The sequence below is a fragment of the Lepidochelys kempii genome, chromosome 28 (genome assembly GCF_965140285.1).
Source record: "Lepidochelys kempii isolate rLepKem1 chromosome 28, rLepKem1.hap1, whole genome shotgun sequence".
In the NCBI taxonomy this organism is placed as follows: Eukaryota; Metazoa; Chordata; order Testudines; family Cheloniidae; genus Lepidochelys; species Lepidochelys kempii.
This window is the reverse complement of record NC_136407.1, coordinates 1192920-1261681: the sequence shown is the minus strand read 5'-3', so window position 1 is coordinate 1261681 and position 68762 is coordinate 1192920. Positions and strand designations below refer to the sequence as shown.

Below are 68762 nucleotides of genomic sequence, written 5' to 3'. Positions count from 1 at the left end.
GACCCAGGCCCCCGCCACGGCACGCACACTCCGCCCCCACCCTGGGACCGCCCCACTTCCCCCATCCCCGGCACACAGCGCCCGGCCCGCCTGGACCCCCCCCGCCTCACTGCCCAGGCCCCCCACTTGCCTCTGCCCCATGGGGCTCAGATCACACAGCCCCCCACTACCCCATGGCACTCAGACCCCCAGGGAGCACAGGACCCCTTCCCCCCTCCCCACGGCGCTCAGACCCCCAGGGAGCACAGGACCCCTTCCCCCCGCCCCACGGCGCTCAGACCCCCAGGGAGCACAGGACCCCTTCCCCCCGCCCCACGGCGCTCAGACCCCCAGGGAGCACAGGAACCCCCCCCTCACCCTTGTCCAGCTTGCTGTAGACGTGTTTGGGCAGCTCGGGGCTGGACTCCACGTTGGGAGGGTAGACGTAGAGGGCCTGGCTGTGGGGCCCGCCGGCCTCCCGCGTCTCCACGGCCTCGCGGCACACGGCCAGGATGGAGCGGCGGAAATCCTGCACCTCGGGGTCCTTCACCAGCTCGAACTCACAGATGGGCATCCCGATGGCGAAGCCTGGGTGTGGGGGGGCGGGCAGGACGAGGGGGCTGAGACCAGACAGAGCCCCCTCACCCACCACCACCTCCCCCTGTGCCGAATCTAGGCCTGGCCCCGCTCACCGATCTCCCGGTTGAGGATTTTCTCCTCCCGGTTGCCGACTGGCTCGATGACCTTGAGGATGGGCTGGAAGAGCCGCAGGTCACACAGCCGCCGGGACTCGTCGAAGAACTCCTCCCGCTCGGCCTCCTGGGTCACCCCCACGAAGATGTAGGAGGTTTCGTCCTGGGGAGGGGAGGGCACAGATGCTGCAATCCGAACCCCCACACACCAGCCCCCCGCCCCTCCCAGAGCCAGGGAGAGAACCCAGGAGTCCTGGCTCCCAGCCCCCCCGCTCTGACCCACCAGACCCCACACCCCTCCCAGAGCCAGGGAGAGAACCCAGGAGTCCGGGCTCCCAGCCCCCGCCGCTCTAACCCCCCAGCCCGGGATGGGACCCAGGCGTCCGGCTCACCTGCAGCAGGTGGAAGAGGGGGTATTTCCGGGCCTCTCGGAAGAGCTCGTGTTTGATGCCCAGCAGCGCGGCCTCACGCAGGCACTCCAGGGTGACCAGCATGCCGTTGGGGAGGCAGCAATCCACCATGATCCGGGGGGGCATGAGGTGCAGCCCCCACAGCTCCCCGGACGACGGCCGCGGCGGCATGGCTGCACCAGCGGGGGAGGACGCCTGGCCCTGCTAGAGACGCGGCCCGGGAGTAAGGCATCGGGCCCACCTGCGGAGAGAGCAGACATGCCCCTCACTCCCGGCCTGCAGCCCCCCCAGCTCCGCCGGTGCCCCTCACTCGCGACCCACCGCCCCCACGCCTGTGTTCCCCCTGCCAGCTCTCCTGATTCCCCTCAATCCTGACATGGCGAGAGACAGGCCCTGCCCCAAAAGGTTTTGTTGCCTGCTTGCAGAGAACTGGGGGCTGGGGTCAACTTGTCCCTCCCCACCGCTTTCAGGCTAGCTCACCTTCACCGGGACCCTGGCACACAGGAGCAGAGAAGCCAAAACATCCCAGCAAGCGGGGAGATCCCTCCAAGAGGAGACAGAAATTCACCAGACCTCCACTTTTGTTATTTAAACACCCCTTCTGGTTAACCCCTCACATCCCCTGCGCCTACCAACCCTTCCAGCTGGAATAACGCCCAGGAACTGCGGCGGGATCATTCGTGCCGACTCCTACCTCAGTTCCCCCGGCAGTAAAATGGGCGCAATCACACTTCTCTCTGGGTGGACTGGGCAGGGTCTCTCTCTTGGTGTCTCTGCAATCTGGGGCACAATGCGAGGCCCCTAATCTAGGTTGCGGGGGGGATCTTTGCAGCACCCGACACAAGGGTGGGGTCCCCACTCTGGCCCCGGGCCTGTCGGCAGTGCTGAGAGGTGTCTCTTTCCCCCTCGTCTATGAATTCCTCTGCCCTTGTCAGACACCCAAAAGTTGGACAGAAGCAGGAAGTGCAAATGACTGGAGAGAGACAGAAGATGAAATCTGCTGCTTTAGACACCCCCCCTCCCTGCCCCATTCCCGACCAAGATCAGGGTCCCCCATTGTGTCAGGCCGCTGCAGACCCTCTCCACCCCCGACCGAGATCAGGGGCCCCGGTGTCCCCACCCCTATGAGCTTACAATCTAAACAGACCTAGTTCAGGAAAAGGGAAACAGCAGCACAAAGAGGGTAGGGGGTGTCACGGCCCTGGCGATGCTCTGGACCTGCTCCCTACGAAGTCAGGCAAGACTCTGGGGAAGTCTCCTCTCTCAGAGCAGCCTGTCTCCAGGGCAAGAAGCTCACCCGGCTTCCCCCTTCCTGGGTCTGACCTCGGAGCATTCAGCCTCCTCTGCCCCTCCATGCGCTTCCCACAGCGAGTCCGCCCAGGCGGGCTCCTGCGGCAGCCAGAGGGTCCTGCCCCCCAGCTCCGCAGTCAGACGGGACTCTCAGCCAGCCAGTAACACAGAAGGTTTATTAGACGACAGGGACATGGTCTAACACAGAGCTTGTAGGTACAGAGAACAGGACCCCTCAGCCGGGTCCATTTTGGGGCCAGGGAGGTCAGAGCCCAGGCCTGGGCCTCCCTCCATTTCCCCAGCCAGACCCAAACTGAAACTCTCCCGCCCCCGCCTCTGGCCTTTGTCTCTTTCCCAGGACAGGAGGCCACCGGATCTCTTTGTTCGCCAACCCCTTCAGCTGGCACCTAGCAGGGGAGGGGCCCAGGCCATCAGTAGCCAGGGTGTCGGCCGTTCTCTGTGCAGACACCATCGCACTGGCCCTCTAGGGCTCTGCCCCAATCCCACCCCCTTATCCCACCACCTGGATACTGAAGAACTGCCTAGGGGAAACAGAGGCACCCACACAGTATTCAGAGACAACATTAAGAACATTCCCACTTTCGTCACAGGAGGCAAAGAGACATGCCCAAGGTCACCCCGGCAGCTCAGTGGTGGAGAAGGAGGCTGGGGGGGCGGAGGGGGAAGACCGATACTTTTTGAATCCCAGTGAGCCAGGTGATATGCTAGGGCCCTTCCTATCTGGAAGCAGCTCCCAGGTGACAGCCTCCCAGCCTCCCCTCATCCCCTGCCCCGCTAGAAACCAACTCCCAGCACCAGAAGGGGGCGGAGGGGGAACCCCCATGCCAGCCCAGAAATCCCCCCTTTTCTTCCCCTGCTGACCTGCGTTTTGTTTTCTTAGCTCAGGGAGCACAGGAACACCCCCCCCTAAAAAGTAAGGGGGTGGGGGGAGCTTGTCTTTCTGATCTCCCTAGATGTTACTGAGGGCTCAATAATGTTTTCTCCCCCCCTCAACCCCACCCCAGAGAGGGGGAACCTGGCTACTTACATGCTGGCTGGATCTGTGCCTTTAGTCGATTTCCTCTTGCGAAACTGACCAACTCCCACAGCCAGAAGGGGAAGGTGGGGGGGACAAAAAAAAAAACAAACAGGATTTTTAGTCCCTGAACTGAGCAACTCAAGCCCCCAATGCCAAACCATCCGCACCCCCCCAGCAGCTAGGAGAGAGGACGGAGAGACATGTCTGCAGCTGTGCAAAATCCGTCTGGCTTCCCCCGCTGCATATTTCCTCCCCTGCTTCTCTCTCTGCTCAGAGTGGGAAAAGCTTTTGCAGGCAGTATCCGGGCATGGGAAGGCAGGGATTTCCGCTAGATTCACACTCACACAGCTGGGGAGGGTTCATTGGAAAATGGCACCATCAAATCAGATTCACTCTGCAGCCAGAAAGAGAGAGGCAGGCCCAGGACTTGGGGACTAGGGCCGGGGTGAGATGATTCTTGCAAGCCAGACAAATCTGCTCCTGGAAAAGGAAGGGATTTGGGCTTTTTATAAAACTTCATCGCTCTAGCCAGGGTGGCAAATCTGTCTGAGGATCAGGAGGGGGACAGAGGAGAGAGATGTCTGCAACTAGCTATACAAGGGGTACAGGGAAAGATGGAGGAAAGGTAAGTCTGGAGATAAAGCTAGATAATTTGAGTGATTGGTTAGATACAGAGGAGTGTCTGGGGAAAGACGCTGATTAGCTAGAGGAACATATAAGGGGATAGATATGTGTATAGGGTCAGGTATGGATCAAGAGAGTGCTTAATAAAACAATTTTTATTCCAGGCATTCTAGGTGGCAAACTTAATTAAGGTGGAGAAAGATTTAGTTATTGAAGTGGGACCATCCTGAGAACAGTGCGGAGTAGGTAGCTGGACACACAAGTGATGTTGTACATGGGGATGGATGAATCAAAACAGGAGCGTATCTAGGGCTAGATGGCTAAATAGACCGGCGTGAAGGTGGGGTGGATGGATGGATGGATGCTGATAGAGGGCGATTCATTTGAAGAAGAAAAAAAACAACGAAGGAAATTCCCCGACTAAAATCTTCGTTACACGGGGGTTAAGATTTCGACCAATGAAAAAGAGAACAATATCGTTTAGATAGATGAGAATCAAGTACTTACATTTTTTTTTCTGAAAGAGAGGAAGTTCTCAGGCCAAAAACAAAACAAAAAAAGCATTGAACTGGAGAGCGAGAGACAGATACAGATGTGTGTGGGCAGGGATGGATGGAGAAAGGGGTGTACTGGGGGATGGAAGTAGAGGTGTCTGTGGGGGATAGATTGAGGGAAGGAGAGGAATGGATATGGGGGTGGATGGCTGGAAAGATGAGCAGATACGGGAATGGATGGTTGGATGGATGGAAAGGTGAGGCTGGAGATGGATGGAGGGGTGAGGATGGATTAAATGAATAGGCAGCAGGATTTAAACAAAAGGAAGTATTTTTTCACCCAATGCACAGTCAACCTGTGGAACTCCTCACTAGAGGATGTTGTGAAGGCCAAGACTATAGCGGGGGTTCAAAAAAGAACTAGATATAAGTTCCTGGAGGATTGGTCCATCAATGGCTATTAGCCAGGATGGTGTCCCTAGCCTCTGTTTGCCAGAAGCTGGGAATGGTCAACGGAGGATGGATCACTTGATGATTCCCTGTTCTGTTCCTTCCCTCTGGGGCCCCTGGCATTGGCCACTGTCAGAATCATAGAATCATAGAATATCAGGGTTGGAAGGGACCCCAGAAGGTCATCTAGTCCAACCCCCTGCTCAAAGCAGGACCAATTCCCAGTTAAATCATCCCAGCCAGGGCTTTGTCAAGCCTGACCTTAAAAACCTCTAAGGAAGGAGATTCTACCACCTCCCTAGGTAACTCATTCCAGTGTTTCACCACCCTCTTAGTGAAAAAGTTTTTCCTAATATCCAATCTAAACCTCCCCCACTGCAACTTGAGACCATTACTCCTCGTTCTATCATCTGCTACCATTGAGAACAGTCTAGAACCATCCTCTTTGGAACCCCCTTTCAGGTAGTTGAAAGCAGCTATCAAATCCCCCCTCATTCTTCTCTTCTGCAGGCTAAACAATCCCAGCTCCCTCAGCCTCTCCTCATAAGTCATGTGTTCCAGTCCCCTAATCATTTTTGTTGCCCTTCGCTGGACTCTCTCCAATTTATCCACATCCTTCTTGAAGTGTGGGGCCCAAAACTGGACACAGTACTCCAGATGAGGCCTCACCAATGTCGAATAGAGTGGGACGATCACATCCCTCGATCTGCTCGCTATGCCCCTACTTATACATCCCAAAATGCCATTGGCCTTCTTGGCAACAAGGGCACACTGCTGACTCATATCCAGCTTCTCGTCCACTGTCACCCCTAGGTCCTTTTCCGCAGAACTGCTGCCTAGCCATTCGGTCCCTAGTCTGTAGCTGTGCATTGGGTTCTTCCGTCCTAAGTGCAGGACCCTGCACTTATCCTTATTGAACCTCATCAGATTCCTTTTGGCCCAATCTTCCAATTGGTCTAGGTCCTTCTGTATCCTATCCCTCCCCTCCAGCGTATCTACCACTCCTCCCAGTTTAGTATCATCCGCAAATTTGCTGAGAGTGCAATCCACACCATCCTCCAGATCATTAATGAAGATATTGAATAAAACCGGCCCCAGGACCGACCCTTGGGGCACTCCACTTGATACCGGCTGCCAACTAGACATGGAGCCATTGATCAGAAGACAGGACACTGGGCCAGATGGACCTTTCATCTGACCCAGTAGGGCCGTTCTCATGTTCTATGGATGCAGGGATGGGTGGATGGATGAAGGGTGGGTGTGTTTGGGGATGGATGGATAGAAGGGTGGGTGTGTTTGGGGATGGATGGATAGAAGGGTGGGTGTGTTTGGGGATGGATGGATGGATGGATGGATGGATAGAAGGGTGGGTGTGTTTGGGGATGGATGGATGGATGGATGGATAGAAGGGTGGGTGTGTTTGGGGATGGATGGATGGATGGATAGAAGGGTGGGTGTGTTTGGGGATGGATGGATGGATGGATAGAAGGGTGGGTGTGTTTGGGGATGGATGGATGGATGGATAGAAGGGTGGGTGTGTTTGGGGATGGATGGATGGATGGATAGAAGGGTGGGTGTGTTTGGGGATGGATGGATGGATGGATAGAAGGGTGGGTGTGTTTGGGGATGGATGGATGGATGGAAGGGTGGGTGTGTTTGGGGATGGATGGATGGATGGATGGATGGATAGAAGGGTGGGTGTGTTTGGGGATGGATGGATGGATGGATGGGTGTGTTTGGGGATGGATGGATGGATGGATGGATAGAAGGGTGGGTGTGTTTGGGGATGGATGGATGGATGGATAGAAGGGTGGGTGTGTTTGGGGATGGATGGATGGATGGATGGATAGAAGGGTGGGTGTGTTTGGGGATGGATGGATAGAAGGGTGGGTGTGTTTGGGGATGGATGGATGGATAGAAGGGTGTGTGTGTTTGGGGATGGATGGATGGATGGATGGATAGAAGGGTGGGTGTGTTTGGGGATGGATGGATGGATGGATGGATAGAAGGGTGGGTGTGTTTGGGGATGGATGGATGGATGGATAGAAGGGTGGGTGTGTTTGGGGATGGATGGATGGATAGAAGGGTGGGTGTGTTTGGGGATGGATGGAGGGATAGAAGGGTGGGTGTGTTTGGGGATGGATGGATAGAAGGGTGGGTGTGTTTGGGGATGGATGGATGGATAGAAGGGTGTGTGTGTTTGGGGATGGATGGATGGATGGATGGATAGAAGGGTGGGTGTGTTTGGGGATGGATGGATGGATGGATAGAAGGGTGGGTGTGTTTGGGGATGGATGGAGGGATAGAAGGGTGGGTGTGTTTGGGGATGGATGGATGGATAGAAGGGTGGGTGTGTTTGGGGATGGATGGATGGATGGAAGGGTGGGTGTGTTTGGGGATGGATGGATGGATGGATGGATGGATAGAAGGGTGGGTGTGTTTGGGGATGGATGGATGGATGGATGGATGGGTGTGTTTGGGGATGGATGGATGGATGGATGGATAGAAGGGTGGGTGTGTTTGGGGATGGATGGATGGATGGATAGAAGGGTGGGTGTGTTTGGGGATGGATGGATGGATGGATGGATAGAAGGGTGGGTGTGTTTGGGGATGGATGGATAGAAGGGTGGGTGTGTTTGGGGATGGATGGATGGATAGAAGGGTGTGTGTGTTTGGGGATGGATGGATGGATGGATGGATAGAAGGGTGGGTGTGTTTGGGGATGGATGGATGGATGGATGGATAGAAGGGTGGGTGTGTTTCGGGATGGATGGATGGATGGATAGAAGGGTGGGTGTGTTTGGGGATGGATGGATGGATAGAAGGGTGGGTGTGTTTGGGGATGGATGGAGGGATAGAAGGGTGGGTGTGTTTGGGGATGGATGGATAGAAGGGTGGGTGTGTTTGGGGATGGATGGATGGATAGAAGGGTGTGTGTGTTTGGGGATGGATGGATGGATGGATGGATAGAAGGGTGGGTGTGTTTGGGGATGGATGGATGGATGGATAGAAGGGTGGGTGTGTTTGGGGATGGATGGAGGGATAGAAGGGTGGGTGTGTTTGGGGATGGATGGATGGATAGAAGGGTGGGTGTGTTTGGGGATGGATGGAGGGGTGTGTGGGGGGATTGTAGCGAAGCGAAGACTCACTGGTGCGGCGCCTCCTGCTGGTCATCTTGGCAAATAGCTCTTGTCCAGCCCGGAGCGCCCTCTGCTGGCTGGTGTCTTGCCTGCTGCTAGCCCCATGTCCCTCCTGGACTCCGGTGCCCTTTACCTCCGGGTTCTGCCCTGCAGCACCCCCACACTCTGGGTCTCCCCTCCCAGGGGAACCCCCAACCCTCTAAACCCACCTTGCCTCAGTGGCTACTGCCAGTCGTCATCTAGCCCCCATTCTCTGGGGCAGACGCAGTCTGTGATGGCCACTCATCACTGGCAAGGGGGTTGGACCTGCTGCCTCTGCCTATCCCTGGGCCGCCCCTCTGAAGCCTCAGTACCTCTGCAGGCCTTCAACAAGGGCTCAGCCTGGGGAGCTGCCAGGCTGGAGCGTCCCAGTTCCTCTTGCCTTTCCCCAGCCCTGCTCTGCTCTGCTCTGCTCTGCACTCCCCGGCAGCTAGGCCCTTCCCACTCCAGGGCTGGAGTGAGACTCCTTCAGCTCCTGGCCCCCAGCCCTCTTATTAGGGCCAGTTGGGCCCTAATTGAGCTGGCCACACCTCTGGCTGCTTCCCCAATCAGCCTAGCTTGGCTGCTTTTAACCCCTGTTCTCCAGGGGTGGGGCAGCCGCCCCACTACAAGGATGGATGGGTTGATAGAGGCAGTGTGTGGGGATGGATAGACGGAGGGGATGTGGGGATGAACAGATAGACAAAGAAGTGTAGGTAAGAGGATGGATAGCTGTGTATGGAGGATGGATGAATGGAGAATGGTGGACATGGAAGATGGATGGACTGCTAGAAAGGAGCGTATGGGGGGTAGACAGGTAGATGACACACCCTCTATAAATGTGTTGCTCCTGCCATGACGACATTGACTGTCCCACAACACAGACGCCACAACAACAGTAGACAGCCGTACAAACCCCTTGATCACAGCTATCCATCTATCACTGGCCCGCATTTAACCCGGAGACACAGTCCACTGCAGTCCAGGGGCCCCAGAGGCCGCCTTGGGGCCAGAGACTCAGATGAAGACCTGGAACCTTGTTCTTTAAGGTCTAGGGCCCCAACGCGGGCGAGACAGGCTCATGTGTTTGAGCATTTCCCCTTGATCAGACAACTCACGTGCAGAAAGTTAGACAGGTATGGAAGCTTTTGCGGGAACAGAGGCTCAGCTGGCCATCAGGACGGTGTACAACAGATCTCTCTCTTTCTCAGGGATTTCGAACCCAGACCAATCTAGCGATTTTGGACAGGAGGTTGGGTTTAGAGCTCAGCGACACTGGTTGAGTTGACCCAACTGATTCAACTGGACTCCCCCTGTTCATCTGGTGGCAGGACTTGGCTCCATGGGACTAGATTCATGAATTTTCCGGGCAAGAACAAACGGCTGGTAACCGACACACAGTATTCTTCACAGGAAGTATGATTTGGGGGTTTGACAACGACATGCCCTAACGTCAGGGAGAGCATAATAAATTGCATTTTCTTTGCATAGTCTTCAGTTGGAAGGCTTTCCTTTAACAAAGGTTTTTGCCTAGGAATTTCCTTATTTTTAAAAAAAATGAGATCAGATCCAAAGTCTACAACGGGTTTTTTTCCTCTCTCATCCAGACGATAGCCCCTTTGCATGACACCATGGCCTGTCTCGATGCCAGTAGTGCCTATCTCGCCACATTCTGCAGTGCAGCGGAGTTAGGAAGCAAATAAACAAGCTGCTATTGTGAGATTGGAAATTTACCAGGCTCTGGTATCAACCCGATTTTGTTTCCCCTTTGGGAAACATCTGATTTGGGAAATTGCTCTACATTTGTTCATTAACAAGGCCTCTTTCAAAATCCTCTGTGAGATAAAAAGAACAGGAGGCCTTGTGGCACCTTAGAGACTAACCCATTTATTTGAGCATGAGCTTTCGTGAGCTACAGCTCACTTCATCGGATGCATACCGTGGAAACTGCAGAAGACATTATATACACAGAGACCATGAAACAATTCCTCCTCCCACCCCTCTGTCCTGCTGGTAATAGCGCATCCAAAGTGATCACTCTCCTTACAATGTGTATGATAATCAAGGTGGGCCATTTCCAGCACAAATCCAGGTTTTCTCACCCCCCCCCTTTTTTTTTCCAAAAACCACACACACAAACTCACTCTCCTGCTGGTAATAGTTCATCCAAAGTGACCACTCTCCTTACAATGTGCATGATAATCAAGGTGGGCCATTTCCAGCACAAATCCAGGTTTTCTCACCCCCCCCCCAACACACACAAACTCACTCTCCTGCTGGTGATAGCTCATCCAAACTGACCACTCTCCTTACAATGTGTATGATAATCAAGGTGGGTCATTTCCAGCATAAATCCAAGTTTAACCAGAATGTCAGGGGAGGGGGGGAGTAGGAAAAAACAAGGGGAAATAGGCTACCTTGCATAATGACTTAGCCACTCCCAGTCTCTATTTAAGCCTAAATTAATAGTATCCAATTTGCAAATGAATTCCAATTCAGCAGTTTCTCGCTGGAGTCTGGATTTGAAGTTTTTTTGTCAGCAGGAGAGTGGGTGGGAGGAGGTATTGTTTCATGGTGTCTGTGTATATAACGTCTTCTGCAGTTTCCACAGTATGCATCCGATGAAGTGAGCTGTAGCTCACGAAAGCTCATGCTCAAATAAATTGGTTAGTCTCTAAGGTGCCACAAGTCCTCCTTTTCTTTTTGCGAATCCAGACTAACACGGCTGCTACTCTGAAACCTGTCATTATGCAAGGCACTGCATTTAGCCGTATGGAGTGGAAATCTATCAACTGCATGAAAAAACTTGTACAGATACAGACAGACATCATCTTCCTTTCCAAATGCAAACAGATGGACATCGTACCAAAAGGACTGAAGGTAAAAAATCCATTACAATCGACATACCACACAGACTATGCTGACAGCTTGTGCCACACGCTCTCAAAGAAACTGCGGAACCACCTGATCAACATCCTCTACAGCAAACAGGGAAAGATTAAGAATGAGCTCTCAGAACTGGATACTCTCATAAAAAACCAACCTTCCACACAAACTTCCTCGTGGCTGGACTTTACTAAAACTAGACAAGCCATTTACAACGCACACTTTGCTTCTCTACAAAAGAAAAAGGACACTAAACTTTCTAAACTACTACATGCCACAAGGGGCCACAGCAATGGTTCCCTCAACCCACCCAGCAATATTGTTAACCTATCCAACTACACTCTCAGCCCAGCAGAAGCAGCTGTTCTATCTCGGGGACTCTCCTTCTGCCCCTCCACCCCCACGAACATGATACAGTTCTGTGGTGACCTAGAATCCTATTTTCGATGTCTCCGACTCAAGGAATATTTCCAAAATACCTCTGAACAACATACTAATCCACAGAGGTCTCCCTACCAACACTACAGAAAGAGGGATTCTAGGTGGACTCCTCCTGAAGGTCGAAACAGCAGACTGGACTTCTACAGAGAGTGCTTCCGCCGACGTGGATGGGCTGAAATCGTGGAAAAGCAGCATCATTTGCCCCATAACCTCAACCGTGCAGAGCACAATGCCATCCACAGCCTCAGAAACAACTCTGACATCATAATCAAAAAGGCTGACAAAGGAGGTGCTGTTGTCATCATGAATAGGTCGGAATATGAACAAGAGGCTCCTCGGCAGCTCTCCAACACCACTTTCTACAAGCCATTACCCTATGATCCCACGGAGAGTTACCAAAAGCAACTACAGCATTTGCTCAAGAAACTTCCTGAAAAAGCACAAGATCAAATCCGCACAGACACACCCCTGGAACCCCGACCTGGGATATTCTATCTGCTACCCAAGATCCATAAACCTGGAAATCCTGGGCGCCCCATCATCTCAGGCATTGGCACCCTGACAGCAGGATTGTCTGGCTATGTAGACTTCCTCCTCAGGCCCTACGCTACCAGCACTCCCAGCTACCTTCGAGACACCACTGACTTCCTGAGGAAACTACAATCCATCGGTGATCTTCCTGATAACACCATCCTGGCCACTATGGATGTAGAAGCCCTCTACACCAACATTCCACACAAAGATGGACTACAAGCCGTCAAGAACACTATCCCCGATAATGTCACGGCTAACCTGGTGGCTGAACTTTGTGACTTTGTCCTTACCCATAACCATTTTACATTTGGGGACAATGTATACCTTCAAATCAGCAGCACTGTTATGGGTACCCGCATGGCCCCGCAGTATGCCAACATTTTTATGGCTGATTTAGAACAACGCTTCCTCAGCTCTCATCCCCTAACGCCCCTACTCTACTTGCGCTATATTGATGACATCTTCATCATCTGGACCCATGGAAAAGAAGCCCTTGAGGAATTCCACCATGATTTCAACAATTTCCATCCCACCATCAACCTCAGCCTGGTCCAGTCCACGCAAGAGATCCACTTCCTGGACACTACAGTGCCAATAAACGATGGTCACATAAACACCACCCTATACCGGAAACCTACTGACCGTTATTCCTACCTACATGCCTCCAGCTTTCACCCTGACCACACCACGCGATCCATTGTCTACAGCCAAGCTCTGCGATACAACCGCATTGGCTCCAACCCCTCAGACAGAGACAAACACCTACAAGATCTCTATCAAGCATTCTTACAACTACAATACCCACCTGCGGAAGTGAAGAAACAGATTGATAGAGCCAGAAGAGTTCCCAGAAGTCACCTACTACAGGATAGGCCTAACAAAAAATATAACAGAATGCCACTAGCCGTCACCTTCAGCCCCCAACTGAAACCCCTCCAACGCATTATTAAGGATCTACAACCTATCCTGAAGGACGACCCATCACTCTCACAAATCTTGGGAGACAGGCCAGTCCTTGCCTACAGACAGCCCCCCAACCTGAAGCAAATACTCACCAACAACCACATACCACACAACAGAACCACTAACCCAGGAACCTATCCTTGCAACAAAGCCCGTTGCCAACTGTGCCCACATATCTATTCAGGGGACACCATCACAGGGCCTAATAACATCAGCCACACTATCAGAGGCTCGTTCACCTGTGCATCCACCAGTGTGATATATGCCATCATGGGCCAGCAATGCCCCTCTGCCATGTACATTGGTCAAACTGGACAGTCTCTACGTAAAAGAATAAATGGACACAAATCAGATGTCAAGAATTATAACATTCATAAACCAGTCGGAGAACACTTCAATCTCTCTGGTCACGCAATCATAGACACGAAGGTCGCTATCTTAAAACAAAAAAACTTCAAATCCAGACTCCATCGAGAAACTGCTGAATTGGAATTCATTTGCAAATTGGATACTATTAATTTAGGCTTAAATAGAGACTGGGAGTGGCTAAGTCATTATGCAAGGTAACCTATTTCCCCTTGTTTTTTCCTACCCCCGCACCATACGTTCTGGTTAAACTTGGATTTGTGCTGGAAATGGCCCACCTTGATTATCATGCACATTGCAGGGAGAGTGGTCACTTTGGATAAGCTTTTACCAGCAGGAGAGTGAGTTTGTGTGTGTGTGGGTTTTTTTTTTTTTTGGGGGGGGGGGTGAGAAAACCTGGATTTGTGCTGGAAATGGCCCACCTTGTTTTTCATACACATTGTAAGGAGAGTGGTCACTTTGGATAAGCTATTACCAGCAGGAGAGTGAGTTTGTGTGTGTGGTTTTTGGAAAAAAAAAAGGGGGGGGGTGAGAAAACCTGGATTTGTGCTGGAAATGGCCCAACTTGATTATCATACACATTGTAAGGAGAGTGATCACTTTAGATAAGCTATTACCAGCAGGAGAGTGGGGTGGGAGGGGGTATTGTTTCATGGTCTCTGTGTGTATATAATGTCTTCTGCAGTTTCCACGGTATGCATCCGATGAAGTGAGCTGTAGCTCACGAAAGCTCATGCTCAAATAAATTGGTTAGTCTCTAAGGTGCCACAAGTCCTCCTTTTCTTTTTGCGAATACAGACTAACACGGCTGTTACTCTGAAATCTGTGAGATAGGTACTGTTTAAAAGCCTGGATCCCAGGGCTCACCTCTCCTAAGATGCAATGAATCTTCAAACAGAAGCATCTTAACTCATTTGGTTTGGTTACGATGGAGGAGCATGGGCTGGCCATGTGTAGAGAACAGGAGATTGGAGATTTACTGCTGCCAGCATTTCACTGGGTGGCCTGCAGCAAGGCACAGCTGCAAAACTGGCCACTGTATTTTGATTTCCCGTTGCCAAAATGATCAGTAATAGTATTCTACTACTACTCGCTCCTGCGGAGATCGGGGCCCCATTGTGCCAGGTGCTGCAGACACTGAGTGATTGACAGTCTCTGCGTGGAATGGCTTACCAAAACGGCAGATGAAATTCAGTGTTGATAACTGCAAAGTAATGCACCTTGGAAAAAAAATAATCCCAACTATACATACATACAAACCAATGGGGTCTAAATGAGCTGTTACCACTCAAGAAAGAGATCTTGGAGTCCTTGTGGATAGTTCTCTGGAAACATCCACTCAATGTGCAGCGGCCGTCAAAAAAGCGAACAGAAAGTTGGGAATCATGAGGAAAGGGAGAGATAATAAGACAGAAAATATCATATTGCCACTGTATAAATCCATGGTACGCCCACAGCTTGAAAACTGCGCGCAGATGTGGTCGCCCCATCTCAGAAAAGATATACTGGAATTGGAAAAGTTGCAGAGAAGGGCAACAAAAATGATGAGGGGTATGGAACGGCTTCCGTATGAGGAGAGATTAATAAGACCAGGACTTTTCAGCTTGGAAAAGAGAGGACTAAGGGGGATGTGCTAGAGGTCTATAAAATCGTGAAAGGTGTGGAGAAAGTGAGCAGGGAAGTATTATTGATCCCTTTGCATAACACAAGAACTAGGGGGTCACCAAATGAAATTAATAGGCAGCAGGTTTAAAACAAACAGAAGGAAGTATTTCTTCACACAACACACAGTCAACCTGGGGAACTCCTTGCTAGGGGATGTTGTGAAGGCCAAAAGTATAACAGGGTTCTAAAAAGAATTAGACAAGTTCATGGAGGATAGGTCCATCAATGGCTATCAGCCAGGATAGTCACGTATGCAACCCCAACCTCTGGGTGTCCCTGAACCTCCAACTGCCAGACACTTTGGAGTGGACAACGTGATGGATCACATGATAATTGCCCTGTTCTGTTCATTCCCTCTGAACCATCTGGCACCGGCCACTGTCGGAAACAGGACGATGGGCCATTGCTCTGACCCAGTGTGGCCGTTCACAGTGGTTGAGGTCACAGAGCAGGTGAGCCCAGGTGTTCCGTCTTCCCAGCCCAGCACCTAAACCATACTGCATGATGTATTAATGTAACATAAGAGCAGCCACACCGGGTCAGACCAAAGGTTCATCGAGCCCAGTGTCTTGTCTTCTGACAGCGGCCAATGCCAGGTGCCCCAGAGGGAATGAACAGAACAGGGAATCATCAAGTGATCCATCCCCTGTCACCCATCCCCAGCTTCTGGCAAACAGGGGCTAGGGCCACCATCCCTGCCCATCCTGGCTAATAGCCATTGATGGACCTGTCCGCCATGAACTTATCTAGCTCCTTTTTGAACCCTGTTCTAGTGTTGACCTTCACAACGTCCCCTGGCAAGGAGTTCCACAGGAGTTCTGCTAGATCTAGTGCATCTCTTTTAGAAAGAGTGACCCAGTCCTGATTAACAGACTCCAAGCGATGGAGAACCCAGTTCTAATGGTCAATTCCCTTCCCGGTTAAAAATGTGCACCTTATTTCCAGCCTGAATTTGTCAGCTTCCAGCTGCTGCTAGATTAAGAGATCTTCTCCTCGCACAGGGGATGGATTCACTTCTTCACCTTCTCTTCCACCAGCTAAACAAACCAAGCATCGTACGTCTGCAATGTGAGGGAGAGGACTCAGGCAATCTTAACACTCGCTACCGACTGACTTGCAGCTGCTAAGGAAGGTTGTTATTGACGCATCACGGAGAGGCTTCCTGCACTTCGAGAGAAACATATTTTCCCAGAGCCCAGCTCTTTTTTTAAAAGCAAAAATACTTTTACGAATCATGCACCTTGATTTATCTGAGAGGAAACTGCACAGAATCTGGGAGATGTAAATAAACCAGCACGACGTGATAAAACAGGGTCTAGATATTTAGCAAATGACAGAAGGAAAGTGGGGGTGGATACAGACCTTGCCTGGGAATTTACTTCGAGAGCCAGAGGTCAAATAGTTTAGCCATGAGGGATTCCCTGGCTTTAAGCATAACGCATTGGTTCTGCACACTCATACATCCGTGATCCCGACAGTGAATTTCGGGATGGGATACAGGATCCATTGAAGTCATTGGAGTTACAACGCCGGCCTAAATTTTGATCTTCCGTGGCTTTGGTCGATTAGGAAATTCTTGTCACTTTTCTTCATGGTATAAGAAGCAGGGATGTGTTGTGGATGAGATATTAGATTGCAAGTCAGGATGCCTGGGTCCTATTTCCACCTGTGCTCTGTGGCTCGGCTTCCCCCTTTATTTAGACTGTCAGTTTTTTAGGACAGGGGCTCTTTCTATGTATGGATACAGTGTCTGAAATAACAGGGGGCACTCTGCCTGGGTCTGCAAAGAGCCTGAACCAATTGCAATGAGAGGTAGAAAAGCCCCGAGTGTAACTGACACAGTGACAGCCAGAGACAAATGCTCTGAGAGGAGGGCGCGGCCCTTAGCGTAACTGACACAACGCTACCTGAGTCTGCAGAGAGCCTGAAACACTGTCATTCTCCTTGGTATGTCGGCTCTAAAATTCAGCGATGACCTTTCGGTGCTGACGGGGCATGTTTCAGAGACGATCATTTTAGCAGGTGGATTGGGGGAGACAGCAGGTGGGAGTGAGACCCCAACGGGCTGGAAATTGGGAGCTGCTGTGGTGGGAAAAAAAATGCAGAGGGAAGAACAGAAGAGAGACAGATGGGGAAGGAGAGAAGCAGAGAAAAGAGGGATGGGGGAAAGAAAGGATACAAAGGAGAGAGAGCAGTGACCTAAAATGGGAACACAATTCCACACTAAATCCTACCATAAAGTACCCGAACAAGCCATCCCCAGCAGTTTAGGCACTTGATCACTCTGACCCATCCATTGGAGATCACCGTGTGAATCCTAAATTTAGACCTTAGACCATAATTTATCATGAAATCTGGCCCTCTGGCCCAAATTGAGCCTGACACCCTTGATTTAGACACCTGAGGCCCCCCTTTATGCATCCGATAGCGCAACTGAGAATTAGACTCATAAAGAACCAATGGCCACGGGAGTCAAAGCCAAACTAATTCAAATACGAAATGAGACACACATTTGCAACAGGGCAGGCCATTAACTACCTCATCAATTTCGCCCACGGCTCGCTTAAAACCCGACACACGCACCAAAATTCACAGGGCACAAGGCCATTCACAAGTGAAACCTAACCTTCACAGAGCTGTTGGGGTCATGGGGGGATAATCTACAGTGTGTCTTCACCTTTTCCGCTCAGGAATCTGATCTCAATCCCGGTTTTCTGCTTTTGAAAACTGTCAAGAAAAAGGCCTGTATGTTGTTTTTCGTTCTGGTTTGTTTTGGGGGGTTTTTTTGGTTGTTGTTTTTTTACAGCTGCTGCATGATGTAGCTGCTAAGACTGACTCCTGGCATGGCAACAATGCCAGCATTGTGCGGCGCTGGCATTTTAAAAGCGTTAGGCCGAGCGCCTGAGAGGAGGCAATTGGGTTTCTGTACCTGCAACGGTGGGTGAATGTGGAGAGGAGATACGGGACGGTGACACTTTTGAGCAGTGGGGATTACGTTGGCTCAGAGCAGTGTTTTGAACGCTTGGAAGGAGTGGCGTCTGGTGTTTGCAATGAAGGGGTGTAATTTGGTTCTTTTGTGCTACCCCCATGCTCTGCCACTACGCTTGCAGTGGGACTTTGGGCAAGTCATTTCCTTTCTCTGCCCCTAGTCAGACTGTGAGCTCATGCGGAAAAATGCCTGGCACAATGGGAGGCCCTGACCTTGGGTGGTGGAAGTGCCCGGCATGAGGGGGGCCCCAATCTCGAACAAAGAGGTATTCTCAGTAAGAGGGTCTGTGCTGCGCCTGACACAACAGGGCCCCTGATCCTGGTTGGGCTCTCTGGTAGCTACGGTCATACTAAATCATAAAAATACAATAAACACCTACTCCACCGAGCTGGTGAGACGTGATGGATTGTTGACAGTCCAGAATAAAGTGTCACACCTTTAGACTCGGAACGTTCTCCCCAAAGAACTGGTTCAATTCTCATTGCTGGAGACATTTAAAACTAGGCAAAGTGGCAAGAAAAACACACCATCAGAATTGACGTCGCACCAGCCAAGATAGACAGAGGAGAGACAATCTACCAAAATGGAGCTTTTCCACCTCTGGGCCCAATCCAGAGCTGATGGAAAAACTCCTCTGCAGTTTACAACCTTCTACGATTGGATGAGAGAACCCAGCGGCTCCTGGAGTTTGATGACATCTGATGTTAGGGCAGAAGAATCAGAAGGCCACTGTTTGGTTTTATCTTGTCCTTTCTCTGGGATGTTTTGGCAAAGCAGTGGTAAGCCTTGGATTTTTGCTGGTCTGTTTCTTTATTGGGTCCTCTGATCCTTCCTTTTCCTCTTCTCTTTTCATACACATTTTACTTCACGTAGGCTAATTTATCCCTGATTGCCTTGGCTTGACGTTGGACCTTCTCAAAATTCACCCATGCCATAATGCGCCCAGAAAACTGTCACTCCTGAGCTTGGCAGGTGGTGAGTTGTCATGGCTGCTCCTGACTAGGAGGATTGGGCCAAAAGAAATCTGATGAGGTTCAACAAGCACAAGTGCAGAGTCCTGCCCTTAGGACGGAAGAATCCCAGGCACTGCTACAGGCTGGGGACTGACTGGCTAAGCAGCAGTTCTGCAGAAAAGGACCTGGGGATTAAAGTGGACGAGAAGCTGGATATGAGTCAGCAGTATTCCCTTGTTGCCAAGATGGCTCACGGCATATTGGGCTGGATTAGTAGGAGCTTTGCCAGTAGATCGAGGGAAGTGATTATTCTCCTCTATTCAGCACTGGTGAGGCCACATCTGGAGTACTGCATCCAGTTTTGGGCCCCACCACTACAGAAAGGATGTGGACAAATTGGAGAGTCTCGTGGAGGGCAACAAGGGGGGCTGGTGCACATGACTTACGAGGAGAGGCTGAGGGAACTGGGCTTATTTAGTCTGCAGAAGAGAAGCGTGAGGGGGGATTTGACAGCAGCCTTCAACCACCTGAAGGGGGGTTCCAAAGGGGATGGAGCTCGGCTGTTCTCAGTGGTGGCAGATGACAGAACAAGGAGTAATGGTCTCACGTTGCAGTGGGGGAGATCTAGGTTGGATATTAGGAAACACTATTTCACTAGGAGGGTGGTAAAGCGCTGGAATGCGTTGCCTAGGGAGGTGGTGGAATCTCCTTCCTTAGAGGTTTTTAAGGCCCAGCTTGACAAAGCCCTGGCTGGGAAGATTCAGTTGGGGTTGGTCCTGCTTTGAGCAGGGGATTGAACTAGATAACTCCTGAGGTCTCTTCCAACCCTAGTTTCTATGATTGTATGACTAGCTAAGAAATGACTCCATGTGCTAGGCACTAGAAAATATAAAGATGGTCCCTGCCCCAGCGAGCTGACAGTCTAAGTCTAGGACAAGTGGTGAGAGACAGACACAAGGAAACAATGCCATAACGTTGGCCAGCATGATGGGCAGTGGTCTTTTATCAAATGATCTCTAGTCTGACATCAATTTACACTAGTTGAGTACCAGCTCCTATGGATTATTATTGTCTCTGCTGGCTAGAGTAAAACACCATTCGGTTCTTCAGTACTCTGCCACCTTAAGATGAAGAGGCCCAGTATAAAATTCACACTTACAAAAATATCCAGGCAATCAAAGCTTTGTTGTATTAGGAACCTAACTAAGCGTGTCGAGATTTAAAGAGTAATCAGAGAACCTTTCACTGAATCACAACTGGTACATCCTAGGAACGATTTTAGATTCCCTACAGTCTCTTTCTCAGGTCCCTGTGACTCCCCTTGTTCCTTCCAAATATCTGTAGATGCTTATGTCATGTCTGAGTCATTATTTAGTCAAGCTACTGTGATTGGTGTGGGTGGGTGTGGAAAACCAAATCGTTGTGATGCAACAATAAAAACAATGAAGTTAAAGACACTGTAATGAAACAAGAATTTGATTTTTATCACACTTTAGCTTATCTACAACCAGGTAACAAGAACCCAGCCTGACTGAACAGAATCTGCAGGATTTTATTAACATGTAAACCGTTACAGAACGCACTTGTAAATGAGTGTTTAACCGGATGGTGGTCACAGCCATAAACTCCTTAAGACCTAGTTCTGCCACCCTTATTCAACCCTTAACTTGGACTAAACTCTCTGCGTGAAATTTATCTCTGTGGATAAGGTCTATTTATGTCCACTTCAGAGGGTTGGTTCTCTCTACAGGGCAAATTTCACACTAGTGGATGAATATAAGCCAGTCTTTTTTACAAGTTTGTAACAGATAAATATAAAACCACAAATCCAGTAACTAGTTAAACACAACAGTAGCAACTAGGAAGTCCAGGTATCACTGTTTTGTATCTCAGATACCTACTCTTTATGCAAGGGCTTAATAAATACGGAATTTCACCAGCAGCATACGGATAGGTTTGCAAGGAGTTAGAACATAACAGATTATAGAAGAGAAACATGGGAATCTAGTTCAAGGACTCTGATGCCAAGTGCTTTCAGATCTGGATACCCAGTTCCTGTCAATTTTACCATCAGGCGACTTTGGAAATTTCAGCCTTAATGTACCATTTTTACAAATAAAGGCAACAATTTATACACAGGGGGTCTATCTGTAGCTGATGTAAATTCCATTGACGCCGCCGCACACCAACTGAAGATCTGGCCCCGTCAACCAACCCCTGTTAACCAATTCCTTGAGTGATCAAAAACTGTTTTGTTTTGTTTTTAAATCACTTGTTGCCAGTGGGATCTAAGGAAACAACACACTACGTGAGGCTGGCAGAATTAAAACAAGATCCAGCACCCTAAGTTTTAAGAAAACGAGTAAAGTCACTTATTGTGGATTTTTTTCCCTATCTTCACAGATGAATATTTGAGATGTAGGAGAGGGAAACCTTTATAGCCAGAGCTGGATGTTAAAATCCACATTTGCTGTCCCAACGGTCTCAGATCTTCATCAAACATAAACCAAGTTTAAAACTAGATTGAATTTCTTTTCCAATATACCAGCCACTTTTCTGGAGCGCTTTCTAATTTTTCTCTAATCACCACAACCTTCAGGGAGGTAGCTCTGCTGCCCCACAGCAGGTTTGTTGTTTCAACGGCTACTCTTCAAACAAGACCAGGGAACACTCTTCCGAGGATTCGTTTTTCTCTGCTTCCTGGCTCCCACGTGCTTCCTTGGCCTTCTCTAGCTCCCCCACTTCCTGGAATTCCTCAAAGATCTCATCACTGCTGCTTGACCTTGGGTGGCTTCTGATGGTATTGTCTTTCACCTGTAACATCTTCACCAGCTCCGGCTTCAAGCCGTCTCGACGGCACGGCATCAGGTTAACTCTGCTGCCTCCTGCTGGCGGTTTGGGCTGGCTGGATCCTGAGCTGTTGCTTCCCAGAATGGTGAACTTTTTCTTAAAGCCTACAAAGAAGAGAGACCAACACAATCCTCAGAATCCAACAGGGAAAAGGAAGAATGAATCATACCAGAGACCCACAAACTTTCCACACTCTCCCACTGGGAAATGAAGTGATGAGTCAACATAGCCTCATAGATCGGGATTCTCCAAACTTTCCCCATAAGATCCCCAAGGCACAGGGACAGAATGCCAAGATAAATCCATTAAAGGCTCCATTACTACAAAAGAATGGCCATACTGGGTCAGACCAAGGGTCCATCTAGCCCAGTGTCCTGTCTTCCAACTGTGGCCAAGGCCAAGCGCTTCAGAGGGAATGAACAGAACAGACAATCATTGAGTGATCCATCCCGTCGTTCACTCCCAGCTTCTCTGATTTGCACTCCTACTCCAACGTGTTTACACTGCTCCCTGCCGAGGCTGGGAGGGGCGTCTGATCTCTGGGTCCATTCAATCCTTGGCCTCATGGCTGAAGTGGCTAGCCAGGAGGCCAGCTGGTGCCAGCCGTGACGGGAGGGAATTGAACTGAGACAAAAGCACTCAGTTTCCAATCAGACGCAACCTCTTTATCCACCTACAGATTCCTCCTCTAAACTCTCCTTTACCGTGATGTCGACAAAATACTTGACCACGGCTAGGCTGCTGGTATGCTAAGACCTCTGCCTGCCATGCTAACCCACACTGCCTCATTGTCTGCTTGTATTCGCCCTTCTGTCTGTCCCTATCTCTTGTCTTAGACTTAGACTGTAAACCCCTTGGGGCAGGGATCGTCTTTTTATTCTGTGTTTGTACAGAGCCTGGCACAATGGTGCAACGGTAACACAGTAGAAGTAATTATAACAATACTAACCAGTAGACCATGCCTCCCTCAAAAACAAGTGATGGTGCTGTTTGGGAAGAAAGGATCAGCTGTCTGAAGCAGATACAAATTTCATCCTGGCTGATTTGGACAAGTAGACATGAGTTTAAGGCAACTGAAAGGCAAATTCCCAATTCCTCCTGCCCCATGAAAGCCAGGATGGTAGGAGAGTGAGCAATTCTAATGTAAGTATCACACCCCAAGGCTTCTTAATTTGTGACTTTACCTTACTTGCAACATGGCTACAACGGTTGGTGTCACTAACCTTTCAGAGAAGTTTTCTCCTTGAAATCTGAAGTCGCAACCTAGAACCCAAGTATGGGTTAGTCAAACATGAAAGCGAATATATATATAATTCGAGGGCTAGAAAAGGCGCCTTGTAGTGACATAGTAAGGACAAGGTCTATCTAGCTTATCTGAGATGATATCATCACAGTCTATGAATAGCTGCCCGGGAAGAAGATCTCTGAAAAGGGCTCTTTAATCCAGCAGATAAAAGCAGAGCAAGATCCAACACACAACGAATTCAGGCTGGAACTAAGGGGTACGTTTTTAACAGGAAGAGTAATTAACCACTGGAAACACTGACCGAGGGATGTGGTAGATGTGCCAACACTTGACGTCTTTAAATCATTGTTAGACTGTAAGCTCATTTTCTCTCTGTTAGGGCAGAGCTGACTGAAATACAAATCTTAAAAAGAAATGAATGAATTATACAGTTCCTTGATGCGACTTGATGTAGTCCTCACTGATTAGCTCAAAGCACATTAATGGTATGCAAATTAATACAAATTAGCCTGGTCCACATGGACAGTTAGCTCATGTGAGACTAGGGCAGGGGTAGATTCACAAACCAGCATACCACAAACAAATTGTTCATGTAGACAAGAATTTAAGTGTCTTATGCAAAGTTACAGAGCAAGTGATACGAACCTGGGTTTCACAAATCCCAGTATCTGTTAGGAAGAAATCCAGTTTTGTTTGAGGGTCTTTTGAAGATCCACAATTTAAAGACGCTTCAGCAGCCAGCCCTTGGAACTCCTTCTGCTTTTGTCTGCGAGATCTTCTCTTATTCGCTTGGATAAACTAAACAAACTGAGTATCCCCTAGGGGCTAACAGTCCAATAATCTTTGTGGGCATGGTTGTAGCTGACAGCATTGGTGATACATTTACTATATGGCATTTTTGTTAGGGCGGGTGTGGGGAGAGACAGAATCAATGGAGAAACAAGAGAACAAACCCCCTTCTTTTAGACCATCTTTTCCCATCTCCTGTTTGACGTACCATATTCTCATTTCCATCACAGGTCTGGTTCTCCTCACTGGGCTCACAGTCCACGTTGAATAGCTCTAGAAGACAAGAACAATAATAACTCACTCTCCAGAGCACACGTTTTAACACCTTACAACAAACTTACTGCAGATTTGAACCAGCTTACCTGGTTCTCACATCAAATCCTAGCAGATGTATCATTATTCCAGTGTTCCAATGGTTAATTTCCACTAAAAAAATGGCACCTTATTTGCCATCTGAATTTGTCTAGTTTCAACTTCCAGCCACTGAATCTTGCTTACCTTTGTCTGGTCGACTGAAAAGTCCAGTAATATTATCAACTTTCTGTTCTGCTGGTACTTCTATGCTGAGATCAAGTCAGCTCTTCGCCTTCTCTTTGTTAAGCTAAATAGATTCAGCTCTTGGAGTCTTTCCCAATCCTGGAATCATTCTCAAGGCTCTTTTCTGACCCCTCTCCAATTGATCAACATCCTTGTTGGTTTCTGAACACCAGCACTCCAGCAGCAGTCGCACCCGCACCAAATACAGAGAGAATAAAACCACCTTGCTGCTACTTTTGGTCACAGGGCCGCATGGGGAGTTCCCACTACCAATCTCGCCTTTATTCAGTTCCTTGCCATACCACAAACTTTATGTGGAACCTTAGGGAAATCACCTAAAATCTCTCCGTGCCTCAGTTTCCCCATTGAAAAATGGGAGTCATTCACAAATTCTAAAGCCAGATGGGACCACCATGATCCTCTAATCAGACCTCCTTTAAAAAACAGGCTGCTAATGTTTTCTTTGCGTGAAAATCATGCTACAGGACAACCACACAAGACTTAGCAGGTACTCTAGCCAGTGAAGGCTGGGATTTTCATTAAATCTGCCTCCTTAGCTCCTCTGAGATGGGAGTGCTGAACACAATCCTGACCCACTGCTAGACAGACACCAGTGGCTGGAATTACCGTTATTTTTAAATGAGCTGCTTTACAATAGCACCTATGGTCCCTGACTGAAACAGTTTACAGTCTAAATAAACAACAAAGAACGACAGAGGTTCTGCAGCCTGTGTCATACAGGAGGTCAGACAAGATAATCATCAGAAGGATGTTGAAAGACTGAAGAGGGGGCAGAGAAGAGCTACTGAAAGGATTGGAGGGCTGGAAAAAATGCCAGAGAGAGTGAGAGGCGTAAAGAAGCTTGCTCAGTTTAGCTTATGAAAAGAAGATGGAGAGGTGACTCGATCGCGATGTTGGGAGAAAATCCTGGGTACTAAAGGGCTCTTTAATCTAGCAGAGAAAGGCAGAAAAGAAACAGCGTCTGGAGCTAAAGACAGACAGGTTCAAATCACAAATAAGGCACCGATTTTTTCCCCGTGTGGGTGATTAAGTATTGGAACAAACTTCCCAGGGCAGCAGTGGATTCCCCACCACTTCCTCTCTTCCAATCCCAACTGGAAGATGCTTTTGTCCTGCACAAGTTAGTGGGGTCAATACAGTGGGACCTGGGTGAAATTCTTCAGCAATTTGCAATTTGACCTGTGGGATATCGAGGGGGAAAGCTCCAGGCTACAGCACCATACCTTCCGAGTCCTCATGACCTAGCAATCCTCCCTCACTGGATCGACTGACGAACCCAAATCTCATCACTCTCTCCTGCGGGAGGGCAAGAAAAAGGAGACATCTGTTGAAATCCTGGCAGCGGTGGGTCGAATCCACCGAGTGACTGCCTCCTTGAATGACCAGGATTTAACTTCAAACGCACCAACAGGGCAAAGGTCGTAGGGTCAACATGAGGGACTGCAGGCAGAGAATCCCAGACAAGACCCACTGCTCCGAGAAGGCGTCTAGATGTTCAGAGGACACTGTATGGACAAGGGACCAGGAAACAGCCCCATAGCCATAAAGAACCATTACCGCATTCTGAATAAGGCCCTCTTCTTCCAGAACCAAAAGCATCTACACAGGGAGTTAATCAGGCTCAGTGACTCAGGAATAATTCCGTGTGTAGACAACCCCACACCTCCTCATCTCAAAGCATTTTACAACCATTGTATGATTAACCTTCACGATACCGCTCCGAGGGAAACTAAATCACCAGATGGTTGCCCAAGGAGGAACAACAGGGGAGAAGAACCCAGGAGTCCTGACTCCCAGCTCCGCTTTTTTCTAACCACTAGAGCCCACTCCCCAACCAGAGCCGGGGAGAGAACCCAGGAATCCTGACTCCAGCTCCCCTTGCTCTAAATGACCAGACCCCATCCGCATTCCAGAGCCAGGAAAAGAACCCAGGAGTCCTTATTCCAAGCTCCCCCTCACTCAGGCTTTAGCCTGTATCCCAGCCAGCTCGAGTTACTAGCATCATAGAAGATGAGTGATGTGTGGAGGAGGGTTGAGTTAACAGGCGCACTCGATCAACCTAATATGAGTTAACCATGCTGTGAAGATGAAGCCTATCTGATCCCAGATCCAAAGGGCAAGCAAGTGTTCGCCCCCCAAAGCCCACGGGGGCCACAGGGAAACCTGCAAAGATGCTCCGACCGCTGGAAGGCCAGCGGGTGCCTGGATGGATGACAACTGGTCTCACCTCAGCTGCCCGGCGGCGTTCATACCTGAATGCTGATCCACTCGGCTTCCTTCGCCATCTTCACGGCAGCATCCAGTTTCTGGCGGTAATCTTTGCTCCTGAGCATCTTCTGAAAGAGCAAGAGATAGTTGGCCTTCCCGCGGCGCATAAAATGCGTCAAAACTTTCTTTCTTTCTTTCTCTCTCTCCCCCCCCCCCACCAGGGCCAGTGACAATAAGAAAGACACAGCCCACTCCTCTGTGAAGGGGCAGGACATAAATCTTTCTGGTACCACCAGCTCCTTGCTCGGGGAAAAATTCACCCGAGGACAGGAACATCACCAGATGTTTGTTCAGCTGTCTAGCACAATTGGGTCCTGGTCTGTCCCCGGTGTGGGGAGATCGGGGGACACTAGGTGGGGGGGGAAGGGGAATGGGGGGCACACAGAGCCGCCCAGTGTGAGTGTCAGAAGTCCCTGAAACCGAGGCAAGCAGGGTGGCACACAGAGAACCCCTGAGGGGGAATGGAGGGATCCGAGGTGTTCACTACTCGGGCCACTGCGTGTGTGACCCTTTAGTTGCATTAACTTAGCACCCAGAAGCTCCAGTCAAGGACTGTGGCCCCAGTGTGCTGGGCACGGCTCACAGAGCAAGAAACAGTCCCTACGCCAAAGAGTGTACCGTCTAGACAAACAAAGGCAGAATTGAATCCAGCGCTCCAGCAAGTCCTCCTGACCCAGAGGCCATGGGTATGATGAATCACAGGACCACAAACAGACACCCTTGCCTTATCTAGAAATCAAGAGGAAGCACATTTCCTAAACAGTTATGCACCAGCTGATTTTTAAAGGGACTGAAAAAATAGAGCATAGCCGTAAAAAATGGAGGGGAAAAGGGGCAGAAAAGAGTCTTGCATGTGATACAGAGCGTCAGGAACTAGATCTTCCTGCTCCTGAACCAACTTCCATGGCTGCGGGTGTGTGCAGGCCTCGTGCATCAGTGCCGGAGAGTTTTCCCCAGTGGTGCCCGTAGGGGCAGCCTCGCCCAATGCCAATGAGTTAAGCTGTGAGTGAGGGTATAAACCGCAGAGACGCCCCATCCCTCCTGCAGTTCCGACACACCAGAACTCCGTAGCAGATGCCAACGCATTGGCTAAGGAAGGTGAGTCATGCAGTAGACGTATGCAATCCAGCCCAAATAACCAACGGTCACCAGCAGGTAGGTAGCCATTTTTATTTCTTTGAGTGCTTGCGTATGTCCATGACACGGTAGCTGATTCCCAATCTGCTATGCCAGGAGGAGGGGCTTGGAGTCTCACTGGAAGAGGGACAATAGGACTGCCTTGTCCACATTTGCCTTGAAGTGGCTGACAATGAGTGATGTCTGGTGAGAGTGTGGACTGACAAATGTCCACAATTGAGAGGTGAACCAGAAAGGCTGCCAAGGCTGAACCTGCTCTCTTCGAGGGCGCCGTGAGTCTATCTCTGAGTTATTGGATGATACGCCTCCATGTGTTCCACGTGTGACACAAAGAGATGGGAAGATGCCAGGAAGGCTTTGTCCTGTCCAGGTAGAAAGCCAATGCGTGACAAACACTGAGCCTGGGGGGGTGGAGGGGGTTCTCTCTTATCCCTGGTGGTATGCGGTTTTGGAAAGAAGACTTGGAAGGTAGACAGATTTGTTCATGTGCAAGTCAGAGGCCACCTTGGAGAGGAATTTAGGGTGTGGCCTAAGCTGGACCTTGTCCTTGTAGAAAACTGTGTACGATGGATCCGTGACCAATGCATCTAGTATCCCTACTCTACTGGCAAAGGGGATGGCCACTAATAATGCTACCTTTGCTGATAGGTGCAGAAAAGATCACGGTGCCTAGGGCTCCGAAGAAGGGTCCATAAACGCAGACAAGACCAAAGTCAAGTTCCAAGATGATGTTGGTTCTCTGACCGCTGGAAATAATCTATCCAGACCTTTCAAATATCTGATTGCCATCGGGTGAGGAAAAAAAACAGCCTTGGCATCTATTTGAGGATGAAAAGCCAAAATGGTTGCTAGAGCACATTAACAGGAGTTGAGTGTTAAACCCAACTACTTTATTTGCTAAAGATATTCCAGGGTTGTGTGAATGTTAGCCTGAGTTGGAGACACATTATGGAGAGCCATCCAAATGGAGAAACGCTTCGTAAGTAGTTCCCGTGGAAGGTTTCCTACTGTTAAGAGGAATGTTCTGGACAGCTGTTGAAAAATGGGTTTCCCCCTACACATAACCACTGATGAACCATGCTGTAAGGTGCAACAGCTGAAGATTTGGTGCAACATTCGCCCACGGTTCTGCGTTAGGAGGTCTTTGGCCGCTGGTGACAGTAAGGACAGATTGCGGAGGTCTGAATACCTCATCTGTCTCCACCAAGCAGGAGCTATAAGGATTATTTGACTGCGCTCTTGCTTGAGTTTGATAATAACCATCAGGAGTACTGGTGAGAAAACACACAGGAGGTCCTTGTCCCATGGAAACAGGAAAGTGTCCAATATCGATCCAGGGCTGTGAGATCTTCTGGAGCAGGAATGGGGACTATGACCCATAAACCCCTCATTGCCAACCAGCAAGGAGATTACAAGAATATCCTGATGCTAGTATGTACATTCTGATTCACCAAAGAGTATCATGTAAGGTCTTAAATGCAAGCCAAGGGTATGTAAGGTCTTAAATGAAAGGCAAGATCATTCGCATCTTTGTGAAATGTCTGTACAAATATTATGTAAGGAGTTATGTATGAATGTATGCAAAAAATAAGCTCTCGAAGTCTGTGTTAAGGCAGGTTTCTCCAGACAAAGGATGTTTATTCTACTTGTCTCTGTCAGTCCACATGTAAAATAAGCATTGTAGGTTAACATGACGGGGAGCCATTTACACACGAAGCAGCAGGGGCATGTGAATACGGCCGGTAGGCAGCACACCGGAGATCATCCCGACTCTGAGATAAACAACGAGCTTTGGAGAATATAAGGAGAAGCCAAGGGAGACACCACTTTATCCTGCACCTAGGATGTGATCGGGCAGTGTGATTACATTCATGAAAATGGGATCTCAGCCAGGCTTGGTTGCAATGCTGCAAAGGATATTTGAGTAAGATAAACTGATTTAGCCTGTTTAGTCTCTAAGAACCATGTTATGGTTTTATTTTAGATGTCACCCTTCTGTTTCCATTATCCTCGCTCGCTATCTCTTAAATCTTGATCTTTGATAATACACTTACGATTGGTTTCACTATGAATATATCTCAGTGCTGTGGTATTTTAGAAGGCGAGCCTGAGTTGAATCAAACAAGCTGGTGTGTGCGCCGTTCCCTTGGGAGTGTGGGAGTGTGAGGAGTGTGAGAGCTGGACGCTACAGGGGAATGCTTCAAAGGGACATGAGGACAGGGGTGCACCTATTGTTAACCTGCACGGCAGAGGAAGAGGAAGAGAAGAGAAGACTGCTGGGCAGCGAACAGACCGGATGTGTCAGGGTGAGGACACCCAGCCTCCCTCTTGCTGGACCTGGGGCAGGCAGGTAAGATGGTGACTCACAGTCCTGGGTAGCCTAGAACAGTCACAGGGACATCACCTGTTCTGTCAGGTTGCAAATAGGGCCACGGATGGAAAACCTCCTACGTGAAACACCCATGCCAGAAAGTTTGTGTTGAGGGACCACGCCAGGTCTAAACTGAAAGATCTGTTCAGATGGTCCATTAATCCATTTGGATACACCAATTCCATAATTGACTGCCTCCTGGCAAAGGCTGCTGGACCTGGCACTGCTTTGCTGGTTCACTTAAAACATTGCTGTGGTGTTGAGAGAACCTGGGCCATCTGGCCTTGGATATGAGACTGGAATTTCAAGTGATCCATCCCGTCATCCAGCCCCAGCTTCTGGCAGAGGTTTACAGACACCCAGAGAATGGGGTTGCGTTCCTGACCATCTTGGATAATAGCCATTGATGGACCTATCCTCCAGGGACTTATCTATTTCTTTTTTGAAAAGTTATACTTTTATACAGTATACAGTTATACTTTTGGCCTTCACAACATCCCCTGGCAATGAATTCCACAGGTTGACTGTGTGTTTTGTGAAGAAATACTTCCTTTTGGTTGTTTTAAACCTGCTGCCTATTAATTTCATTGGGTCACTTCTACTTCTCGTGTTATGCAAAGGGGAAAATAATACTTCCCTATGCACTTTCTCCTCACCATTCATGATTTTATAGACCTTTATCACATCTATTCTTGGTTGTCTCTTTTTAGAGTCCCAAGGCTTTTTAATCTCCCATGATATGGAAGCTGTTCCATAGCCTTAATCATTTTTGTTGCCCTCCTCTGCATCTTTTCCAATTCTAAGATATCTTTTTTGAGATGGGGTGACCAGATCTGCACACAGTATTCAAGATGTGGGTGTACCACGGATTTATATAATGGCATTATGATATCTTCTGTCTTGTTATCTATCCCCTTCCTAATGGTTCCGAACACTGTTAGCTTTTTCGACTGCCACTGCCCATTGAGCAGATGTTTTCAGAGAACTATCCACGATGACAACAAGATGTCCTTCTTGAGTGTTAACAGCCTGATTTAGACCCCATCGCTTTTGTCCATGTAGCTGAGTTTATTTTTTCCAATGTGCATTAATATGTACTTATCAGCATTGAATTTCGTCTGCCATTTTGTTGCCCAGTCACCCAGTTTAATGAGACCCCTTTGTTGCTCTTCACAGTCTTCTTTGGACTTAACTATTTTCAGTAATTTTGTATCATCTGCAGATTTTGCCACCTCACTGTTTACCCCCTTTTCCAGATCATTCATGAATATGTTGAACAGCACTGGTCCCAGTGCGGATCCTTGGGGAAACTCGCTATTTACCAAACCCAGGCTCTCTGTGGAAAACTCATGGAAGTTCCTCAGCATGGTCGCAGAGATCCAGGCGCGGCAGACAGCTTCTCCGAAAAACGTCACATGGTACTTGGACTGAAAAGAGAAATGGACAGGGCTGAGTTAACTTTGTGTCAGATTGTTACATTAACTCCTAGAGACAGACAAGGTGGGTGAGGTGTCCCTGTTAAATCCATGGTGTCTGGTTGATGTCCTCAGTGAGGTAACCCTTTCAGTGGGACGAAGGGTTTGGTTGGCATGGAATTGTAGGGGAGATTACAGAGAGAGCATCCTTTGTTCTGGGAGGCTGATAAATGACCAGACAAGGTGTATATGGACTTGGCAGAAGCTGTGCCAGCCACCCCAGTAATATGAGATGGGGAAGTCTGTAATAATGAGGGGGGAAGGTATGGAGGAGTACACACAGAGCCCTGCCATGGGGAGGGGAGGTGGGAACAGGGGTAAGGAGAATGGGCGGCACACATAGCCACTGGCATGGGGATGAGGAGCTGCAGGGAGACCCCAACATAGGAGGGGATGAGAGGGTGGCACACAGGGTGGAACAGAGCCCTCTGGTGGGTGTAATGAGCTCACAAAGTGTGTGACCCCCCCTTGTGTAAAATACAATACCGCTTACAGGAAGAGAATCCAACCGGGATGAAAAGAGGAAATACTCCCCGATGTCAGGGTCACACTCCACCATGGCAGGCCACCTGCATGCACCACAAAAGGGGAACATCAGTATGGTCAGGCCATTAATTTTCTGATTTCCTCTGAGATGTTAACACATGAAAAAGGTGGGAGTTGGTTTACATGGTACCAACAGTTAGAGCACTATTCAGTCAATCTGCTCCGTCCATCGCTGAAATCAAGTGCTTTAAGGATCCTTAGAAAAAAGGAATGCAACACAATAAAGTGTGAGGAAGGTAACGAGATAGAGACACGCAGCCAGCGGCTGTGTTTTCGACTGTAGTCAACTTAGGCCAGCTGGCCCCTGAAATGTCAATGCTTTCTACAAGGGAACAAGAAATGGAACTAGTGCATCTAATAAAAACATTTGTGGTGATCTGTTGACACAGCGATCTCTGAGGTAGCCCAGCAAGTTGTGTTGGTAAAGTATATCTTCCAGAAAAACATCCAGTCTGCATTTGAAGAAATTAAGAGATGACTATCCACCCCTTCTTCCCTTGGGAGTTTGTTCTGTTGGTTATTCACCTGTGCTGTAAAAAGCACTTCCTTATTTCTCATTCGACTTCCAGCCACTGATTTTTGTTCTGTTGTTCTTCACTAGAGTAACGAGCCTTTTAGTACCCTGTGTTTTCTCCCCAGGAAGATACTTAGACTCCAAGATCAAGTCACCGTTCAGTCTTCATTTTTATAAACTAGACAGACTGAGCTCCTTCCGGGCTTGTCTACAGTACTGCTAAAGTTGATGTTACTCACGTCACTCGGGGGTGTGGAAAACCCCCGCCCAAGCAATGTAAGTTACATCGACTTAAAGCGGTCTCTACAATGTGCTATGTTGGCGGCAGACGATCTCCGGCCAACATATCTTCCACCTCTTGGTAGTGGCAGTAGTGAAGACAAGCCCTAAATCTCTGAATTATTTTGGGGGCAGTCCCATGGCCTGCATTATATAGGAGGCCAGACTACATGATCACAATGGTTCCTTCTTGCCTCTGAATCTATGAATCTCTGAGTCAACAGATCAGCACATGCCACACAGTGCAAGTTTTTGGGATGTCGTTCTGTTTCATAAGGCCTTGTTGGCGGATTTTGTCAGGACAGCTATCCCAGTATAGTTGTACTGGTAAACCCTCTACCATGAACGCAGTTGTATCAGGGCAAAAGCACTTACACCAGTAAAGCTTATGTTGGTTCCCCTGTCCTGGTATAGGCATGGTTATCCCAGTATAATCACGTTTACATTAAGACTTTGGATATGTCTGCGTTACAGAGACTATCCCCGCAGAACCCTGGAGTGCAGACGCCGCCTAGCCTGACAAAGGGGGGGGTTTGGTTGCTGTAGGAACATCACTTCCCCAAACAAAGTTAGCTATTGCTATGTCTATACTTCAAATGCTACAGCGGCACAGCTGCCCCGACTTATGCAATTAAGCCGACCTAATTTTCTAGTGTAGATCAGGCCTACCTTAATGGTCACAGCTGCGTCTATGCTAGGTTTTTTCACACTCCTGACCAAAGCAGCCATAGAATAGAATATCAGAGTTGGAAGGGCCATGCCGATGTAACTTTTCAGTATAGCCCAGGGCCTTCCCTGGCATAGCTCAGTCAGTTAAAAAAAAAAAAAAAGATCACACCCCTAACCAACATCCCTGTGCTGGGAAAATGTAAGTATAGACTCGACCTTCTTGTTGCTGAGTGTGACGATGTGACGCAGCAGGGAGGGGGGAGTGTTGACCTGGGAATGTGCCCTGGGGATGGGAGACCTGAGAGCCTGTCACCTGAGCCAGGAGGGGGTGGGGGAGGTAACACCTCTGCCCAGGAATGTGAAGAGGCTGCAGGAGAGAGTTGCTGGGGGGGGTTAGTTTCAGTTTGGGGCTGGGTGGAAGAACGCAGGGAACCCCAGGGCTGGGGTCTAAGCTCCCTGCTCCCCCAGAAGGACTTGACTGAGGGGTCCTGGTTGTACCCACAAGCTCTGTTTTGGACTGTGTTCCTGTCGTCTAAAAAACCTCCGTTTTACTGGCTGGCTGAGAGTCTCAGTGAATCCCAGGAAGAGGGGTGCAGGGCCTGGACTCCCCCACACTCCGTGACACTGAGGTCCTGAGGTTTTAATAGCCATCTGCCATCATAAAATCTTTAAATTCATGGGCCTGGCAAAACTCCTGCTAACAGCAACGGGAGAGGAACTGGGAGCTGTTTCCCTTCCAGCTTGTGCAGTCCTAGCGAGTAAGAATCGATTTGTCTTTTAAGCACGGCACCCTTCAAATTCAGTCCAACACCCGCCCGTGCATGGGTCTCCCTACATGCATCTCCCTGCAGAGGCGAAGCGCCTGGGGGAGCCTACGCTGAGCGACTGAGTTACTGAGATTTGCCAGCTTCCTGTCAGGGGAAGAGGCCTCTGTCTGTGTTTTTCAGCTGAAGACAGCAGCTGTGGCTGCAGAGTGCCCAGAAAGGCCAGGGGACGCTTGGACAGCGCAGCGAGGGATTCCAGCAGAGTCAGCTGTTGTAAAGACCGCAGCAAGCCAGCCTCAACTGGAGAGTTTTTCGCTGCCATCTCTTTGATCCCACCGGTGTGGAATAAAACAAGATCATGTGGGACGCAGGCCAGGCTTTCTGCACTGCAGCTTGTATTCCCAGCCTCCGGCTCCCCAAGCTGACGTGGGCTAACGAGCATGTCCCAAAAGGGGATGTGAGCACACCATGCTGCCACACAACTGATATCTGCTGGCATTTCTAGCCTCTTTCACCTGTGAAGATCACAGGACATCTGAAACACTGATACACACATATTACACGGGCATCACTTCCCCCACTGTTGAGATGCAGCCACCTCTGGGGTGGGGCACAGCAGCAGATAAACGGTGCACAGCAGCACAGCACTTTGGGGTGGGAAATGAAGAAAGATTTTCCTATCCACCTGAAACTGGAAGGGAGAATTTGGGGAGGCAGAATGGAATGAGCAGCGGGAATTTTACTTGTGAAGAGTAGATGTGATCTTTGGTTTTACATTTGACTCAGAGGACAGTGGCACCAGTATTTCCCTACATAACACCAGAGGCCGTGGGTGGAAGGGATTTTGAAAGGTACTGCAGTGGGACTCACCCCTTGCTTCCCAGCTCTGCCTCAGTCTCTGTGTGTGAACCATCTCGGGTCTGTCTTCACTGCAGAGTTAGCCTGGGTGTTTTAGCCTAGCCTAGCTCTGAGCAGCCACTCTGCAGAGCCATATCCGAGGTGCTGAGTTCTCACCGGTACTGAGATCCCCCGTGCATTGCCAGGACTTCGGGGGCACATCTCGTGGTCCTTAGCGCGGCAGTAAGATGAGCCACTCTATGATTCGTCCTCAGTGAGTTGTGGGTGAACGTGAACCTGTCTGTCCTTCTGAGCACACAGGGGGAATTGTGGCAAGGAGCTAGAGGACTATCAGCCCCTCCTCACTGCAAAGTGCCAGGTTACCAGACTGAATGAAAGCCTTACTCAGGCTTTACCCTGTACCCCAGCCAGGCCAGCGAGCCCAGATTCAAAAGCACCACTAAACTCGGGTCAGAGGATTTTGTGTGTGGATGGGAGCTGGGATAAGGGAAACAGTGGAGTTAGAGCCCAGGTTATCTGTGCAGTGAAGACATATCCCCAATGTCCCTAGGCCTCAGCTCTTCCCCCTTCAGGAAAATAACCCTGTGCTTGTCTTATTTATTTAGCCTGTGAGCTTGCTGGGGCAGGGACTGTCTCTCACTACCTGTCTGTGCAGCGCCCAGCCCTGATCTCCAATGGTGCTTCCGTGTTATTTTTAATTATTTATTGTCACGGAGTCCCTGGGCGATGCTCTGGAACTGCTCCCCATGAAGCCAGTCAGGACTCTGGGGCAGTCGCCTTCCTGTGAGCAGCCTGTCTGCAGGACACACAGCTCACCCAGCTTCCACCTTCCCAGGTCTGACCTCAGAGCCTTCAGCCTCCTCTGCCTCTCCGTGCGCTTCCCCCCAGCGAGTCCGCTCAGGCTGGGTCCTGGGGAAGCCAGAGGGTCCTGCCCCCCAACTCTGCAGTCAGATGGGACTCTCAGCCAGCCAGTAACACAGAAGGTTTATTAGACGACAGGGACATGGTCTAACACAGAGCTTGTAGGTGCAGAGAACAGGACCCCTCAGCTGGGTCCATTTTGGGGGCAGTGAGCCAGACAACCACGTCTGCCCTTCACTCCATGTCCCAGCCAGCCCCAAACTGCCACCTCCCTCCAGCCCCTCCTCCTCTGGGCTTTGTCCCTTTCCCGGGCCAGGAGGTCACCTGATCCCTTTGTTCTCCAACCCTTTAGCTCTCACCTTGCAGGGGGGAAGGGCCAGGCCATCCGTGGCCAGGAAACAGGGTGTCGGCCATTCTCTGTGTCCAGACCCCTGCCCACACCTGCCCTCTAGGGCTCTGCAAGGATCATACACCCTTACCCCACCCCCTAGATATTTTAGAACTGCCTAGGGGAAACTGAGGCACCCCCACACTATTCAGAGGAAACATTAAGAACAGTCCCACTTAGTCACACTTATATAAGAGGAACACCAAGAGGCCTAACCCGAGATCAGGGCCCGCATTGTGCCAGGCTCAGCGTGACCAAAGAGCTGACCGTCTGAAGAGACAAACGCCAGCGTTTGAGAGGAGAAACTGAGGCCCGGGGCAGTGACGTAATTTTGCCAATGTCACTCGGCAGCCAGGAACAGATCCCAAGTTTCTGCAATCCCAATCCAGCACTCTATCCCAAGTGGGATAAGTGGGCCACACTATGGTTTACAAGCGCACTGTGCAGTCTATTTTCAAAAGCTTCTACCTCTGTTTATAGTTAAGTGGCTTAACATTTTACCAGCGTTATTGACACCTACCATGGGTAGCCAAACTGTTTGGCCCATATGATTGACCCAGGCACATAGGAAGCATACACGACCTCGTTTTCAGATCCCGACCACGTCTCCTCGGGTACATCGCAGCTGTTGTACTCCAGGTCTGTGATAAACAAACCACACCAACCATCACAGCTGAGCGGGAAATAGCCTCCCATGGGAAATTCTGAGAATTGTGACATTTTGTTTAATTTCGAGTCAGGGCCCAAAGTAGAAATATCAGAATTTTTCATGAAATGAAATATTTCATTTCAACCTTACCATATTGTTTTGTTTCAACTTTATTGTTTTGATTCATCTAACATAATATAATGCAATATAACATAATACAAACGTCAAACTGATAACGCTGAAACGAAGCTTTCAACCTTGTCGAAATGAAACCTCGCAATGAGAGACTAAAGAAACTCAATCCGTTTAGTTCAAGGAGCAGGTTAAGACGTGACTTCATCAGAGTACTTGCATGGGGAAAAGGTTTCTAATACCAGACAGCTTTTTTAATCTAGTACACAGGTGGATTTTAAATGAAGGCTGGATGTCTTTCTCAAAGACCTGTTATAGCTCAAACAGAAGTTATGCGCAAGGTGAAATTCTCCACTTTGTGCTACACAGGAAGTCTGACTAGGTGTTCAGAATGGCCCCTAAAAAGTCTATGAATCTGTTTATCCTCAGGTAGTGTAAATCAGCATTGCGGACTTCACTGAAGCCAATGAATGATTTGCTAATTCTGAATGTCAGGACACCTGGAGGAGAAATCCTCCTGGCCTTTTGGAGTAGGAACAATGGAAAGGTGATTTTTGCCTTAGAATTGCAATCAGGTTGGATCTACAGCCTCAGCGCCAACCAGGAAAAATTTCAAGACTTCTCGGCACTTGCAAGCAGGACTGAATTTTCAAAAGAGAGTGAAACCCATTTCAGGTTTCCAAAGCTCTCAGGCCAGCGGGAAGGAGAGCTTTTGGGGAAAATCCAGCTCTAAACATCCCTTGTTTGTGTGACTAAATGGGAGGTGAATGGCCTGGAAAAGCTGCTCTCTAGGCCCTACTGTGGAGGATTTTTGTGACAAGGACACATGTGCTTTAGAATTTAGACTGAAGCTTTAGAATTTAAACTTGTTCCCGCCCCACAACCAATCAAATGGTCACTAGCAGCTTGGGCTAGATTTGAGCTGGTGACCTAGAGGTCAAAAAAAGGCCACTCTCCTGTTTACCTGTGTTTTGGCTGCATGTCCAGTCTTCGGGAAGAACAGAGGGATCAATATCACTGCTAAGACGGCGCCATTTCTCACAGCTGGGATAAGAACACTGGACCCACGCCACGCACTGATCTACAGCACAACAACACAAACACACAGCAGCTTCAGGGGCCTACTACTAGCACCCAGCACAAACCGGAGGCTCCGAAATCACAAGTCAAAGACACGGAACCTGAGGAAATGTAGTTAATCTCATCATTGGTGAAACCACCACTAAACAGGGTGACTTAACGGGCATCACTAATTTGATAGAACTCTATTGGATGAGCTAGCCTAAGCCCATGTGGCAGATGACATGATCACATAGATCCTTTCTGGCCTTGGAACCTACGAATCCTCTAGCCTAGGACTTGCCAAACCTGTCAGTTTCCTGCAGTGCCACAAGCTTCCTATATGGCCTGCGGCAAGTCACCTCGCTGTGCCTCAGTTTCCCACCTGTACCATAGGGATAACCTACCCTATAGAGCTGCTGTGAGGATAAACACATCAAAGAGTGTGATGTGCCTTGAGATCTACTGATTTCTAAGTTTGGGGTTATTAAACTATGAAGGCCATTTTTATGCTGAATGGGAACATTCCTACATAATCCAGATTCACACCTTTAATGAATCCAGATTAATTTTCTTGAGTGTAAACAAGGCCTCCCCATGGTTTTGGAAAGTGTGGGGCTAGCCCCAGTGCCAAATCTGGAAGTCTCCACATTTATTCAATTTACACCCAGGTTTTCCTTCCCCCTCCCCTGGTGTTAAACTTTCAGAAACACAGGACTGACTGAGCTCACTGAAAGTGCTTTCTCCTCCTTCCTCTGTTTCCTCTTGGTCAGCGATCAGGGTGTAGCCTTGAACTATTTTCTTCGGCTCTCCTTTCCGTTGACGCTTACGCCTTTCTTTGTTTGCTTCCGTGCTCTCATCTGCTAGCGACCAAGAGAAAACACCAGACTCAAAAACACAGACAGGGGTGGTGGGGGCAGAGGCTGTTGTAACACAACAGGTGATGGAGTTATTGTTTGTCTTGATGGGGCTCTGGTTTCAGTCACTGATCCCAGCGGGAGCGGGGGGGAGGGGGTGTCACCTTCCAGCAGCTACTTTCTTCCCTCTTATTCCTGCATCCCCATCGGGCTCGAAGAGCTAAGGCACAAGTCTTCCCACATGGCAGGTCAAAGTCATGGGCCTGCTGGTGAGTGAGCACACTTCTCTCAGGCTTAAAAACTCCTTCACATCTCTGCTTCCATCCAGGAAACACACTGCAGTGCAGAGGGCTAGGACAAAGGCCAGTGTGGCACTTAAAATCCTACTTCAGCCCCGGCTTAAAGAAACTGTCTGCTGTTATTGGTTTCTACTGTGTTCAAGGAAACAAGACATTCTTTGTAAACAAGCAGGATTGCACCAAAGAAACACCTGACTTGGATCATCAGTTTCTCATCCTCACCCGGCAAGGCCCCAAACACTGGCTCACCGCTAAGGCCAAAGAAGCACCAATCCCCATCCGTCTTCATAGGAGAGAGACTTTGATGCAGTGGCCCACTATAATTACAAATGTACGTCTGTATTTGCACACACAAAAGACTTACGCAGTTCCTTTCTCATCTTGTTTAAAGAAAGTTTATTGCGTTTCTTTGCTTTGGGCAGAGACTCTTTTAGGTCCACGGCAGAGACTGTTCCTTTGGGCTCATCGCTGTGCTGAACCAAATTCCCTGCAGGTAGGGAGGTCTCCAAAGTCTCCCTAAAACAAATATTGGCGAGGATCAATTCATGGCTGTTATTTATTGTTTGGATTACCTGCTGGTGCTGTACAGACACACAACAAAAAGACGACACCTTGACTCACCGTTAACAGGAGGTTAACCTATCATAAAGGTGACAGTACACCTGCCTACACCAATATGAGAGAGAGACTATGGAGATATAGATAGATCACATTAGCACCTTGTGTCATCAGTTACATTGCTGCAAAACAGATGTGAAAAGACAACGGTTCTCATTTCACATCCGTTTTGCCCAGGGGGCAAGTGGGGGATCGGGTCTCTGCACCCCTTTGAATATCTTGCTTTTCATTTTTTTCAGCATTCTCAAGCAGCTACTTTTGGGTGGATAATATTTTTACAGAGAACATGCACCATCTAGAGGCCAGACCATAACTTACGCTTCTAAAGCCGGTGTATTCCCCTTCCAGCTTCCCCTGCAAAAATGAAGTTAAAAAGGGCAAAAGGTCTGAGTCGATAAGCTAAACAAACATGAGAAGGCTGGCTTGTTTATAGGCAACACATGGGAATGGTAACAGTTTCATGCTCCGTGAGAATGGCAGTGATATACATTTGGGTTCCTTTGGTGATCGCAAGGCGCTCGGGACATTTTAATTGAAATCTCACAGCATTCCCTGTGAAACACAGTCACAGAGAAGGGAAGAAAGAGGCAGAGCCAGGAAGGGAATCTAGGAAATCTGACATCCAGTTCTCTGTTCTCACTGCTAAACCTTCCCCCTCCCGCTGCTCTAACCCACTGGACCCCACTCCTCTCCCACAGCCAGGGATAGGACCCAGGAGTCCTGAATCCCATTCCCTCCTGCTCCAACTTCTACATCACACTCCCCTACCAGAACTCTGAATAAAACCCAGGGATCCTGATCCCAACTCCCCCCTGCTTTCCCTAAATAGCTGGGCAATAGAACCCAGGACTCCTGCCTCCCAGCCCCACTGCTGCTCTGATCCACGAGAACGAATGGAAATATGGATTAATACCATTGATTACATCTAAGGTGGCAGGACCCAAAGGTCCCTGTGCACCAGGAACAGCATGTACACACCGTGGGAGACAGTCCCTGCCCCCAAAAGTTTGTACAACTCCCAAGAAACTCTGTGGCAGCTGGCGTCAACCCGACATGTCTACATTTCACATCCCCGTTTCTACATAGATCTGAATCACAATTTTTCAGAACATCGGCTCAAATTGTTGACACTTTTCCCCAACTGGGGAGGAACGTGAGCGTCGAAATATCCAGATTTCATGAGCTGACTGAGTCCAGTTCAAGGGCGCGGCCCTTTTCTGCTTCATGGCCTGGGCCCAGGGTATGCGGGACGGGAACTGTGGGCGACCAGTCTTCTCAGAGCCAGCTACAGGAAGTCAGGACCATCCCAACCCCAGGAGCACTCCCTCCCTTCTTGGAAAGAAGCACAGAGCAGCAGGTGGAGGTATTGGACAACCCTACCAACCCAAGACCCTCCAGCACACGTGCGATCCTGCCCTTGGGGAGAGGATGAGAGAACAAAGCACTTGAGACCAGCGTTAGTCATGTCACTTACTAATATAACCACAACAGCAGTACAAAGGAGAACAGTTTTCCTTATCTTTATACGAGGGTCATGGAACTGGGATAAGACCCTGGACAGAACAGAGGAGACCTGCCACAGGGCAGAAATGCCACTTTTCGCTTTTGGATTCCTTCAGCTTTAACCTCAATTGTTAAAGTTTCTGGCTGCTCTGGTTTTTCCAGACTCTCTTTTCAATAACAGGGCCCACCACCCCTCCCTGGCCGTCTCTTCCCTGCTCCCCTGACTGTTCACACTGGCCTGACTCTGTCACTCTTTCTCATGGGTTCTTTTCCCTCTGTTTCTATGGCTACAGATAAGGGATGCCTCCCCTGTGTTTGCCCACCGAGCACTATTTGGAAACAACTAGCTAGAAGGAGGAGAAGAGCATATTCTGTAACCTTGGTTCACACACCTCGTAGATAGGCTTTACCGACGGGACTTATGGAATTTGGGCCAGGTCCTCCAGTGGTGGTGATCTGAGTAAATGGAGTTACACCGGTTTACACAAGGCGGGGAACTCGCCCTTTGGCTGAAGGGTGTATTTCTCAGGGTAACTGGCCCTACAATCTTAACGCAAGTGTAAAAGGTCGTAGACTCACTGGCACAGCACCTCCTGCTGGTTGCCTCGGGAATTAGCTCTTTCAGCCCCGGAGCGCCCTCTGCTGGCCAGTGTCTCGCCTGCCTCAGGCCCCTGTGTCCCTCCCAGACCTCGGTGCCCTTTACCTCGGGGTTCTGCCCCAGCAGTACCCCCACACTCCAGGTCTCCCCTCCCAGGGGAACCCCCAACCCCCTAAACCCACCTTGCCTCAGTGGCTACTGCCAGTCGTCATCTAGCCCCCATTCCCTGGGGCAAACTGCAGACTGTAACAGCTACTCATCACTGGCAAGGGGGTCAGACCAGCTGCCTCTGCCTATCCCCGGGCTGCCCCTCTACACCCCAGTACCCCCTTAGACCTTAAACAAGTCCTCAGCCTGGGCAGTTGCCAGGCTGGAGCCCCCCCAGCTCCCCTTTGCCCTTCCCCAGCACTGCTCTGCATCAGGTACCCTGTGCTCCCCAGCAGCTAGGTCCTTCCCACTCCCAGCTGGAGTGAGACTCTGCCTTCTTATTAGGGCCAGCTGAGCCCTGATCGAGCTGGCTACACCTGTGGTCAGCTACTCAGTCAGCTTCCCTCAGCTGTTCTCACTCTTCTTATCTCAGGAGCGGGGTAACCGTCCTGCTACAGCCAGGCATAAGACAATATACTGCAGAATAATGGGACTGATATAAACTCACCTCTTTAAACCTTGTTGTTCTGCCACCTCGGTAGCTTCTACCTCTTGAAATGTCCTCTTGGACTCTTCTGCAAATTGAGATTAGAGCTCTGTAAACCTCACACATTTTATCTGGCAGCTTGTGCCTAGATGGTCATAATTTCATGAGGCGTCACACATTGAAAGGTTGGATGCTGACGCAGGTAATAACTGGACTACGGAGGGAAATGCATTTCCGGATTCCAACAGATTTTCTGCATGCTGTCATTTCAGCTCAACAGGCTGCAACCCTGCAAAGTGACTCCCTACGTAGCCCCGTTAAATAATAATACAAATCAATAATATCTAGCTTTTCTACAGCACTCATCAGAAGAGAGCTCAAGGTGCTTTACAAAGGAGGTGAGTATCATTATTCCCATTTTAAAGGTGGCAAAACTGAGGCACAGCGCAGGGAAGCGATTTGCCCATGGTCACGCAGCAGGCCACATCTCCTAGTTGTGGGACAGTGCTCTACGCACTAGGCCATGCTGCCGTTGAGTTTTCACAGGCCCCAGGTTAAGCACGTGCTTGAGTCTTTAAGAGGATTTATTTGCTTTAAGGTCAGAAGGGAGCATTATGATGATCCAGTCTGATCTTGCACCTAACACAAGCTGTGAATTCCTACCAAACGATTCTGCTGCAGAAAGTCGGGCCAAGTCTAAACTAAGAAAGTTATTCACTGCTGATAACCAGCGATTTTTGCTAGCACAGATCAGGACTGGCGTCGCTCAGAGTTAGCCCGCAATACAGGGGTGTTTACTTCTTTACACCTCCAAAGGCACAAGACATAAAGTGGACCTAAAATCGAAAACAGACACACAAAATATTTAAGCAGGAAACTTACAATGCTGTGGGATGGGGACAATTATCTTTATATTACCTCAATTTCACGATGCCTTGTTTCTGATGGAAATGATTTCTCGGAGTCAACATAAAGTGAGGGGAGGGTCCACTTAATTTGCGTGAAACCTTATGTGCTTTGCCAAGATGCCCCCAGCACGCGGAGAGCCCAAGACAAAAGCCATGGCATGGTGATTCGGGCATGGTGGCCTTTGTTTTGACATGCCAAGGGAACAAGATTCTCTTAATTGGGCCCCAGGCCAGATCCTCAGCTGGTATAACTCCATCAAAGAAGTGATGTCAATTTACTCCAGCTCACGATCAGGACTCATTATGTTTTTAAACTGCTGAAGAAGCTAAAATCCTAGCTTTCAGGCATGTTGAGGACATATTTTAGCCCGTTAAAAGGGACAGGAAACAATTCGGATCTACAAAATGTCTGGCTCATCCAAATAAATACTTCACAGGGCACCAATTTAGCTGTTCTCATTTTAGGTTTCACGAGACGAGCTTCTCTTGGGGTTGCTCAAGAGGCCCTGTCGACTTACCCATACACTCTTGCAAGGACTTCTGCAGCACACACTGGACAATTTCCTCAAACTGCAAGTCGGAGAGGTGACACATCTCCTACAAAGAGAGGGCAGAGTGAGTGACAAATGGCATCATCCGTTAACAGCTGGACTTAACCCTAACAGAGATCCAATAAGTGTTCTTTTAATTTAGCAAATTTAGAGCTGCTCCACAGGGCTTCTGTTAGGGATCAAGCTCCTGGACACCTCTGCCCTCTGAGAAGTTTCCATGATTTGGGGGCTTCTGAGATCGCTTTTAGGGCTACATAACACCATCCTTTGTTAATATTTACTTTCAGTCACGAGCCAGGATGTTATTATTCATAGCACTGTCAAAGAGACACGCCAAATCCTGGGAAATAACATTATTAATATTTAATGCGACGATGTAGCACTATTCCTACTGAAAACACTTTGCATGCTTTAATCCACAGAATACCCCACACAAGGCAGGTTATGTGTCTTAGGGTGGACCCCGACTGTGAGCCTAGGTTCCCACACAGCCGTAAAAAGCTCAGTATGTTAAGGTTATCAAAATGAACGCCAAGAGATTACTTGATCACAGTGTATCAGTACTTTAACGGGGAGAAAATTCCACATACTAAAGGGCTCTTTAATCTACCGGAGAAAAGCAGGACCAAAACTAGCAGCTGGAATTTAAAGTCAGACACATTCAAATGAGAAATGAGTTACAATAGTTTTTAAACAGTGCAGGTAAACAAACTCCCACGTGCAGGGGTGGAGTCTCCATTTCTGGAAGCCTTCCAATCGAGACTGGAGCCTTTCTGGAAGATGTTTTAGTCCAGCACAAGCAATTGGGCCCAATACAGGAGAAGTGGGTGAAAGTCTATGACCTGCGTTACGCAGAAGGTCTCTTTCGGCTGCAGAATCTACAAGATGGATCGAGGTGAGAGTACCATGTATACAATAACCTGCCAGCGACTCAGGAACGTCAAATGGGCACAGGGGATCAAATCCCGAAATGCCCATCCTGGCCCCACAACAGACACCTGAGAAGGTCTGGGTTTTCATCACACTCTGGCAACATTTTTCGAGCCAATAAAAGTCTCATCGAACCAAAAATGGCAACATCAGAGTTATAGAATTTAAGCCTCCAAAAGGGACCACTAGATCAGTGGCTCTCAACCTTTCCAGGCGACTGTACCCCTTTCAGGAGCCTGATTTGTCTTGCGTATCCCCAAGTTACACCTCACTTTAAAAGGACATGCTTACAAAACCAGACATAAAAATACAAGGGCTCATGTCCAGTAACAACCCCACTTCTTGGATCAGGTTTATTCACATAAAACAAACTCAAAAGTCTCTTCCTCGCCAGTCTCACACTGAGTGTCTTCCTGCTCCTTCCTGTCCTGGCCTTCTCTGCAGGCCTCCTTCCCCGCCAGTGTCTCATCTGGCTTCCCCAACTCAGGTGCCTGCAGGAGCCTTCTTATGCCAGTATCTGCAGGCATCTGCCAACATCCACCTGCAAACCCTTCTCTCTCCAGGACTCTTCCTTACATACTCCAGGTCTGATTGTGTCACCTGGCCCTCCGCATTCCCCCAATCTGGGGAGAAGAGTTGGCTATTGGAATAAGCAGGGCTGAGCCAGTTTTTAGAGATACAACTATATAGGAACTAATGAAAGGAAAGTTTTATTCATGTTATTAGATTCTGACATGAAATCACCTTAGCTGATGCTCTGCTTGAGTTCCTTTTGGCTCTCTTTTCTACATCTTGGGCTGTTTCTGGACCTTTCACGTGGCCCATATCCTCTTCCTTTGTTACCCTAGATTTCTTCCACCTCTTCACATCAGTGTCCGGATGGCCCGCTTTCAGTTTTGTTTCAGTTGAGTCGCTTGTCCCTTGGCTCAGCAGGTAGGTCATCGCCTCTTTTGCCCTAGTGTCCTCCTTTCTCCCATGATGCTCAGGTCCTTCCCGCAAAGAAAGGACATGGGGTTTTGCCAACGGAGGGGCAAACGTTTTCTTCATCGTCTTCCCAAGTGCTGAAATTAAAGCAAGAAAGAAACACAATGCAGCACCCCACCACTAATCACAAATACCTCTGACACTGAACTCTGATCTTGTGGACACATAAAAGTTACACCCATTTGTCCATCCCTTGAGTGTAGAATCTTAAATTGATTTAAAAGGGCCATATAGATTTAGGTTGCATCCAGACAAGCATACACGCATTTAACTACCTCCTCTATTACTTGCGGTCTTTATACGAAAACTGGATCTATTTCTAGAAGACACTCTCTAGCTCAGACAGAAGCTATGGGCATTGTGCAGAAATTAATGGGTGAGGCTCCCCATCCTGTGCCAATGTCATACAGGAGGTCAGACTAGATGGTCAAAATGATCTTTTCTGGACTTAATATCTATGAATCTATTAACTGAATTGATTTCTAAATTGAAGCAGGTTTTGTGTGAGAAATGCCTTCTTTTCTTTTCCATCACTTAAGTGTTTCCCAGTTTGCCAGTGGCACAAAGTGGCCAAGTGAATTAACTGTCATATGTTAATTAAAGCCAATGGACCTAAATCTCAAGTCTATTGTAAGGTCTCTTTATACTTCTAGGAACTTTGTATAAATGAGAATCAGGTTCAAGAGCTCCTTTGGTTGCTAGGATCCAGAGTCCTCCTGGTCCAAAGACCTCTCTCTACAAATGTATTTATTGCTACTGTTATTACACTTATGTCAGTGTAAATACAAAGAGGTGTAGTCAATTTACTGGAATTACTTTGGATTTAAACCAGAGTACATTACTGTGCATTCTTTTCATTGTGTTAGCTGTACACACGTAACAAAAGATGGCGTCTGTTCCAAAGAGCTCATAATCTAAGGCCCTAATTCAGCAAGACACTTAAGACGCGCTTAAACCCCGGGGGAGTTAATGGGAATTAAAGATGTGTTTATACACTTGGGTGGGGAGGCATGGACTGCTGAAATGGGCGCCCAAGTGAGGCTAAAGTTTGCCCTGATTGATAGTGAGCTAGCTAAATGTTTAACAACTTATAGCACACAGGAATGTCGTGAGGATGAAATGTTTACATGCCTCTTATGGAACATTTGCCGAACCCTGTAGGCCAGATCCTCAGCTGGTGTAAGCAGCTGATTTACACCAGGTGAGGCTTTGAAGTGTATGTATGGAAAGGGATTACTCAACGCCCTGCAATGTGGTGGCAACAAGAGGTGGCTCTTAAGACCCTTGTGTCTCTGGAGGATGCTTGCGATGGGCGTTAATCCGGCCTGCGAGGCCCAACTCTCCCCTCACACTGGGCCTCTGCTTTACACAAGTATACCTCGGTTGATTCTAGTGGAGTGACTCCAGATGTACACCAGTGTGAGCGAAAGCAGAATTGGTCCCGGATGTGTGGAAAGGAGGGATCAACAGGGCATCCCATGGCTCTTGTGTTGTGCAAAATGGGGTGAAAACCATGCCCATGTTCAACTCCATTTCCACTGAACACCCTATTAAAAATAGGGGTGCCATATCTATCTAGCATTATTTTCTCTCCTCCTAAGCACGCCTCTCCCATGAGACAACGACTAGGGAGTTTTGAGTATTTTGGACAACCATGGGCAACCAAGATCCACATTGGCACCTTTTATGAGGTAAAATAGACATGATTTTTTTAGCTTTTTTGCCCTGCCAGTGTTACCATCTTCGTGCTTTTCTGGCCAGGATGGGGGAGGCAAATAGGCACGAGGTTGGCACATTTTTGGTGCAGCCATGGTAGCGACTAGGGCACCATATTGATACAACAGGCAATGCCATGCAGCGGGGCGACCAGGCCGTATATCAACACCTTTCATGAGGTAAAACAGACATGGGCATTTAGGTTTTTTGGCCCTCCCATGTCTACACATTGGCACGTTTTAAGCACAGGAGCATCTGGGCGCCATATTAGAACAGGAAGCAACACCAAGCAGGGGAGCAACCTGGCCCCCTGTGGACACTTTTATGGGGTAAAAGAGACACAGTTATTAGGGTTTTTTGGCCTTCCCGTGAGATGACGTCGGCACGTTTTGTGTGCAGGGGGCACCATCTTGACACAGGAGGCAACGCCAAGCCAGGGACGACCGGGCCCACTTTTCGAGAGGTAAAACAGACAGTTATCTTGGCGTATTGGCTCCCTGGCGACGCCATACTGGCATCGGTCCCTGGCGCCATATTGACCCAGGAAGGCAGGCCATGGAAGGGGAGGGGCGACTGAGCCTTTTCATGAGGTAAACCAGGCGCGGGGAGGCAATGGGTACCGAAATGGGGCGTGTTTGACCCAAGCCAGGGTCCCTCTATTAGCCTCAACAGGTGGGGACAGTTTTGGCGCCTTTTTTCCTTCAGCGCGCGCGCGCGCGCGCTCCCTCCCCCCACCGCCGCGCGCGCGCGCACCCTCCCTCCCCCCACCGCCGCGCGCGCGCGCACCCTCAAACCGCCCTTGAGCCTCACGCGCTCCTAACGGCCGGGGGAGGGAGGGAGGGAGGGAAAGAAACTCCAGTGCGCACGCGCCACCTCCTCAGCACGGCAGCTGCTCTGTCTCCGCGCCGACAAAGCTAGCTTGAGGCCGGCTCCGTGCGCATGCGCGGTCATCTGAAGGGGGCGCGGAAAGGACGCGTGCGTCTGTCGAACTCACTGCGCATGCTCGTCTTGGCAAAGGCGGGGGTTGGGGTTGCGCATGCGCATTGCCTTAAGTGGGGGGTACTAAGTAGCCATGCTGGTGACCACGTGGTTTTCATTATGTGCTGACCCTATAGATTATGGACCCTATAGGGGGGCTATATTATTATTAGTTATACACTAGGGATCTGTAGATGGACTGGAGGTATAGATTATGGACTTTATGGAGGTTTATATTATAATTATATATATGAGCCTGTGGGTCTGTATATGGGCTGACCCTATAGATTATGGACCCTATGGCTCAGTATAGGGACCCTTAAAGTATGGATTTTAAACATCTTTAGGTTATAGGTCTTGGTGTGTGGGCTGGCCCTGTATAGGGACCCTTGGTGGCTATATGTGGGCTGAGATACGGATCCTGCAGGTCTGCATATGGGTCAACCACCTCAAGCCTGGATGCAGTAGGCCTGCATATACCTTTATCATTTATATTATGCACCCCCATGGATCTGTATAGGTCCCTAGACCTTATGGGCCTGAAAAAGGGTCTCTCTTTTTCCCTACATCTGTGAGGCCCAATGGATTTGTCTATTATAGACCTGTGTAGACAAATTTTTGACAAGTATACTATGGGGGCAATTTAACCATTCCTATCCTGAAATAAATTTACTTGATCCTAATAATATATATGTTATTTGAAAACCAACTAAGCCTTTAATTACATGGAAAGGCACGCTTTATGGGACATTGAGCACACAGACCCTGAGGGATAGCTCAGTGGTTTGAGCATTGGCCTGCTAAACCCAGGGTTGTGAGTTCAATCCTTGAGGGAGCCATTTAGGGATCTGGGCCAAAAATTGGGGATTGGTCCTGCTTCAAGCAGGAGGTTGGACTAGATGACCTCCTGAGGTTCCTTCCAACCCTAACCTTCTATGATTCAGCCATGGTGTACGTAGCAGAACGCTGACTCACCACCTCCTGCTGGTCATCCAGGAATTAGCTGGATTCCAGCACTCGGAGCACCTCCTGGTGGCCTGTTTCTCTTCTGTCCCAGACCCCAGTGCCCTTTACCTTGGGGTTCTGCCCACAGCAGTACCCCCTGTGGGCCTCAGTGGCTATGGCAGTCATCATCTAGCCCCCGCTCCCTGGGGCAGACTGCAGTCTGTAATGGCCACTCATCACTGGCAAGGCAGTTGGACCAGCTGCCTCTGCAGCCTCAGTACCTCCTTAGGCCTTAAACAAGGCCTCAGCCTGGGAAGTTGCCAGTTCCTCTTTCCTTTCCCCTGTCCTGCTTCCAGTATCCTGTGCTCCAAGGCAGCCAGGTCCTTCCCACCTCAAGGCTGGAGTAAGACTCTGACCCAGCTCCTCCCTAACAGCTGTCTTATTAGGGCCAGCTGGGCCCTGATTGAGCTGGCCACACCTGTGGTCAGCTACTCAGCCAAGTCTCACTCCTCTTATCTCAGGAGCAGCGTAACCGCCCCTCTACACGCACTTTATGGGACACTGAGCACACAGACCCTGATTCAGCCATGGTATACATATAGCCTCACTGATATCTGGCCCGCAAAACCTTTGTAACGCAGCTTGATCTTACATCAGTTTTAGAGATGATGTTAAATGTGATATTCAATACGCAAAACTCTAATGTGTACAGCTATTGATTAATTCAATGAGATACACACCGCAGTTACATCAAGATAGGGTGACCAGATGTCCCGATTTTATAGGGACCGTCCCGATTTTGGGGTGTTTTCTTATATAGGCTCCTGTTACACCTGTCCCGATTTTTCACATTTGCTGTCTGGTCACCCTACATCAAGGAACTGCAAACCACATATTCAGCCTTACCCATGCCCTTAGTATTGTATTACGTAGAGACAGGTTTCAGAGTAACAGCCGTGTTAGTCTGTAATCGCAAAAAGAAAAGGAGGACTTGTGGCACCTTAGAGACTAACCAATTTATTTGAGCATAAGCTTTCGTACTCCTTTTCTTATTACTTAGAGAGATACAGATTTGTATATAACCTAAGGCAAGTCACTTAGTTCCACCTCTGTCTGCCCGCTCTGTTTTCCTTCTCACCCCTTGCCTGTCTTATCTGTTTAGACTGTAAAATCTTTGGGACAGGGGATGACTCTCACTATGTGCATCCTGGGACCTGTAGTCTCAGACCAGGCAGGTGTAAGCGGACAGACCCTTTGTCTGGTATTAAACTGGACAGCCCTGCTTTTCTAGGGTCTGTTCCCTACCCAGTATTCAGACAAAACCATATCTGCTTTTCTCTGATATTGGATGAAGGGGGTGCCTGTTTTTAAGAGGTCCTGCCCCAAGTGGCATGATCTTCCATGCAACATGTGTCTTGAAGTCATTCGGGCTGCAGCAGGGTCACGCCAGCAGGGGCAAGTGGGACCTTGATGTGTGAGTGGCCACCCGGGGCAGGTGCCTCCAATAACGTGTTCATCTTCCAGCCAGTCCCCCCTTCACTGGGAGGGCTGGTGTCAGGGTGCGAGAGGTAGCGGGACCGCTCCTGGGGCATAGGTCAGGGGTCAGAGGTGAGAGATCAAATGGGCCAAGAATCCCGCATCCCGCCCCGGAGGTGGAAGATCGGGAATGGGGAGAGGAAATTACAGAGGTCAGAGGTAGGAGGGGGGTCAAGGGTCAGAGGTCAGGCTCATTCACTTGGCGTGACAAGCCCGGTGACCTCCCTGGGGTGACCCGGCAGGGGTCAGAGGTCATAGTTCACTCAGCAAAGGCAGGGCAGGTGACCCCCCCACCTTCTGAGGGGTCAGAGGTCAGAGTTCCCTAATTGGGGTGAAAGGTCAGGGAGGGAGGGGGGCTCCCCTCCTGCTCACTCCTAGGGGAGGCCAGGTGGTGCCCCCCTCCTATAAAGGGGGAGGGGGAGCATATATTTACAGCCTGGCGGGGAAAATTCGTTCTGCGCAGGCGCAGAGTCCGCCCCAGCGGGAAGAGGTAAAAACTACAAGTCCCAGAATGCCTTGCGACTCTCCGACCACGTGACTGTTGCCCACAGCCTCTGGGCGGGGGCTTGATATTGGAGGTGAAAAACAACGAGCGGGCTCTGAATTCACCGTTCACACGGGGCGCGGCCTGGGGTTTACTCCCGCGCGCCAGGCGAGACGGAGCCGGGTGCAAAACGGCCCAGCCCCCCCCCCGCGGCGGCGGACTGAGCGGGACGTGGAGGTGTCCACGTCAGTGCCTGAACCGGCGTCGGGTTTTAAATCCGTTTCCACACACCACCCAGGAGGCGCCGTTTTTCTAACCTGGTTCCCGTCACCGAAGCCCGGCTGGACACTTTTTAATAGGGTGGAAAAAAATTTCCCCCAACAGGCACTCTGTGTGGACAGCTCTGAGCTCCGAGGACCTCACCGCGCGGCCCATGGGAGCTCGGCCGGATGGGAGTCGAGCGCTCCGATTGGCTCACGTAGCCTTCGTTGTGCTCTCTAATTGGCTGCGACCGCGGCAGCGGGGCGGGAGGAGCGGGAAAGGGGGCGGTGCTTCTCACACGCAGGGGCAACGTTCGCGCAGGGGGCGTCCGTCGAGCGGATTGGCCGCCGTTCCACGTGGGAAGGGACAACACGGCGCCCTGATTGGCCCGCGGCCGCGGGAGGGGGCGTGGCCCGCGGCGGGCCCGCCCACCGGGTATATCTACCGCAGGCGGGGGGGGGGGCCGCCTTGCCATCGCGTCGGAGCTGGGAGACGCGAGCCGCGGCTGTCTCCTCCTGGGCCTCGCGCGGGCGGCCGGGCCGCGCATGCGCCACGCGGGGGCGGCGCGTCGCCGCGAGGGGGAGGGGGCGCAGCGCAGGCGCGTTGGGGCCCCGCGCCGGGGCGGAGGAAGGCGGCCGCGGCCGCGCCGCGGGCCGGAGGCGCATGCGCCGGCGGGGCCCGTGAGGGGCGGGCGCGGCCGTTGCGGGGCGCGCGGGGCGGGGCCGCCCCCGCGCAGGCGATGATCGAGATGGCGGCGGACAAGGAGACGTTCCTGGCCCCGCCGCCGCCGCCGCCCCTCAAGCCCCCGCCCGCGGCGGGCGGCGGCCTCCCGGTGCAGCTGCACGAGGGGGCCGCCCCGGCGGAGCTGCGCCAGGGGGCCGAGCCGCCGCGCGGGGGCGGGCGCGGGGGCGGCCCCCTCGTGCAGCTGCCCCGGGAGGCCGCCCCCTGGGGCCAGCGGCGGGGCGGCGGCGGCGGCGGCGTCCCGGGGCGGCCGCCGCAGGGGGCCGGCGCCAAGGAGGAGGAGGACGGCGTGGGCGAGCTGCCGCGGCCCCGCAACGGGCTGCAGCCCCAGCGGGGCAAGCGGCGGAACAGCTGCAACGTGGGCTTCAAGCACCCGGCCTCCAAGCGCCGGCGCCGGGTCAACTCCGAGTGCGACCCGGTGCTGCCCTCCGAGTTCCTGCTGGGGGGCAACATCTTCGACCCCCTCAACCTCAACAGCCTGCTGGACGAGGAGGTGAACCAGGCCCTCAACGCCGAGACCCCCAAGTCCTCGCCGCTGCCGGCCAAGGGCCGGGACCCGGTGGAGATCCTCATCCCCAAGGACATCACGGACCCGCTGAGCCTCAACGCCCAGGACGGCGACGCGGCCCTGGTGCTGGCCTCGCCCTTCAAGGCGGGCCGCAAGCGCCACCGCCACCGGGGGCAGCAGCGGGGCGGGGGCGGGGCCGGGGACTGCAAGCAGGTGGCCTGCAAGGCCTGCGACGCCGCCTGCCCCACCCCGCAGCCCTACGAACTCAACACGGCCATCAACTGCAGGGACGAGGTGGTCTCCCCGCTCCTGCCCCTCGCCACCGAGGGGGCCGGCTGCGGCACCCCTTCTTGTGCCTCCTTCTCGGGCGGCCGCCACCACCGCAAAAGGCGCCGGACTTCCAGCAAATCAGAGGTGGCCGGGGGGGCCAAGCTGCCACCGCCTCCCCCCACCCCGGGCGGGGGCAAAGGCGGGGGCCAGCCGGGCAAGAGTAGCCCGGAGAAGGGCAAAGGGGCCGGGAGGCACCAAGCGGCGCCCACGGCCAAGCGGCGGCGGCGGCAGCGGAAGTTCCAATACGGCAACTACTGCAAATACTACGGCTACCGGAACCCCAGCTGCGAGGACGCCCGGCTGCGGGTCATGAAACCCGAGTGGTTCCAGGGCAAAGAGGTGCTGGACCTGGGCTGCAACGTGGGGCACCTCACCCTGAGCGTGGCCAAGAAGTGGAAACCTGCCCGGGTGGTGGGGCTGGACATAGACGGGGCCCTGATCCACTCGGCCCGCCAGAACATCCGCCACTACCTGTCAGAGGAGATCCAGCAGCGACAGGAGGAGGCCGAGGAGACGCCGGCCGGAGCCGGCAACAAGAGGCGGAGGGGCTGCTTCCCCGCCTCGCTGGCGGCCAGCAGGGGGCCCATCGCTGCTCCCCGGGTGCCCCAGGATGGGGCGGGTGCTGCCGACTTCCCCGACAACGTGATCTTTGTCCGGGTAAGAGGCCTAGGATGTGGCAGGGGGAGGGCCCCACCTTTCGGGGGCGCTGCTGGTGTGGGTAGCAGCCGCCCACCTAGCTGCTTTCAGCGGGAGGTGGGAGGTCACACAACAGACACGCCCCCTAAGATCCTGGGGGAGGGACTAGGGTTTGGCAGGAGGAGCCCTCCCATCCCATACGAGAGGGCGGGGATTAGCTCCTCTCCTAGGCCGGCCAGTGGCTTAGGTGGGATGGGCTGGTAGGATCACACAGGCCTTGGCTGGGGGGTGGGTGGAATAGCTTCTCTGGCTGCTAACTTCTGATTCAGGGAGAGTGACTTCATCTTGCTGGGGGGCGGGGGTGCATATGGGGGGCCAGGATTCCCCTGCAATCAGGAGACCAGTGCAACTGACAAGACGAAGGGACTGGTTAAATAGCTCCTGGCTTGTTTCAGCCGAGCCCCTCTGGCGAGGGGCACAGCCGTCGCTCCGTCCCCTCACAGAGCCAGAATTCCCTATCGGAAGCAGGAGAGCACAGAATTTTAGGGTGGGGGTGTCTGTGACCTTGGCCGCTTTGGTTCACCTCTGCCGCGGTTCACCTGAAATGGACTGGCACCCGTTTGGCTCTGTGAGGCATGTGCTCTCGAGATCAGCTGATAAATGGCGCCAAGCCACATCTGAACCCAGCGTTTGACCGAGGGTGGTTGGCAGGGGAATGCAGCTGGGGGCAGATCCGTTAACCGGGCAATGATCGACGGCAGAAGTGCTGCCCTGTGCCCACAGTGGGTGGGTTAGCTGCCGGGCGGGCCGGCTGAGGAGAGACACCCGCCCGCAGACAGGGCCTTATCTTAGGCCCTTCCCCTCCGGGAGGGGAGTTGGGTTGGGTGTCAGAAGGCTGTTTCCTCCGAGCTTAGATTTTCACCTCTGTCCTTGTCCCTGTGGGGCTTGGAAATCAAAGTCCACGAGGCGGTTAAGGAGGGTGGCCTGTCCCCAGAGCAGCAGGCCCTCAGTCTGTTGGGGTTGGAACAGGAAGGCTACCTCCCAGGTTTCTCTGATGAGTTTTACACGGGGGCATGTGGCAGAACTGGTCAGTTTCCGGGGGTTACGTTTCTGGCTTCTATCTGGTTCCTATTCTCCGCTCTCCTCCTGACCCTGTGCCTCAGTTTCCCCACTCTCCAATGCTGGACCTTGCATGAGGCTCATGGGAGTTAAGGAGCCTTGCTCATTGGAATCCCTGAAGGGCCGGGGGCCTGGAATTCCCCTAATGATCCTTTCCAAGCCTCCGTCTGTTTGCTTTGAGATCTGCTGCCGAATGGGCAGAGAATCAGACCTGTCGGGGGGCTGGGGGGGATGGATTTTGTCCGCAGGGCCAAGATCCTTTACTGGAGGAATCCAGCGGCTGGTATGCAGAGAAATGTTTCCCGGATCACTGCGATGAGCTAGATCTAGCCTGTAACAGAATGGAAACGCTCTGGCCAGGCTTGGGGGGGGGGCAGGTTCTCACCTCGGGGGGGTTGATAATCTGTACGCAGGCACCTTTGGCAGCTCTGCCTGGGTCCCTTTCACCCCTTTTGAGGTCACGCTACGTGCCAGGTGCTGTCTGTTGGGTAGAACTATGGTATATTGGTCCTGCGAGGCAGGCAGGCCTCTCCCTGCCCCTGCTAGTGCCAATCTCACCCACACTCTCGGGCCTGTTGCAGGGCGACCCCGCCCCATGCCCAGCCGAGCTGCCTGGGAAATCCCACAGCGAGCGCGATCTCCAGCCGGCACTGGGGGCCGAGGGACGTGAGATGGCTACCCAGGGGCTCTCCCCCCGAGTTCAAGAGTTAACATGTTTCTTCTGAAGGCAGGAGCATTGGCTAACAGCTGGAGGGAGGGAGGGAGGGGAGTCAGGACTCTTGGGTTCTCTTTCTGGCCCGGTTGGCGGGTTTGATGCCTGAACGGAAAGTGAGTAGAAAGCCGCCACCACTCCCCCGATCCTGTCGGACCTATCGGCCTGGCGCTCGCAAATCAGCCAGAGCTGAGCATCGATTCCAGCGCCGGCCTGGCGTGGGACTATGAGTCCCAGCATGCTGTGTGGCCAGCAGGGCATGCTGGAACCCGTAGTGCTCCCCCCCCCCAAAGTCTTGTGTTTAAACATGCCTGACCCCTTCCAGAATTCTTTAGAGGGTCCCGTGTGTGGAAGCACCGCCCCCCGACTGAGATCAGGGCTTCCCAGACACCTCTCTCCACCCCGACCATGATCTGGGACCCCCTTTGTGCCACCAGATCTCCCCTCCTCAGCCAGATCCCGACCCCTCTTGTGCCAGCCACTGCCCAGACCCACCACCGGCCAGCGTCTGCCCTGAGGAGCCTCCAGTGTAAATTCCCAGAGGGAAGTGACTGGGATCACCCAGCAGGTCACTGTCTAATGCAGCCACGAGGCTGGAGAGAGAAGTGGGTCACAGCCTGAACTCCTGGGGGAGGGAGATTCCTGTAGATGCCCCCAGCCTGGAGGCTGGTAAATATTTACACCCCCACGGGCTGATAACCCGGGGGGAGGCGTTGTATGGCAGGAACCGGGGAACTGCCGGGTTGGAAGCCGGGTGTTGCTGTTTTTGAAAGTTTTCGACGTTTTCCTTTTTGAAAAGAAGCCTGCGGAGAAGGGGCCTGACCCCGCGCAGGGCGAAATGGGCTTTAGTCTCTTCAAGAGGCTGCAATACGCAGGAACCTCTGTGAAAACTGGGGCTTCGAGGCTGTGGCTCGCTAGCAAGAGCCAACCGGGGGGAACGGCTAACTTTGGGGGCCAGGCTGTGAACACACAATAGATCCGTCACCTTTGTCTCGGCTGAAAGCGTCCCGTGAATGAGGGGCTGATGGTATTCCGCTGCGTGCAGCGATAGGGGACCTTGCGCGGTACCTGGACCAAACCCAGCTGCGTTTAGCTGGGAATCAACATGGCCGAAGGGTTGGTCCAGAAATTAACTGAAGCACAAATGGAAAAATTTATTCTGAGCGAGGCTTCTGCCAGGCCCAGCAAGCCCGGGTGTTTTGGGGGGAAAGGCATCTGTGGGGCTGGGTGTGTGTCTGAGGTGGGCATGATCCTGATCTTGACCTTCATGGGGACAGAGGGGACCCATTGAGCTCTGGGGGCTCTGTGGTGTTGGGGGAATTCCAGATAGCTGAGGGGAGCTGAGTGGTGTGGGCCCTGGAACAGCGGCAGGAGGAGTCTGGGAGGCTGCAGAGGGCCCTGATCTGGGGGTGGGGGCTGATCTCTGGGGCGTGCCATGGAAACCAAACATCCCCGGCCCTTGGGGCTGGCCGCCAGGACGCCTGGGTTCTCTCCCCAGCTCTGGGAGGGGAGTGGGGGCGGGTGGGTCTCGGAGCAGGGGGGCCAGGAGCCTGGACGCCTGGGTTCTCCCGTCACGCCCTCCCTGTGCCCGCAGGGGAACTACGTGCTGGAGCGGGACGAGCTGCTGGAAACGCAGGGCGCCGAGTACGACGTCGTGCTGTGTCTCAGCCTCACCAAGTGGGTGCACCTCAACTGGGGGGACGACGGGCTGAAGCGGCTCTTCAAGCGCATCTACCGCCACCTGCGGCCCGGCGGCCTCCTGCTGCTGGAGCCCCAGCCCTGGTCCTCCTACGGCAAGCGTAAGAACCTGACGGTGAGCGCCGGCCTGCCTGGGGGGCGGGGGGGATTGCAGCTGCCGGCCTGGCTGACGCCTGTCTCCTCTCCCCAGGAAACCATCTACAGAAACTACTACCGCATCAAGCTGAAACCGGAGCAGTTCCCCTCCTACCTGACCTCCCCGGAGGTGGGCTTCTCCAGCTGCGAGCTGGTGGCCAGGCCCTACAACAGCTCCCGAGGTGAGGGGGGGCCCCACTTGGGCGGCCTGGGCCGAGAAGGCATCGGCCATCGGCTGGGGCGGCCTGCTGGCAGGCTGAATAAGCCGATGGCGGGTGTCTGCCATCGGTAGAACTGGGCTGGAAACCAGAATTTCTGACCCGTTGGGAAACTCCACACAATCTGGTTTGTCCCAAATTGGGGCAAAAAAGTCAAATCTCTAAAGGGGAAAATCCCAAAAGACTTTGCGAAAGGCTGCGTGGTTTGTGTTATCAAAGCAAAAATACTGAACGTGGTGTTGCAGTGGTAATTTAGTTCTGACAATTACTTTTATTGTGTATGTTCATTTAATAGTTATAATATTATCAGGCTTGGCAGAATTCGATTCCTATTTCAGGGGCTAGTGAGGTTTCCGTCTGTTTTTACATTTTCACCCTTGTACAGGGGTTTACGGGCTTTTTCCCCATTTTGATTGATTCACATGTTCACCGCGGTGTGAATTTTTGGGACAAGGCTTTACTGATCGATGTAGATTCAAAAAGTTAAAGATTTATGCAGTTGAAACACAACTGGTCAACGTCCTCTGTCAAAATATACAACATCAGTATCCTTAAATCAACAAATCCGGCCGGTGTTTAATAGGCATTGGCTAGTGCCTTTGTAAGGAGGCTAATTCCAAAGTCACTGGATTTTTTTTAAACTTTCAGGCAGTATTTTCCTTTCTTTGCCTGTCCGTAAACTTCAGTTAGCCATGGCGATATGTTTTGGTTGGTTTGTGGGTATGGTGAAAGACATTTACTGACCAATCTAATTTGTCAGGCCTAATTACTATCTATTTGTATTATTACAAGGCATTAAAATGGACATTTGATATTTATCAGTTGCAAAATAAGTCAAAACAAAATGCTTCATTGGATTTCGGCTAGTTTCCAAATGTTTCCGTCCAAATCGACACTTCCCCTTGAAACATTTGGATTGTGACAAGCCAGCCTGTCTTCCCACAATGCACAGTTAACCTGTGGAACTCCTTGCTAGGGGATGTTAAGGCCAAAAGTAGAACGCAGGTCAAAGAAGAATTGGCTCAGTTTACAGCAGACAAGGCTATCAGTGGTTATTAGCCAGGATGGTCAGGGATGCAACGCCATGCTCTGGGGGTCCCTAAACCTGCCTTCCAGCAGCTGACCCCTTTGACACAGACCAACCTAACGAGCCTCCGGTAACGAGCAGGATTCATAGTCGGGACGCAGACTGATTCCCTAGCTCCTCACATCCGCTCTCTGTGGGGGGCGACAGAGCTGGAGGGGCTCCTCAGGTGTTGCTCACAAGTCACGATCAGCAGCTCTGTGGCAACGTAACGAGTCTCTGTGTTAGCCGATTTGGGGGGGCCCCGGATGGGGGAGGGCTGCGCAGTGCTTGTACTAACTGGCTGCCCCCGTCTGCCCACAGGGTTCCAGCGCCCCATCTATCTCCTTCACAAGGGCCACCCCACCACCCGCTGAGGGAGAAGCGGCCGACGCTCGGGACCGGAGCCCCCCGTTCTTTTCTTTGCATTGGAGGACAGCTGGGCTGAGCCCGACGGACCCAGGGGCGGGCGGGACTGGCTGCTGCGCCCCGAGATCGGCAGCCGCTGGACGTGGCGCACCTCCCCAGCCCCAGGCACCTGCGGACAGACGGCCCGGCCCGCGGGGTTTGCGCTCGCCAAACTGCCGAGGAATGAATCCGCCGGGTGAGAGGGGCTGCCCCCTGCTGGACACTGCTTAGCGCTGCAGCCTGAAGAACTGCATGGGGGGTGGCTGCAGGTGCCCCATACTGAATACTCAGCCCCCCCAGGGGGGAGGTGATGAAAGGAGGCCGGGGGCTCCCCCCTCCAGCCCCCCACCCAGTCCCCAGTTGGAGCCCAGTGCACTTCATTCCACCACAGGGCTGGGGGGGGAAGCTAGAGCAGAGATTGGGGGGGGGGGGTGTGGGACAGAACAGTCTGTGCTCCCCCCCCCCCCAGTCAGCTGTCCAAGCTCCCCTCTGATTTCCACCCCTTAACAGCTCATCTTTCTGCAGCAGGGATGGGAGGGGCCCTTTGCATCTATTGTTAGGGGGGAGACCAGCTAGGGCAGCAACTGCCTCAGTTTCCCTCTGCTGTAAAAGGGGGGGCAGCGCTGCCCTGCTTGCCGGTGGCAGGCTGAAGAGGTGCCTGTGGGATCCCTTCCTGCTGGCCCTGGGCCGGTTCCCCCCGCAGCAGGGGGCCCCAGCGGCATTGCCTGGGGGGGGGCGCCCCCGCGTGTGACGTGGAGTTTTATCCTTACAGATGTTGATTCTATTATATATAAATAAAAGCTACCGATTATTGCCCGGCCTGGCGCCTGGGGGGGCGAGAAGGATCCAGGCAAGAGGCGGGCCCAGGCCGGAACCAGCGTTTATTGACCAGCCCCAGGCGGGGCGGGCGGCTCCAGTCTCCCTCCAGCTGGGGGTCGGGGCTGGGCTGGGCTGGGCAGTAGGAGGCAGGGGGGCCCCGGGCCACGCACGCGGCAGCCAGCTGGGCCTGGAATCGGCACCACACCTGGGGGGGAGAACAGCAGGTTCAGAAGGGGGGGGAGGGCACGTGGACCAGCCCATGGGGATAGGGGGAGCAGGAGGCTGAGAACGGGGGGGGGCACGTGGACTAGCCCACTGGGGTGGGGGGGCACTTGAGCCAGCCCATTGGGATGGGGGGGCTGAGAACGGGGGAGAGGGCGTGGGGTGGGGGGCACTTGAGCCAGCCCACTGGGATAGGGGGAGCAGGGGACTGAGAACGGGGGAGGGGCACGTGGGCCAGCCCATTGGGATAGGGGGAGCAGGGGGCTGAGAATGGGGGGGGGGAGGGCACTTGAGCCAGCCCATTGGGATAGGGGGAGCAGGGGCTGAGAACGGGGGGGAGGGCACGTGGGCCAGCCCATTGGGATAGGGGGAGCAGGGGGCTGAGAATGGGGGGGGAGGGCACGTGGGCCAGCCCATGGGGATAGGGGGAGCAGGAGGCTGAGAACGGGGGGGGGAGGGCACGTGGACTAGCCCACTGGGGTGGGGAGGCACTTGAGCCAGCCCATTGGGATGGGGGGGCTGAGAACGGGGGAGAGGGGCGTGGGGTGGGGGGCACTTGAGCCAGCCCATTGGGATAGGGGGAGCAGGGGCCACGTGGACCAGCCTGCGGTGGGCACTTGAGCCAGCCCATTGGGATAGGGGGAGCAGGGGACTGAGAACGGGGGAGGGCACGTGGGCCAGCCCATTGGGATAGGGGGAGCAGGGGGCTGAGAATGGGGGGGGAGGGCACGTGGACCAGCCCATGGGGATAGGGGGAGCAGGAGGCTGAGAACGGGCGGGAGGGCACGTGGACTAGCCCACTGGGGTGGGGAGGCACTTGAGCCAGCCCATTGGGATGGGGGGGCTGAGAACGGGGGAGAGGGCGTGGGGTGGGGGGCACTTGAGCCAGCCCATTGGGATAGGGGGAGCAGGGGGCTGAGAACGGGGGGGGGGGAGCAGGCTGAGAACGGTGGACGGCACGCACCAGTGGGGAGGGGGACACGCGCGGGCCGAACCATTGGGGCGGGGGGATACCTGAGCCAGCGCCTCCGGCTGCCCCGCCCGCCGGGCCCAGGCGCTCAGGTTCCGGTCCAGCTGCCCCATCAGCCCGGCCGCCTCCTGCAGCTCCTGGGAGGAGGGGAAGGGATGAAAACCGGAGCCAGGCCCCGGGGAATCTCCCCCCGCCCCGGCGCATGGTCCGTTCCGTTACCTGGGTGATGGTCTCCAGGTAACTCAGCTTCACCCGTTCGAATTCCGCCGCCGAGAGCCGCGGCTCGCTGGCGCCCGCCATCCCTGCGCGCGGGGCACGACGGGAAGGGGCCGGGCCACCGCCGAGCCTCATGGGAAATGGAGTCCCGCCGCGCAAAGACTGCTGGGATGTGTAGGCGCCTTTTCCTCCCCCTCCCCCAGGACCGCGTGCAGAGCCTGCTGGGAAACGTCCCCGCTCCATTCAGCCCAGGAATTATGGGATGTCTCGCTTCCCGCCCCCCCCCCCCCCGAGGAATCCTGGGAAACACAATCCTCCCCCCCATGGGGCTCAATGGGACACACCCCTCCCCCACCCCGCTCAGTGGCAGGGGGCCACAGTGCACGTGGGGGGTCCCCCCAATGTTCAGGCACGGCAGCTGAGAGCCCAGAGGGGGGTTTATTTGGTGGCCCCCGGGGGGGCTGGGTACAAAGGGTGTGGACACAGCTCGGGCGGGGCGGCCCCCAGAACCAGTCTCTCAGGCCCAGCCGCCCTGGGCCAGCCCGCTAGGCCTCCCACTGCTGGAGCTTCCGGAACATCAGGAAGGCGGAGGCCGGGGGTCGGACGTGGGGCTGGAGCCGCAAGGGGGGCAGCCCCTCCACGCCCAGGTACGGGGTCTCCGCGAACAGCTCCAGGGGCTCGTAGAACATCAGCAGGTCCGGGCCTTCGGGGTCGGGCTCCTGGGAAGGGGGGAGACACCCCATTGGTGAGACCTAGAGCTGCCCCATTCCCCACCCCCCTGACCCAGCCAGTCCCCGTCCTGGGGCCAGATGGGAGCTGGCGCCCCCCAGATGGGACAGCCCCCATGCCCCGCCCCGGGTGGGAGCTGGCAACCCCTAGAGGGGACAGGCCCCACTGAGGGTTACTCACCCTGTGGGGTTCAGGCTGGGATCGGACGAGCGAGAGTTTCTCCTGCAGGGCAGAGCTCAGCACCTCCTCCGCGGGCACCTGCAGGCTGACGAGCCCCTGGTACAGCTGCTGCTCCCGGGGGATGTTCATACCTGGTGCAGCAGAGAGAGGCTGGGAATGTCCCTGCCAGGCCTGCGGGGCGGGAGTCAGGGGCGTCGGGAGGGGCAGGGCTGGGCTGGCAGGAGGTTGCGGGGCAGGAGTGAGGGGCCCCGGCACGGCCGGGGAAGGGGGCAGGGCCGGGGGGCGCCCCCACCTCTCACCTGCGGCCGCCTTGCCCTCCACGCTGCAGCGGGCGAGGAAGGACGTGGCCAGCAGCTCCTGGGCGGCCCGGTGGGCGTCGAAGCCCTGGCGCGCGGCCGTCTGCACCTCCTCGCCCAGGGCCAGGCTGGTGAGCAGCTGGGGGGCGGCCAGGTCCCCCCCCGCCCCCCCGAGCCCCGTCTTCGCCCGCGGAGCCTCCGCCCCACCCGGCGCCACCACCGGGGGGCTGTGGGGGGCCGGGGGCTCCGGGCTGGGGCGGGCGTCGTCCGGGGCAGAGCCCAGCAGGAACCGAACCTAGGGGAGAGCAGGGGTTAGCCTGGGGCAGGGGCCTGGGCTATCCCAGAATCCCCTGGGGCATGGAGCCCCACCTGACACTCACCCCCCTCCCGCATGAGCCCCCGCGGCACAGCGCCCCCGCCCCTCCCCCCGCTCCCGTGAGCCCCCGCGGCACAGCGCCCCCGCCCCGCCCCGCGCTCCCGTGAGCCCCCGCGGCACAGCGACCCCGCCCCTCCCCTCGCTCCCGTGAGCCCCCGCGGCACAGCGCCCCCGCCCCGCCCCGCGCTCCCGTGAGCCCCCGCGGCACAGCGACCCCCGCCCCTCCCCTCGCTCCCGTGAGCCCCCGCGGCACAGCGCCCCCGCCCCTCCCCCCGCTCCCGTGAGCCCCCGCGGCACAGCGCCCCCGCCCCGCCCCGCGCTCCCGTGAGCCCCCGCGGCACAGCGACCCCGCCCCTCCCCTCGCTCCCGTGAGCCCCCGCGGCACAGCGCCCCCGCCCCGCCCCCCGCTCCCGTGAGCCCCCGCGGCACAGCGCCCCCGCCCCTCCCCCCCGCTCCCGTGAGCCCCCGCGGCACAGCGCCCCCCCCCCTCGCTCCCGTGAGCCCCCGCGGCACAGCGCCCCCCCCCTCGCTCCCGTGAGCCCCCGCGGCACAGCGCCCCCGCCCCGCCCCGCGCTCCGTGAGCCCCCGCGGCACAGCGCGCCCCCCTCGCTCCCGTGAGCCCCCGCGGCACAGCGCCCCCGCCCCTCCCCCCCGCTCCCGTGAGCCCCCCGCGGCACAGCGCCCCCGCCCCTCCCCCCTCGCTCCCGTGAGCCCCCGCGGCACAGCGCCCCCCCCCTCGCTCCCGTGAGCCCCCGCGGCACAGCGCCCCCGCCCCGCCCCTCGCTCCCGTGAGCCCCCGCGGCACAGCGCCCCCGCCCCTCCCCTCGCTCCCGTGAGCCCCCCCGACACAGCGCCCCCGCCCCTCCCCCCCGCTCCCGTGAGCCCCCGCGGCACAGCGCCCCGCCCCTCCCCCCCCCTCCCGCATGAGCCCCCGCGGCACAGCGCCCCCGCCCCTCCCCCCCATGAGCCCCCCCGACACAGCGCCCCCGCCCCTCCCCCCGCTCCCGTGAGCCCCCGCGGCACAGCGCCCCCGCCCCGCCCCGCGCTCCCGTGAGCCCCCGCGGCACAGGTCCCCCCCGCCCCTCCCCCCGCTCCCGTGAGCCCCCCCGACACAGCGCCCCCGCCCCTCCCCCCCGCTCCCGTGAGCCCCCGCGGCACAGCGCCCCCGCCCCTCCCCCCCGCTCCCGCGAGCCCCCGCGGCACAGCGCCCCCGCCCCTCCCCCCCGCTCCCGTGAGCCCCCGCGGCACGGCGCCCCCCGCCCCTCCCATGAGCCCCCGCGGCATAGACCCCCCTCCCCCCGCTCCCGTGAGCCCCCGCGGCACAGCGCCCCCGCACCTGGCGTCTCCCCGCGCGCCCCCCCCGCCCCGCGCCGCCGCCGCAGGATCCCGCCCCCGGCGCGCGCGGGGCTCAGCGACAGGTCCAGGGCGGGCAGCGCGCGGGGGGGCGGGGCCCCGGGCCGGAGCGGGGCGGGGGGGGGCCCGGCCGCGGGGGCCGCGTCATCGCCGGGGGGCGCCAGCCTGGCCCGGCCCCGCAACGCTCCCGCGCGCGGCCGCCGAGGGCTGCGGCAGGTGGGGGGGCGGGGCTGCGGCTCGGCCCCTCCTCCCCGCCGGCCTCGTTCCCACTCCAAGATGGCGCCAACCAGCGGCCTCCTTCTGAGACCAATATGGCGGCGCCCGTAGAGGGGCGTGTCCGCCGCTGCAGCCTCGTTCTCGCCCCAGCATGGCGGCCGTTGCCCCTAGGCTCTAGCGGGCGGCAGGAAGGCTCGAAGCCCCGCCCTTGGCCCCGCCCCCTGGAGCCTGAGGGGAGCAGAGTCCCTCCCCTCCCAGAGCCAGGGAGAGAACCCAGGAGTCCTGGCTCCCAGCCCCCCACCCGTTCCAACCCACCAGCCCCCACTCCCCTCCCAGAGCCAGGGAGAGAACCCAGGCGTCCTGGCTCCCAGCCCCCCCCAGCCCCCACTCCCCTCCCAGAGCCAGGGAGAGAACCCAGGCGTCCTGCCTCCCAGCCCCCCCCTGCTCTAACCACCAGCCCCCACTCCCCTCCCAGAGCCGGGGAGAGAACCAGGCGTCCTGGCTCCCAGCCCCCCCCCAGCTCTAACCACCAGCCCCCACTCCCCTCCCAGAGCAGGGAGAGAACCCAGGAGTCCTGGCTCCCAGCCCCCCACCCGTTCCAACCCACCAGCCCCCCACTCCCCACCCAGAGCCAGGGAGAGAACCCAGGCGTCCTGGCTCCCAGCCCCCCCCAGCTCTAACCACCAGCCCCCACTCCCCTCCCAGAGCCAGGGAGAGAACCCAGGCGTCCTGCCTCCCAGCCCCCCCCTGCTCTAACCACCAGCCCCCACTCCCCTCCCAGAGCCGGGGAGAGAACCCAGGCGTCCTGGCTCCCAGCCCCCCCCCAGCTCTAACCACCAGCCCCCACTCCCCTCCCAGAGCCAGGGAGAGAACCCAGGAGTCCTGGCTCCCAGCCCCCCCCCAGCTCTAACCACCAGCCCCCACTCCCCTCCCAGAGCCAGGGAGAGAACCCAGGTGTCCTGGCTCCCAGCCCCCCCTCCCTTTTCCCATTCACCATCGTGCGCCGTTTTCTCGGGTGTTTCAATTGCAATTTTTACTGCGGGAGTTTGACGGCGCGTGATCGGCGGCCCCGGCGGGGTGGGGGGTGGGGGGGCGGGGCGCTGCGGGCCCCTGACACGCGCTATCTCAGAGTGGGGTCACTCGCCTCCAGGAAGTGGCCGAGCACCAGGGCGACTCTCCACTCGCTGGGGCTACAGGTCAGCTGGGGAAAAGCAGCAGACGCCGGCCTCACCCACTGATCCGCTCCCCGCTCCTGGATTGGACCCGCAGGCCCAGCCAGCCCCATATCCCCCCCCAATCAGAACCAGGGGCCCCGCCAGCCAGGGATTCGCCCCGGCCTCCAAGAAGAATAAGGTGGGTGGGTCCTTTGGGTATCCCAGCCCTGTCCTCCCCGCCCGGGCGCGCACAGTTGGTCTAGGGGGCTGGCGGAAGGGGCGCCCCTTGGCGAAGGCCAGGCCCACGGCGACGTCTTGGAAGCTGGAGAAGAGGCTGGCGTTCTCCGCGCTGCACACGTCTCGTTCCCGCTCCTCCTCGCCGCCACCGGCCGTGCCGTGGGGGGCCCCGGGCGCATCCCCCCACCCCAGGTGCCGTGGGGGGCCCCGGGCGCATCCCCCCACCCCAGGTGCCGTGGGGGGCTGGGCTGCAGCTCCTGCTGGGGAAGGGGAGAGTGAGTGTGTGGGACACATGGGGGATGGGACCACTCCAGGAGCCGTGGTTAGCTAAACTCCCAGCATGCAACGCTCCACGGCGGACTACGTCTCCCAGCATTCAACGCTCCACAGCGGACTACGTCTCCCAGCGAGCAACGCTCCACGGCGGACTACGTCTCCCAGCATACAACGCTCCACGGCTCTTGGAGGGGAGCGGGGGCTGGTGGTTAGAGCGGGGTGCGCTGGGAGCCAGGACTCCTGGGTTCTCTCCCCGGCTCTGGGAGGGGAGTGGGGGCTGGTGGTTAGAGCAGCGGGGCCTGGGAGCCAGGACTCCTGGGTTCTCTCCCCGGCTCTGGTCTGTGGGCGCAGGACCTGCCATAGCTGGGTGGTGGCAGCCCCTGGCACATGCAAACGGCCCCCAGATCCCCTTCCAGGCTGACATCCCCAGCCCCCATTTTAAGCCCTTCTCCTTGGGGTGACGCCCCACAGCGGGGACCGAGGGGGCAGGGGGCCCCGCCCCGTGGGGAAAGGACCTGAGGAAGGGGGCGGGTCCCCAGAGGGGGGGGGACATGGAAGCAGTGGCATCGCCAAGGGGATCTGAGGCAGACCCTCTAATGGGTCACACAGCTCAGCCCCATATCTCTTCGTGTGTCCCCCCGACCCTCCCGTGTAAATGCCTCACCAGAGACCCCCTCCCCCATGTCACTGCCATAGGCCCCGCCCCACATCACCCCCCCAGGGACGTCCCTCCCACAGCACCCAGCAAAGGACATCCCCTGCCCCACTGAATGTCCCATAGACTCTCCTCCCGCACCCCTCTGCATCACCCCCCATAGACACCCGCCCCCACAAACCCCCATGCAACCCCCCCAAAGACCCCATAGACACCCGTCCCTCACCCCCTCTGCATCACCCCGTGGACCCCCCTCTCCCCCAGAGCCCCCACACAACCCCCCCAGAGTCCCCCTCTCTTACCCCCCTGCATCACCCCCATAGATCCCCTCCCCCCCAGAGCCCCCACACAACCCCCCCAGAGCCCCCTCCGTATCACGCCCCGTAGACCCCCTCCTCCCCAGAGCCCCCCATAGACCCCCCCTTTCCCCCTCTGCATCACCCCCATAGATCCCCTCCCCCCCAGAGCCCCCACACAACCCCCCCAGAGTCCCCTCCGTATCACCCCCGTAGACCCCCTTCCCCACTCCCTCTGTCTGCATCATCCCCCGTAGACCCCCTCCCCCCCAGAGCCCCCCTGCATCACCCCCCACATAGACCTCTCCCCCCAGAGCCCCCCTCCCTCTACATCACCCCCTCAGAGCCCACGTGACTCGCCCGCTCTGGCCCCTCATCACATCGCCCTACTCCTCGCGGGACAGAGGCAGAGCGGAGTCCAACTGCACATGCGTAACGTGTCGCCCCGCGCAAGAGCCCGCCTCCTCCCCGCGGGGCATTGTGGGAGATGTAGTTTCCCCTCCCCGCAGGGCATTGTGGGAGATGTAGTTCCCTCTTCACCCCTCTCCCTCACCGTGGGTCATTCTGGTAGATGTAGTTCCCTCCCTCCCCATGGGGCATTGTGGGAGATGTAGTTCAATCACCCCAATCCCATGACCTCTGACCTCCCCTTCATACCCTCTCTGCCACCTGACCTGTGACCTCTGACCTTTTCAGTTGGCCCAATTTCCAGCCTCCCACTGCCCCATGGTAGGGCTCGGCTGGTGGGGGGGGAGGTCAGTCGCTTCTGGGGGGTAAGGGGGGGCTGAGTAGTAGGGGAACACTGGGGGGAGGGGAGGGCTGTAGGGGGGCTGCCTGGAGGAGGGGAGCCCTGGGGGAGGGGAGTGGGGGGGCTAGATGGGGGAGGGGAATGCTGGGGAAGGGGATCCCAGGGAGGGCTGGCGAGGGGGCCAGGGGGCCGGGGGAAGGGAGATGGGGGGCTGGGGGAGGGGAGTCTCCCTACACCAAGGCGAGTGACGCCCCCTGCGGACGTTCCCAGCATGTTTATTCCCATGCCCTGTGGGGCCGGACA

The 68762-nt window shown here is 53.7% G+C and overlaps 6 protein-coding genes across 8 annotated transcripts in view; 1 reads left to right on the top strand and 5 right to left on the bottom strand.

The window, feature by feature from the left end:
- LOC144929918 (phosphatidylinositol 4,5-bisphosphate 3-kinase catalytic subunit alpha isoform-like) overlaps positions 1 to 3896 on the bottom strand; it is a 19692-nt gene extending 15796 nt beyond the window's left edge. The window contains 4 exon segments of the mRNA XM_078850783.1: positions 358 to 567; positions 672 to 834; positions 1064 to 1322; positions 3420 to 3896. Of these exon segments, the coding sequence (XP_078706909.1) occupies positions 358 to 567; positions 672 to 834; positions 1064 to 1252 (562 nt within the window). The 5' untranslated portion in view covers positions 1253 to 1322; positions 3420 to 3896.
- Positions 3897 to 20443: 16547 nt separating this feature from the next.
- Positions 20444 to 48824, bottom strand: ZCWPW1 (zinc finger CW-type and PWWP domain containing 1). 3 transcript variants are annotated; one of them, XM_078850985.1, is made up of 15 exons: positions 48731 to 48824; positions 45989 to 46305; positions 44282 to 44360; positions 42877 to 42943; positions 39867 to 40018; positions 39078 to 39209; positions 38252 to 38368; positions 37027 to 37147; positions 32121 to 32196; positions 31475 to 31579; positions 26629 to 26712; positions 25600 to 25672; positions 24027 to 24091; positions 23007 to 23046; positions 20444 to 21887 (listed from the first exon to the last, which is right to left on the bottom strand). In XM_078850985.1, the coding sequence occupies exons 2-15, from the start codon at positions 46289 to 46291 to the stop codon at positions 21577 to 21579; spliced, it is 1725 nt and encodes a 574-aa protein (XP_078707111.1). In that variant the 5' UTR covers positions 46292 to 46305; positions 48731 to 48824; the 3' UTR covers positions 20444 to 21576. The 3 variants fall into 3 exon arrangements, with proteins under 3 accessions (XP_078707111.1, XP_073183106.1, XP_078707112.1); XM_073327005.2 differs by having other exon boundaries at positions 39078 to 39206; XM_078850986.1 differs by lacking the exons at positions 20444 to 21887; positions 23007 to 23046; positions 24027 to 24091; positions 25600 to 25672; positions 26629 to 26712 and having other exon boundaries at positions 31124 to 31579.
- Positions 48825 to 52614: 3790 nt separating this feature from the next.
- On the top strand, positions 52615 to 60529 carry MEPCE (methylphosphate capping enzyme). The gene is made up of 4 exons (XM_073327001.2): positions 52615 to 54384; positions 57789 to 58007; positions 58083 to 58209; positions 59633 to 60529. The coding sequence occupies exons 1-4, from the start codon at positions 52888 to 52890 to the stop codon at positions 59683 to 59685; spliced, it is 1896 nt and encodes a 631-aa protein (XP_073183102.2). The 5' UTR covers positions 52615 to 52887; the 3' UTR covers positions 59686 to 60529.
- Positions 60170 to 68274, bottom strand: LOC144929928 (uncharacterized). Its single transcript, XM_078850807.1, has 6 exons — positions 68265 to 68274; positions 68072 to 68133; positions 63152 to 63443; positions 61947 to 62161; positions 61772 to 61864; positions 60170 to 60740 (listed from the first exon to the last, which is right to left on the bottom strand). The coding sequence occupies exons 1-6, from the start codon at positions 68272 to 68274 to the stop codon at positions 60525 to 60527; spliced, it is 888 nt and encodes a 295-aa protein (XP_078706933.1). The 3' UTR covers positions 60170 to 60524.
- Positions 62363 to 63023, bottom strand: LOC140904576 (protein phosphatase 1 regulatory subunit 35). The gene is made up of 2 exons (XM_073327002.2): positions 62853 to 63023; positions 62363 to 62662 (listed from the first exon to the last, which is right to left on the bottom strand). The coding sequence occupies exons 1-2, from the start codon at positions 62979 to 62981 to the stop codon at positions 62489 to 62491; spliced, it is 303 nt and encodes a 100-aa protein (XP_073183103.2). The 5' UTR covers positions 62982 to 63023; the 3' UTR covers positions 62363 to 62488.
- A 444-nt stretch (positions 68275 to 68718) lies between the features above and the next one.
- TSC22D4 (TSC22 domain family member 4) overlaps positions 68719 to 68762 on the bottom strand; it is a 12173-nt gene continuing 12129 nt past the window's right edge. The window contains exon 3 of the mRNA XM_078850875.1: positions 68719 to 68762. This exon is cut by the window's right edge and continues 321 nt beyond it. The gene's annotated coding sequence lies outside the window, so the exon portion shown is untranslated.

Coding starts and splice junctions, on each gene's coding strand:
- ZCWPW1 (XM_078850985.1), bottom strand. CDS start 46,291: ATGAAGAAAACGTTTGCCCCTCCGTTGGCAAAACCCCATGTCCTTTCT. Junction 32,197..37,026: donor AAACAGTTTGGCTACCCATG/GTAGGTGTCAAT, acceptor TGGTGCATGCAG/GTGGCCTGCCATGGTGGAGT. Junction 31,580..32,120: donor CCCGGTTGGATTCTCTTCCT/GTAAGCGGTATT, acceptor TTCTCTTTTCAG/TCCAAGTACCATGTGACGTT.
- MEPCE (XM_073327001.2), top strand. CDS start 52,888: ATGATCGAGATGGCGGCGGACAAGGAGACGTTCCTGGCCCCGCCGCCG. Junction 54,385..57,788: donor ACAACGTGATCTTTGTCCGG/GTAAGAGGCCTA, acceptor CTGTGCCCGCAG/GGGAACTACGTGCTGGAGCG. Junction 58,210..59,632: donor GCCCTACAACAGCTCCCGAG/GTGAGGGGGGGC, acceptor GTCTGCCCACAG/GGTTCCAGCGCCCCATCTAT.
- LOC140904576 (XM_073327002.2), bottom strand. CDS start 62,981: ATGAACATCCCCCGGGAGCAGCAGCTGTACCAGGGGCTCGTCAGCCTG. Junction 62,663..62,852: donor CCCAGCCTGAACCCCACAGG/GTGAGTAACCCT, acceptor CCCCCTTCCCAG/GAGCCCGACCCCGAAGGCCC.
- LOC144929928 (XM_078850807.1), bottom strand. Junction 61,865..61,946: donor ACCTGGAGACCATCACCCAG/GTAACGGAACGG, acceptor CCCTCCTCCCAG/GAGCTGCAGGAGGCGGCCGG. Junction 60,741..61,771: donor AGCCGGAGGCGCTGGCTCAG/GTATCCCCCCGC, acceptor TCTCCCCCCCAG/GTGTGGTGCCGATTCCAGGC.